The 72089-nt window shown below is 44.7% G+C and overlaps 1 long non-coding RNA gene across 2 annotated transcripts; it reads right to left on the reverse strand.

The window, feature by feature from the left end:
• Positions 1 to 2012: 2012 nt before the first annotated feature.
• LOC134943784 (uncharacterized) lies at positions 2013 to 52469 on the reverse strand. Of its 2 annotated transcripts, XR_010181750.1 has the most exons (4): positions 52455 to 52469; positions 41657 to 41725; positions 2847 to 3076; positions 2013 to 2265 (listed from the first exon to the last, which is right to left on the reverse strand). It is a non-coding gene; the product is annotated as an uncharacterized LOC134943784 (long non-coding RNA). The 2 variants fall into 2 exon arrangements; XR_010181751.1 differs by lacking the exons at positions 41657 to 41725; positions 52455 to 52469 and adding an exon at positions 3645 to 3659.
• Positions 52470 to 72089: the final 19620 nt, after the last annotated feature.

Genomic DNA, 72089 nt, shown 5'->3' on the forward strand with positions numbered 1-72089 from the left:
CCAGCTAACTGTATATACAGTAGCTATCTGTTCACCGCTGAGCACTTCACTGGTACAAACTCTTATCAGCACTTTTTGCTAAATATCAAAGAAAAATCACTCCTTATTGCCGCAGGAATAATAACCTGCACCTGATCATTTATTTATTTTTTATAACTAGTACCTGTAGCAAACATTACTGTGAATATATTTACGCTGTACAAAGCCAGCCTTAGAATAACCCTCCCCAACACACTGCTGGGTTGGGTTAATACAGCTTTGCTCCCATTTCACATTCTCTCATCTCTGTAACCCTCAACCATCTCCCCTGTCTCCATCTCTAATCTCTTTCCCCATCACCCTCTTCCCTATCCCTCATATCTGCACCCGGGGCTGTCTCTTTGTATGGACTTAATGAGCAGTTGCCCAAGGGCTCTGTGATCCTGAAGGCCCATTAGCTTGTACTGCAGCCGTGGCCAGTAACAGCCGCCACCCCACGGGATACACACAGGCATGCGCTTTGTACCCATGTTGAGATCAGCATGGATGATCTTCGGCTATTAAACCTTCAAGTGATTTGATGGTGTATAAATGACGGTGTATATATGATAGTGTATACCTATGTAGTACTCACTGTAGATAAATGATCATTCATTTGATAGACTTTCAAGCTGCAGTAAGCACAGGTTAGGTTGACTGTGTTATGGGTACCCACGCGTACCCATGCATTAGAGCCCTTAAGGTTTTTGGTCACCATAGCAGAGATCAGGTATGACCAATAAAACCTGTGTGTGTATCAAACCCCTAAACTAACCCTAATACCCTAACCCCTAACTCTAACACCTTAACCCTAAAGGGCAGACTGGATGGGCCATATGGTTCGGCTGTCAAATTCTATGTAATAGAGGGTACAGTAGTGTTACATAGTTGCAGGGAATAGTAGTGTGACATATTAATGGAAATAAAAGTTAACAGTAGTGACATAGGAGTAGAAAATAGATGGAACAGTAGTGTGACATAGAGCATAAGGAATAGAGAGAACAGCAGTGTGACATGGTAGCAGAGAATAAAGGGAACAACAGTGACAAAGGAATAGAGGGAACAGTAGTGTGACACTGTAATGGGGAATAGAGGCAGGGGCTGGCTGGCAACTTTCAGCCTGGGGGGCAGATTCAAGCAAGTGGCCCAGCTTTTCACAGGGAATGCAGTGGGAAAATGGCCCTGGAACACTTAAATTGCACTGGCCCGGGGGGCAGATGGCACCCCCCTTTCCCCCCTGCCCAGCCAGCCCCTGAATAGAGGTAACATCAGGGACACAGTAGCAGGGAATAAAGGGAACAGCAGGGACACAGTAGAAGGGAATAGAGGGAACAGCAGATACATACAGTAGCGTGGAACAGGGAGAACAGCAGTGAGGTAGCTGAGAATAGAGGAAGCAGCAGTGTGACACAGTAATAGAGAATAGAATGTAGAGTGACTGCAAAGGACAATTTTTTTATTTCTTTCCGTGAATGGTTGGATAGGAGCCCCAGTGCATTGCTTTACCCAGGGCCTACAGTGCTGTTAAGACGCCCCTAGCTGCACCACTTAATTTTTTCCACTTGCTTAGATTGCTATTACTGTATATTGTTTCCAAGATTATATTTTCATAACACACGTTCTTATCTGTTTCTTATTCAATTGTTATTATTTTTTTTTGTTTGACCACCTTTTATGGATCCCTCAATTGATCACAAATGTACAGTACTTACCTAATAAACCAATGTGTCTACCAACCTTCTATTACATTTGTTCCTTTTCATACCCAAAGGTATTTCTTTTTGCCCTGATATCCATGTATGTTTGAAGGCAGCCAGTGAGAGCTGTGAGTAATTATCACTAAACCCCTCCTGCCCAAGACAGACTTTTAGCAGGATATAGATTAGGCAAATGTCAGGTAATCTGTATCTAATACTTTGCCACCCAGGAGAATCACGCTAAATAATAACACTTTAATAAACACTGTAAAACATAAATGAACAGAGGCGACCATGTTGCTCAGTAGGTTACTTTTTTCTTTTTTTGCTATGCTTTTTTATTTTTTTTATATTTTTTGATGCTGAACAAGACAGGAGTCTGGTAAGATTACACATAAGCGTATGCCGAAGAGGAAGCCTTCATTGTCCTACTGTGTCATGTACATTCATAGATTGGGGTATTTTGTTGCAGAAGAGTCAGTGAGCAGGGAGAAGTCGCAGGACCGCGTCCATCATTCTACGTGATGACGGCGTCTGCGTCTGTAGCCTGCTACAATGTAAAATGAGAGTTTATAATAGATTACTTGTTTTATGCTAGCTCACATATGAAGAAATGAATGGTTCCTAAAGTCTTTAGTGCTTCTTATGTAGCCTAGACAAGGGGGAGGGGGATTTATCAAGCAGCCATGTCGCCACATCGCAGGTTCTCTATATTTACGCGGATTTGTTAAAGGCAAAACCACCAGAAAATAGCTACAATAGCCTTGTTTTCTATCCTGACATACTCCAAGGGTTATACAGTATTTACTAAGCAGTTATGGGCACACGATTTAAAACAACAATATTATTGGTTTAGAATGTATTATTATTTTACCATTTTAATTCTACTTACTCATAATGTATTTCCAAATTGCCATCCCAATTTTGGTTATATTATACTGTAAGATCTCATTTAACAAAACGCAGGAAAAAAACACTGGGAAAAGATCAGTGGTTGTGACAGGTGACAGAATAAGCTATTTTGCCTGTCATCATTATAAGTATCCCCCCAAGGACTATAAATGTATTTCTACCCCTTCCATATTTAGCCTACAATAGCAGTACAGTAACCTGGATTATATGAGGATTTACCTCTTCTGTGGCTTTTTGGTTTCGGTGCCCTTCTGCGTCTTTGTCTTCTGTGAACGTGGCTATGTCTGTGGACATGTCTTCTCTTGGCATGTCTTCTGCCGGTAGGAACTGTTCTTAGCTGAGCCATGGTTGTTGTTAGCTCTGGTCAAGGTCAGACTGATGAATGGGCTCTGGGCTCCCTGCTTTATACCCTGCTGCAGTTAGAACACCGCTGTGGCATTGTGATGTCACTGCCACAGGTAATGTATGAGAGAATGAAGACTTGTCAGGACTTGGGGTTTTAGGCACTTACAGTAGTATATGGTCATCTTTGACTGTTATGTCATATAATAATAATAATAATAATAATAATAATTGTATTTATATAGTGCTCTTTCTCCAACAGGACTCAAAGTGCTTTAACTAGTAACAGTTTGTGATTGTTTTTTCCAGTCATGGGGGTGTGGCCTTTTTTTCTTGTGAAATGGGTGTGGTCCACTTATTGAGTCATGGGTTTAAATTTACTAAGGTGGTTTTTTTTTTAGAACTGGTAATGTTGCTCATAGCAACCAATCAGATTCTACTTAACATTTATCTAGCTGCTTATAGAAGATAATAGAATCTGATTGGTTGCTATGAGCAACATCACCAGTTCTAAAAAAAAACCTCCCGCCTTAGTAAATTTACCCCATGGAGTGTGGCCTCTTCACCTGGTCACACAGGTATACATGGCATTTAGCAGGGATGAGTGTATAATATGATTCTCATGCAATAACAGAAAATGACTTAATAATTAGGTGTTATCCATCATAAACGCACCTGAAACATGGCATCACTTTCTGTGCTTGTGTCAATAAGCATATTCCTCATCAGGATGAATGGCTCATGGACTAATAACAGTCTGAGGCATATGAACATTTTTTTAAATGAATGAATTCATGATTGGGGGCAAATTAATGTGTTCACTACGTTATGCCGGCGGTCGGGCTCCCGGCGACCAGCATACCGGCGCCGGGAGCCCGACCGCCGGCTTACCGACAGTGTGGCGAGCACAAATGAGCCCCTTGCGGGCTCGCTGCGCTCGCCACGCTACGGGCATGGTGGCGCGCTACGCACGCCATGCTATTTTATTCTCTCTCCAGGGGGGTTGTGGACCCCCACGAGGGAGAATAAGTGTCGGTATGCCGGCTGTCGGGATCCCGGAGCCGGGATCCCGTCAGTCGGCATACTGAAGACCACCCAAATTAATACTATAGAATAAAAATTATATTTTAATTATGCAGACAATATCAGTACTATTACAATTCAATATTATTTATAGATTAATATAGATTAATATAGATTAGATTAATATAGATTAGATTAATTAAAAGGAGCCAATATTTCATTTTATGTTAATTGTTACAAACTTATTTAATTAATGATGGAGCCACCAATTGCACATTTGTGGCACTACAAGTACCAGCATGTATGTGCCTCCCTCATTAATTAATTAGACTAATCCCAATTAACATAAAACTAATATTGTCCGTTTACTTCATTTCTAAATAATATTGACCCCTTAATATAGGTCAAATATTATGTTATCATTGTAATAGAAATATCATTTTTTATTTATTATTAATTTGCCTACAGTAACAAATTCATTAAATGATTGATGTTTTATCAGGTACTAAGGGTCCTGTTACTAAGCCTTGCAGAGATACATAGGGGTATATTTACTAAGCTCCCGATTTTGACTGAGATGCTGTTTTTTCTTCAAAGTGTCATCTCGCGAATTTACTAAACTCAAATCACGGCAGTGATGAGGGCATTCGTATTTTTATTACGGGTGTGTAGTAAAAATACGAATGAATACACCATCGGTCAAACGCGGCTGTTTACATATAGAACTCGGTTATTTACTAAGCATTCGTATTTGAAATCTCTACCGTGAAAATGGAATTGCGGCCGCAAAAAGTTACTAATCGTACAAAAAGCCTAAAAAATAGTAGACCTGCTTTTGAGAAGCGTGTTTACATGTGTTGTCAATTCTACATTAGTCACACCTGACTTTTTGGACCTTTAAAAGGGGCCCCAACACATTTTTCACCACTCTCAATCTGAAATGGCTGCTACTGTGTGTTTTACTGCTGTCTTGTTTGCTGGCGGATACCTGACACTGCTCCATGAGGCTACAATAAACCAAGGCCAGGAAAATCAACAGGGTAAGCAGGTTGTACATGTTCCGTGTAGGCTGGCCATGGCTTGTTTTTTTAGTGGGCGTTTAAACGATAACAAATTTGCTGATGACCATGTTATACAGATGCTCAGACTAAATGTAAATAATATTTTCCCTCTGTATGACTTTGTCAAACTGAACCTAGACCCTGAGACAGCACGCTCTCGCTCTGTCTCAGGCCTGCACAAACTCCTGCCTGTGTTGCACTTTATGGCTACTGGCAGCTTCCAGCCTGTGACTGGCGATGTAATTAGTAACTCACAGGCCACCTTTTAAAAATATTTAATTCAGGTGAGTTAAAACATACATACACGTCTATGTCTAAGTGGTGCTTCTGTCATGTAATAGAACACAGTATTGTATTGATTACAGGTCATGACACTCACCTTTCATTTTTGAATGGCCACTCAGGTTTTGGATGTCCTGGATGGCTACATACATAGGCGTGCGCACGGGGGGTGCCTGGTGCGCACAGGCACCCCCTAATGTCGGGCACCCCCCACACGCCAGCAGCACGGTGATCAGTGTTCATTCCTCTACCCATCTGCTGCTGCACCCGCTGCCCGGTCATGTGAGTGACAGTGTACAGTAATAGTTTCTTGGCCGGCCGCCGCATTGGGTGCCCTGTCTGACATAGATTCATGCTGCTGGCTCCGCCCCACGTTGATGTCATGCCGCCTCGCGTCCTCCATCCCTGCCCGCCACCTGCGCTCTCTACTCTCAGTCTTCCCTCCGCCTGGACTCTATCCCTGTGTGCCGGCCTATCTATACACCGGACCAACCCCACAGCTACTTGCCACTTGGGGTTTTGTTAACGTAAGATGCTTGCGGGGATTCCATAGACCTATTTGCTGGGCTGTTGTGAAGTGTCACTCTGCTGGCTGCAGGCAGTAACACGCTACTGCCATGATTCATTATTTGTAGTGTGGTAAATGGGCTAATCAGTCTTCAGAATGTCTCCAATACAGTCTTACATTCTATAGGGCTTTTCAGCTGATGAGAACAATGATATATATATATATATATATGTATGTATATATATATGTGTATATATATATATATATGTATATATATGTGTATATATATATATATATATATATATATATGTATATATATATATATATGTATATGTGTGTATATATATAGATATATAGATATATATAGTGGAAGCAGCACTCCCAATAGCAGGTAGCTTTACCAGTGCCTTCCTTAAGACTCCACAGCAAGAGGTCTCATATAAATCTCTGTATAGGCGGCACTCGTACGTATCATAATCAGCATATCATTACACCATGATATCGTAATAGCTTATCATAATCAGCTCCATAATCACAACAAACAACCCCTGTTGTGATTATGGAACTGATTATGATTCGCAATTACTATAGCTGAATGCATGTATGTTTTGCTATTTTAGATTTTTGATACTTTCCACTTGCCGTAGATTTACAATGTTTGTTGTACTTTGTTTTTATTGGTAGTCATGGCACCGGACACTGGGTGACTACGTCATTGGTGGGCGTCTTCACACCAGAGCCGGCAGCAGTGGCGTTTGCACGTGGTGTTTAGATTCCTTATAAGGTACGTTTATTATACTTATTTAAATCCTGATGATGAGGTGCAAATAAACTTGGAAACGTTGATGGCATATTCGCAGCTTCTGTGAGAATTGTTTTCAAGTGCCGCCTATGTATATTGTTTAAAATATGTTAAATTTGTATTTTTTAAATTACTTTAGATATATATTATTAATAATGTGTTGTTATTATTAAATAATAATGGTGAGCACTACTGGGGACATTATGTGTATCTGTCACTGCTGGGCGCATTACATGTATCTGTCACTGCTGGGGGCATTACGTGTATCTGTCACTGCTGGGGGCATTACGTGCATCTGTCACTGCTGGGGGCATTACGTGCATCTGTCACTGCTGGGGGCATTACGTGTACCTGGCACTGTTGGGGGTATTATATGTATTTGGCTCTACTGGGGGCATTACGTGTATTTGGCACTATACTGGGGCATTACGTGTATCTGTCACTGCTGGGGGCATTACGTGTATCTGTCACTGCTGGGGGCATTATGTGTATCTGTCACTGCTGGGGGCATTACGTGTATCTGGCACTGCTGGGGGCTTTACGTGTATCTGTCACTGCTGGGGGCATTACGTGTATCTGTCACTGCTAAGGGCATTATGTGTATCTGGCACTGCTGCGGGTATTATATGTATTTGGCTCTACTGGGGGCATTATGTGTATCTGCCACTGCTGGGGACATTACGTGTATCTGCCACTGTGGCATAATGTGAATTTAGCTCATACTGTGTGGCATAATGTGAATTTCGGCTCATACCATGTGGCGTAATGTGAAGTTGGCTCATACTGTGTGGCATAATGTGAAGTTGGCTCATACTGTGTGGCATAATGTTTATTTGGCTCATACTGTGTGGCATAAAGTGAATTTCGGTTCATACCATGTGGCGTAATGTGAAGTTGGCTCATACCGTGTGGCATAATGTGAAATTGGCTCATACTGTGTGGCATAATGTGAAATTGACTCATACTGTGTGGCGTAATGTGAATTTCGGCTCATACTGTGTGGCGTAATGTGAATTTAGGCTCATACTGTGTGGCGTAATGTGAATTTCAGCTCATACTGTGTAGCGTAATGTGAATTTCGGCTCATACTGTGTGGCATAATGTGAATTTCAGCTCATGCTGTAGTGTAATGTGGATTTCGCCTCATACTGTGTGGTGTAATGTGAATAAGGGGCACTACTGTCAGTAGCTGGTGAGCATGGGAACATGTGTGACAAATGCTGGTGCGCTGCAGAGGAGGAAGCTGATGGCATAGAAAGATGGCACATGTGTAAATTTTAAACTTTAGTCGTGTTATATTAAAATTGAAATGTTCATCCCCCTAAACCTCCCGTACTTTCCAGAGTGGCCCACTCAAAATCAGGGTGTAGTTGCTGGGGGTGGGGTGGTGGTGCAAGAGGTGGGTTGTCTGGTGGTGAGGTGTGTGTGTGGGGGGGGGGCGAATGCACATGCACCTAGGCTTATCCCTCTCTAGCTCCGCCACGGGGTCAGGAATAGGATGGGGAAGTGCTAGCAGCGATAGGGTGTAGCGGCAGCTAGGAGTCAGGGTTATGCCATAGTGGGCAGTCAGTAGCGGCCGGTAGTAGCACCATTATGTTACATGTAATTTCTCCTGGGTGTATTATATAGACACGGCCCTCCAGTAGTGCACCCCCTAATAAAATTAGCTGCGCACGCCTATGGCTACATAGATGCCTCTCTCTGCTTCCCTACCCAGGAGTCGCAGTGGCATGCAGTCAGGGTAGCTTTATCTGATCCTGCGGCCATAGACAATGTGCTGGGTGACATAGATTACACACGTTTAGCTGAGGACACCTAGGGGCAGGCAATATATTTCTAACAATCCACATCTGGCCCAAGACACTAATGTGCATGTGGTTTGTGGAGCTATTTAAACAATACACAAATTGCGTGTTAACAATTTATTAATTTTAACACACAAATTGTTGTGACAAATCAAAAAGAAAAAACATTGGAATGGTCAACATATTCTGACCAGCCATTATTATTTGTGTTTTTTTGTGTGCTGGGTGCTGATGATTGTGCTGGCTCGTTGGTGCGGGTTCGACTTGAGCGTCGGACTGGGGAATGAACTGGGGTGTGGCTTGGTGTCGTTGTCCCAGAACTAGATGTGGCATGGTGTGATGCCAACACACTAAGGCTTTGACTTAGGATGTTTAAGCTTGCTGTGAGCTGAGTATTAGCAGTGTTGTTAGCTATCATGCGTGATAGGCTGTCGTTGATCATTTGGTTGTGTTGCATGATCTGGATTAGTGTTTGTTGCTGCCGCTGCTGTTCATCCAAGATGCGTTGTAGGTTTGTTTGCATTTGGCTGTTGTCTGCCCTCATCTGCTCTATGGAGTTAGCGATTCTGTCCACCTGCACTATAAGTCTGCCTGAGTTGCGACTCAGTCTAGGCAAATGATGGGGCAGACTTGACAGGTATTGGCTTTGGGTGGTGAGGCACGCGTAGTGTTGCGCCTGTTGTGATGACCAATGGCTACAAAATTCAGGGCCCATTTGTGTGTCAACTTGTGTTGTGCTCAATTGGGGGCTGTGGGATGTTTGTGGTGGTTGGGGTATGTCCTGCGACGTGGTTGGCTGAGTAGAATCGATGGGCTGCAGGTGGAGTGTGAAGGTCTTCTGGTCACGTTTCTGCTGGGCATCCTCGGTGCTGATGGCTGGGTCTGTATGGGGTTGAAGACAGACACTATTTAGTAAATATGTAGCATTGGTCTTACTATAGCTTTACGTCAACATGTATTACTTCTTAATATTAATGTTGTAATTGCTAAATAGATTGTGGCATAAACTTAACTATGTTGCTCACCTTTTTTTATAAATATGTGGCTTCTAACGTTCACTACTCAGTTGTTTTATTTTGGGGGGGAATAGTTGGACTCTGAGCCATAATTACTGCTTAAACACGAAGAACTCTAACAAATACAAAGTACTATATTTACATATTGGGTATGAAGCTTCCTTTGGAACAACACACACAATACAATAAATGTGTTGACCAGTACACTCATAAAGTGTTCAAGGCAGTCAGTGGTCTGGCAAAAACGTTAACAAATATAGTGGCCTAAAATGTACACATTAACAATGGCTGAAATAGTATTACGGGGCACTATGTTTAGAACTGGTGATGTTTGCCATGCAAAACAATTGGATGAGACTTAACATTTATGTTGATTTTTTACTACAAAAATAATGTTACTAAAATGTGTTGATATGGCCAATCAGACAATTATCCATCTAAAAATACCTTAACACCATCTGCTTGTTGTTGTTGATTATTGCAAGGATGACTGGTCATTAGTGTATTTTTATTTTCTATGTACTAACAGTGGGGCAGATGTATAAACCTGGAGAAGGCATAAGGAAGTGAAAAAGCAGTGATATGTGCAAGGTGATAAAGGCACAAGGCAAACATATCCAATATGTACATTAATAGTTGTGTTTATTTTGTACTGCTGCCTTTATCACCTTGCACATATCAGTGTTTTTTCACTTCCTTATGCCTTCTCCAGGTTAATAAATCTACACCACTGTTTGTTTACTTATTTACACGTAATTGTTATTTTTACTCACCAGACAACTGAGGGGATTGTGGTTCCTCACTTTGGGGGCTGGCCAAAAGAGCTAGTGGTGGCACCGCCGACACTGCGGAGATGCGCCGTTGGGGTGGTGGTGCTGGAGCTGGAGCCGGAGCCTCAAGACGGTATCTCTTGGGTGGCCTCGTTGGCACAGTAACCGAGCCCTGTGATGGGCGCATTAGTGTAGGTGGATTTGCCGAAGAAGAACCTATGTGATAACATAATCATTAATCTTTTGTGTTGCTATGTGTTTGCAGAATATGTGTTTACAGCTAAATCTTACCGGCATTGCCACCATCTGCATCTCTTGGCAGTGTTGGCTGTGGCCTGGCTGTGCTGCTTCTCTGGCGTACTGTAGAAATATCAAGAATGTCATTATGAACATACTATTTTGGTGATATGTTTATGCAAATTCCTTATTGTGATGTTAACATATGTGGTACCTGATGAGAATTAAACTAAACGATGCTTATGCTTTTCTGCCTGACTTCATTGGGTGTTTATTCTTTAAATTAGCAAAAATGACGCTAAAAAACCATACACAAAGGCATATAAATTTAAAAAAAAATAAAACACTAGACAAAAATATCTGCAAAAAATTGGAAACATCAAAACCAAATATGCATTAAAAAACACATCGAGCACACAAAGGACAACCCAGAACAACACACAATAAACATAAATGCTATGAAATGTATTTACAAAAAAACTTAGATAAAAAAAAACAGTAAAATACACCTACAAACATTTACTTTTGACATAAAACACCAGAAAAACTCCAAGGCAACCAGAAAAAAAAAAAACATAATTGAGAATAACAGTAGTACATCAGGCCTGGCCAACCTGTGGCTCTCCAGATGTAGTGAAACTACACATCCCAGCATGCCCTGCCACAGTTTTAGCATTCCCTAATAGCAAAACTGTGTCAAGGCATGATGGGACTTGTAGTTTTACAACAGCTGGAGAGCCACAGGTTGACCAGGCCTGCACTACATCACCAACACATTAGAAGAATGAACAAACTGACAACCACAATTAGCTATAATACATTTCAGACAACTAAGGACAAAGCACACATGTTTAAATTGTTAAAAAAAAACACAACAAACTCACCATCCTGCCTTGGCCGATCCGAATCCCGGACATGAGTGGCACCAACCACTTCTGGCGGAATGAGTGTACGCACAGGCTCCTCCCAATCACGGTAAGATGCACGGAAGGGGTGTCCACCCCCGGTTTGGCGGGCTACTTTAGCCTCCTTGGCCATCTTTGCCTTGACACGGCGCTTTATGTCGTAGAAACGCTTACGACACGTGCCCTCGGTCCGCCTCACCACACCCTCACTATTCACAGCCGCCACGACCTTCCCCCACAGAACAGTCTTCCTGCGTGACGACACCTTTGCAACATCATGGCCAAACAACTGCCGATGATGCCTCATCAGCTCCCGCACCAAAGCCATATTTTCTGCGTAGGTAAATTTGACATTGCGGCCAGTCTTTGTAGTGGTGCGTGGCTGCGGAGCCACAACACCATCACTAGCACTGGAGGCCGCAGCAACAACCTGCCCCTCATCCTCACTAACCTCCTCCACCTCACTAACCTCCTCCCTCTCACTCACCTCCTCCCTCTCATTCACCTCCTCCCTATCACCTCCTCCACCTCACTCACCTCTGACTGGGACATAATCAGGACAAACAACAAATAACACTGAGAAAAAAAACAGTAAACACACTCCTCCACTACCACTACACACCACACACCAAACACACACACACTCACTCACTCACTCACTCACTCACAAACAATGACAATAGACGTGAACTAAAAAACAATGACAAAAAACTAGACAGACTTTTAAATAACTACACAACAAGTATGACAAGTCTACTTACACACACAGTACAACACTCAACAATCACAAAGAACCTCCTCAAAACCGCCAAAAACTCCAAACTACTCACCAACTCCTAACACACCTTCCTCTCACCTCTCCACTAGCTAAACCCACAAGGTTCGGACGGTTTGGGGCGTTTTTATAGTAATGTGCACAGACACTCCTCCATCACGAATCAAACCAATCATGGACGAGTGACAAAAACGAAACTTAGAAAAAAAACGCGTCCGGGAACGGATAAACACTGCCATAACAGAAATGTGACGCAGACGTAAAAAAACATCAAAACACGGCCGCAAAACCACTAAATCGGACGCATTCTAGCTTACAAAACCACGAATGACATCGACATCGTAAAACACGAAAAATACAAATACGACAGCTTAGTAAATGAGGCGTAAAATTTTCAAAAATTTGCAAATTCACACATTCGATGTCATTCGTGATGAATCTCTCTCCAAATCAGTACAAATATGAATTTTAGTAAATATACCCCATAGAATTTGTCTGCAGATAAGAACCACGTGGCCCCACCTACCCCTTTTTTTCAACCATATTGTTACCTAATTTCTTCCTTATTTCTTTATATGGATATCCTTATATCTATCCCATACATATTTAAATTGCTCTACTGTCTTATCCTCTACCACCTCTGCCGGAAGGCCATTCCACTAATCCACTACCCTTTTTCTGTGAAGTGATTTTTCCTCAAATTTCCCCTGAACCTACCTCCGTACAGTATCAGTGCATGTCCTTGTGGGGTGTGGTTCATTAGGTCAACATGAGTTAGGTCGACATACATTGGATCAACCATGTTTGGTCGACATGCTTTATGTCGACATGTTCACTACGTTGACATGGGAAAAGGTCGACATGAGTTTTTTAAACTTTTTTGGGTGTAGTTTTCTTCAAAAAGTGACGAGGAACCCCAATTAAGCACCGTGACCCCTTGCATGGCTCGCTCCGCTCGCCATGCTTCAGGAACAGTGCCTCGATTCGCTCGGCACAGGTTACCATTCCCAATTGTAGTCCACGTGAATTGTTAAGTATGAAAAAGGTCAAAAAATGAAAAAAATTGTGAAAAACTCATGTCGACCTTTTACATGTCGACCTAGTACATGACTACCTAATGACCATGTCGACTTAGTGATCATGTCGGGCTAATGCATGTCGACCAAATGTGGTTGACCCAATGTATGTTGACCTAACTCATGTCGACCTTTTGGCCTCCATCTGTCCTTGTGTTCTAATACTTCTCTTCCTTTGAACAATGTCTCCCTCCTCGACTATGACTTAAAACCCTTGATATATTTGAAAGTTTCTATCATGCCCCCTCTTTCCCTTCTCTGCTCCAAGTTATGGACCTTATTCAGGTTTGTTAGCGAAACAAAAAGAGTTAGCAATTAGGCAAAACCATGTTGCATTACAGGTGGGGCAGATGTAACAAGTGCAGAGAGATTTAGAGTTGGGTGGGGTGTGTTCAAACTAAATCTAAATTGCAGTGTAGAAATTAAGCAGCCAGTATTTACCCTCCACAGAAACAATATAATAATAATAATAATAATACTTTATTATCATCAATAGTTCACAAGACATGAACAATCAACAAAATTAAAAAGCAAGCAAGTACAGAAACCACGAGGACAAGGAAGAACTCTCAAACCACAACACTCCCATTTACCTTAATTTTTTCCTATTTAACATGTTTATTGCTGTCGGGAAGAAACTACCCCTTAGCCGGCTAGTCCGACAAAGAATAGATCAATAACGCCTATTTGATGGCAGCACAGAAAATATCCCCAAATTTGGATGAGATAACCCACCCAAATCTAAATCTATCTGCACATGTTACATCTGCCCCACCTGCAGTGCAAACTGGTTTTGTCCAATTGCTAACTTTTTTGGTTTGCTAACAACCCTGAATAACCCCCTATACATGTGAAGATATTTTAGTCTTTACAGGCAAGTTTTGTGATGTAGCCTATGCACCATTTTAGTTGGCCTTCTTTGTACAGTCTCTTACTGTATGTAAAATATCCTTCTGAAGATATGGCCTCCAGGATTGAACGCAGTACCCCTTTCCTCCTCAGTAGTTTATATATATATTATATTATAGCTATGAGGTTTCAGGAGAGCCGGATCCATGGGACTATATATATATATATATATATATATATATACTTTGGATGTTTGAGAATGCGTTTATAGATGGGCTATGGGACACTAATCGAATAGGCGACTTATTATCTGCAGTGTGGCAGTCTGGACTGTTCATCCCACTCCAGCCCATATGTTTCTCCATTTTCTCCTTATTGATCAGTGTCTAGTATGCACAAGTTGTTTTTAAAGCTATTATGTTATAATAAAATTGTTTGGAAAAAGTCCCGCTCCTGATATATTCTCCCATTTACTCATATCACATACCACTAAACTCTTCACGGGTAATAAGGAAATAAATTAGAGATGAGCGGGTTCGGTTCCTCGGAATCCGAACCCCCCCCCGAACTTCACTAATTTTACACGGTTCCGAGGCAGACTCGAATCTTCCCGCCTTGCTCGGTTAACCCGAGCGCGCCCGAACGTAATCATCCCGCTGTCGTATTCTCGCGAGATTCGTATTCTATATAAGGAGCCGCGCGTCGTCGCCATTTTCACTCGTGCATTGGAGATGATAGGGAGAGGATGTGCAGTGTTCTCTCAATTCTGTTCAGTGTGCTGCAAATATCTGTGCTCAGTGTGCTGAAAATATCTACGTTCTGTTTCTGAAAAATGCTCCATATCTGTGCTCAGTGTGCTGCAAATATCTGTGCTCAGTGTGCTTTATTGTGGGGACTGGGGACCACCAGTATTATATAGTAGGAGGACAGTGCAGAGTTTTGCTGACCAGTGACCACCAGTATTATACAATCTCTGCCTGAAAAACGCTCTATTTCTGTGCTGCATTGTAGTATATAGTAGGAGGACAGTGCAGAATTTTGCTGACCAGTGACCACCAGTATTATATCAGTACGGTACAGTAGTCCACTGCTCTACCTACCTCTGTGTCGTCAAGTATACTATCCATCCATACCTGTGGTGCATTTTAGTTGTTGTGCGCAGTATAAATAGTAGGAAGACAGTGCAAAATTTTGCTGACCACCAGTATATAATATATAGCAGTACGGTGCAGTGGGCCACTGCTCTACCTACCTCTGTGTCGTCAAGTATACTATCCATCCATACCTGTGGTGCATTTCAGTTTTGCACAGTTTGCTGACCACCAGTATATAATATATAGCAGTACGGTACAGAAGGCCACTGCTGTACCTACCTCTTTGTCGTCAAGTATACTATCCATCCATACCTGTGGTTCATTTCAGTTTTGCACAGTTTGCTGACTACCAGTATATAATATATAGCAGTACGGTACAGTAGGCCACTGCTCTACCTACCTCTGTGTCGTCAAGTATACTATCCATCCATACCTGTGGTGCATTTCAGTTTTGCAGTTTGCTGACCACCAGTATATAATATATAGCAGTACGGTAAAGTAGGCCACTGCTCTACCTACCTCTGTGTCGTCAAGTATACTATCCATCCATACCTGTGGTGCATTTTAGTTGTTGTGCGTAGTAGTAGGAGGACAGTGCATAATTTTGCTGACCACAAGTTTATAATCTATAGCAGTACGATACAGTAGGCCACTGCTCTACCTACCTCTGTGTCGTCAAGTATACTTTCCATCCATACCTGTGGTGCATTTAAGTTGTGTGCAGTATATATAGTAGGAGTACAGTGCATAATTTTGCTGACCACCAGTATATAATATATAGCAGTACAGTACAGTAGTCCACTGCTCTACCTACCTCTGTGTCGTCAAGTATACTATCCATCCATACCTGTGGTGCATTTTAGTTGTTGTGCGCAGTATATATAATAGGAAGACAGTGCAAAATTTTGCTGACCACCAGTATATAATATATAGCAGTACGGTACAGTAGTCCACTGCTCTACCTACCTCTGTGTCGTCAAGTATACTATCCATCCATACCTGTGGTGCATTTCAGTTTTGCACAGTTTGCTGACCACCAGTATATAATATATAGCAGTACGGTACAGTAGGCCACTGCTCTACCTACGTCTGTGTCGTCAAGTATACTATCCATCCATAGCTGTGGTGCATTTCAGTTTTGCACAGTTTGCTGACCACCAGTATATAATATATAGCAGTACGGTACAGAAGGCCACTGCTCTACCTACCTCTTTGTCGTCAAGTATACTATCCATCCATACCTGTGGTCCATTTCAGTTTTGCACAGTTTGCTGACCACCAGTATATAATATATAGCAGTACGGTACAGTAGGCCACTGCTCTACCTACCTCTGTGTTGTCAAGTATACTATCCATCCATACCTGTGGTGCATTTCAGTTTTGCACAATTTGCTGACCACCAGTATATAATATATAGCAGTACGGTACAGTAGGCCACTGCTCTACCTAACTCTGTGTCGTCAAGTATACTATCCATCCATACCTGTGGTGCATTTTAGTTGTTGTGTGTTTAGTAGTAGGAGGACAGTGCATAATTTTGCTGACCACCAGTATATAATATATAGCAGTACGGTACAGTATGCCACTGCTCTACCTACCTCTGCGTCATCAAGTATACTATCCATCCATACCTGTGGTGCATTTTAGTTGTTGTGCGTACTACTAGGAGAACAGTGCATAATTTTGCTGACCACCAGTTTATAATATATAGCAGTATGGTACAGTAGGCCACTGCTCTACCTACCTCTGTGTCGTCAAGTATACTATCCATCCATACCTGTGGTGCATTTTAGTTGTGCGCAGTATATATAGTAGGAGTACAGTGCATAATTTTGCTGACCACCAGTATATAATATATAGCAGTACAGTAGTCCACTGCTCTACCTACCTCTGTGTCGTCAAGTATACTATCCATCCATACCTGTGGTGCATTTTAGTTGTTGTGCGCAGTATATATAATAGGAAGACAGTGCAAAATTTTGCTGACCACCAGTATATAATATATAGCAGTACGGTACAGTAGTCCACTGCTCTACCTACCTCTGTGTCGTCAAGTATACTATCCATCCATACCTGTGGTGCACTTCAGTTTTGCACAGTTTGCTGACCACCAGTATATAATATATAGCAGTACGGTACAGTAGGCCACTGCTCTACCTACGTCTGTGTCGTCAAGTATACTATCCATCCATAGCTGTGGTGCATTTCAGTTTTGCACAGTTTGCTGACCACCAGTATATAATATATAGCAGTACGGTACAGTAGGCCACTGCTCTACCTACCTCTGTGTTGTCAAGTATACTATCCATCCATACCTGTGGTGCATTTCAGTTTTGCACAATTTGCTGACCACCAGTATATAATATATAGCAGTACGGTACAGTAGGCCACTGCTCTACCTAACTCTGTGTCGTCAAGTATACTATCCATCCATACCTGTGGTGCATTTTAGTTGTTGTGTGTTTAGTAGTAGGAGGACAGTGCATAATTTTGCTGACCACCAGTATATAATATATAGCAGTACGGTACAGTAGGCCACTGCTCTACCTACGTCTGTGTCGTCAAGTATACTATCCATCCATAGCTGTGGTCCATTTCAGTTTTGCACAGTTTGCTGACCACCAGTATATAATATATAGCAGTACGGTACAGTAGGCCACTGCTCTACCTACCTCTGTGTTGTCAAGTATACTATCCATCCATACCTGTGGTGCATTTCAGTTTTGCACAATTTGCTGACCACCAGTATATAATATATAGCAGTACGGTACAGTAGGCCACTGCTCTACCTAACTCTGTGTCGTCAAGTATACTATCCATCCATACCTGTGGTGCATTTTAGTTGTTGTGTGTTTAGTAGTAGGAGGACAGTGCATAATTTTGCTGACCACCAGTATATAATATATAGCAGTACGGTACAGTATGCCACTGCTCTACCTACCTCTGCGTCATCAAGTATACTATCCATCCATACCTGTGGTGCATTTTAGTTGTTGTGTGTTTAGTAGTAGGAGGACAGTGCATAATTTTGCTGACCACCAGTATATAATATATAGCAGTACGGTACAGTAGGCCACTGCTCTACCTACGTCTGTGTCGTCAAGTATACTATCCATCCATAGCTGTGGTCCATTTCAGTTTTGCACAGTTTGCTGACCACCAGTATATAATATATAGCAGTACGGTACAGTAGGCCACTGCTCTACCTACCTCTGTGTTGTCAAGTATACTATCCATCCATACCTGTGGTGCATTTCAGTTTTGCACAATTTGCTGACCACCAGTATATAATATATAGCAGTACGGTACAGTAGGCCACTGCTCTACCTAACTCTGTGTCGTCAAGTATACTATCCATCCATACCTGTGGTGCATTTTAGTTGTTGTGTGTTTAGTAGTAGGAGGACAGTGCATAATTTTGCTGACCACCAGTATATAATATATAGCAGTACGGTACAGTATGCCACTGCTCTACCTACCTCTGCGTCATCAAGTATACTATCCATCCATACCTGTGGTGCATTTTAGTTGTTGTGCGTACTACTAGGAGAACAGTGCATAATTTTGCTGACCACCAGTTTATAATATATAGCAGTATGGTACAGTAGGCCACTGCTCTACCTACCTCTGTGTCGTCAAGTATACTATCCATCCATACCTGTGGTGCATTTTAGTTGTGCGCAGTATATATAGTAGGAGTACAGTGCATAATTTTGCTGACCACCAGTATATAATATATAGCAGTACGGTACAGTATGCCACTGCTCTACCTACCTCTGTGTCGTCAAGTATACTATTCATCCATACCTGTGGTGCATTTTAGTTGTAGTGTGCAGTAGTAGGAGGACAGTGCATAATTTTGCTGACCACCAGTATATAATATATAGCAGTACGGTACAGTAGGCCACTGCTCTACCTACCTCTGTGTCGTCAAGTATACTATCCATCCATACCTGTGGTGCATTTTAGTTGTGCGCAGTATATATAGTAGGAGTACAGTGCATAATTTTGCTGACCACAAGTATATAATATATATCAGTATGGTACAGTATTCCACTGCTCTACCTACCTCTGTGTCGTCAAGTATACTATTCATCCATACCTGTGGTGCATTTTAGTTATAGTGTGCAGTAGTAGGAGGACAGTGCATAATTTTGCTGACCACCAGTATATAATATATAGCAGTACGGTACAGTAGTCCCCTGCTCTACCTACCTCTGTGTCGTCAAGTATACTATCCATCCATACCTGTGGTGCATTTTAGTTGTGCGCAGTATATATAGTAGAAGTACAGTGCATAAATTTGCTGACCACCAGTATATAAAATATAGCAGTACGGTACAGTAGGCCACTGCTCTACCTACCTCTGTGTCATCAAGTATACTATCCATTCATACCTGTGGTGCATTTTACTTGTGCTCAGTATATATAGTAGGAGGACAGTGCATAATTTTGCTGACCACCAGTATATAATATATAGCAGTACGGTACAGTAGGCCATTGCTATTGATATATTACTGGCATATAATTCCACACATACAAAAATGGAGAACAAAAATGTGGAGTGTAAAATAGGGAAAGATCAAGATCCACTTCCACATTGTGCTGAAGCTACTGCCACTAGTCATGGCCGAGATGATGAAATGCCATCAACGTCGTCTGCCAAGGCCGATGCTCAATGTCATAGTAGAGAGCATGAAAATCCAAAAAACAAAAGTACAGTAAAATGATCCAAAAATCAAAATTAAAAGCGTCTGATGAGATTGTACACTTGCCAATATGCCATTTACGACACAGAGTGGCAAGGAATGGCTCAGGCCCTGGCCTATGTTCATGGCTACTGGTTCAGCTTCACATGAGGATGGAAGCACTCATCCTCTCACTAGAAAAATGAAAAGACTTAAGCTGGCAAAAGCACAGCAAAGAACTGTGCGTTCTTCTAAATCACAAATCCCCAAAGAGAGTCCAATTGTGTCGGTTGCGATGCCTGACCTTCCCAACACTGGAAGGGAAGAGGTGGCGCCTTCCACCATTTGCACGCTCCCTGCAAGTGCTGGAAGGAGCACCCGCAGTCCAGTTCCTGATATTCAAATTGAAGATGTCACTGTTGAAGTACACCAGGATGAGGATATGGGTGTTGCTGGCGCTGAGGAGGAAATTGACAAGGAGGATTCTGATGGTGAGGTGGTTTGTTCAAGTCAGGCACCCGGGGAGACACCTGTTGTCCGTGGGACAAATATGGCCATTGACATGCCTGGTCAAATTACAAAACAAATCACCTCTTCGGTGTGGAATTACTTTAACAGAAATGCGGACAACAGGTGTCAAGCCGTGTGTTGCCTTTGTCAAGCTGTAATAAGTAGGGGTAAGGACGTTAACCACCTAGGAACATCCTCCCTTATACGTCACCTGGAGCGCATTCATCAGAAGTCATTGACAAGTTCAAAAACTTTGGGTGACAGCGGAAGCAGTCCACTGACAACTAAATCCCTTCCTCTTGTAACCAAGCTCCTGCAAACCACTCCACCAACTCCCTCAGTGTCAATTTCCTCCTTAGCCACTAAAGCCAATAGTCCTGCAGGCCATGTCACTGTCAAGTCTGACGAGTCCTCTTCTGCCTGAGATTCCTTCGATGCATCCTTGAGTGTAACTCCTATTGCTGCTGGCACTGCTGTTGTTACTGCTGGGAGTCGATCGTCATCCCAGAGGGGAAGTAGGAAGACCACTTGTACTACTTCTAGTAAGCAATTGACTGTCCAACAATACTTTGTGAGGAAGATGAAATATCACAGCAGTCATCCTGCTGCAAAGCGGATAACTCAGGTCTTGGCAGCTTCGGTGGTGTTAATCGTGTGTCCGGTATCCAGCGTTAATTCACATGGAACTAGGGAATTGCTTGAGGAAGTGTGTCCCCAGTACCAAATACCATCTAGGTTCCATTTCTCTAGGCAGGCGATACCGAGAATGTACACAGATGTCAGAAAAAGAGTCACCAGTGTCCTAAAAAATGCAGTTTTACCCAATGTCCACTTAACCACGGACATGTGGACAAGTGGAGTAGGGCAGACTCAGGACTATATGACTGTGACAGCCCACTGGGTAGATGTATTGCCTCCCGCATCAAGAACAGCAGCGGCGGCACCAGTAGCAAACGCCAACTCATTCCTAGGCAGGCTACGCTTTGTATCACCGCTTTCCATAAGAGTTTCAAACAGAGAGATATATCAACTGCGCTGAAATGCAAGGGGTGCAGCTACTCAACAGGTTACCACAAACCAGAATACATATGTGAAACAAAAAAATATATATGAATAGCGCTCCCCAATTGGGATATATATCACCAAAGCGTAATGTCCATCAGATTCCATCAGATTCTTGCAAGGAATAATGATGACAGTATTTCACGTTCTGATATCTTCTTACATAGACGTCCAAGATACCTCAAATGAGATCAGAAAAGACGCCTCTCATAGCGTAAAACAATTTTTTCATTTATTCTAAAACTTTTTTTAAAATTCATACGATAACAATGAACAAGTTATCCACCACCATACAGAGTAACTGCGTACCAGAGTGGGCCTATACAAGGCATGTGTTGCACATGGAAGGGTTAATCCCGGGCGTAACTCCTCCACGGTCCAGCTGTTCCGCCTTTCAAGGTTCCACGCCGTATCAGTCTCTGCCTTGATCCACCAACGCGTTTCAACATAGAGTCTTTTTCAAGGTGTACTGGTGGTTGTTAGGCCTTCTATATTTATACTACTACTGACCAATCACAAGTAGGTGGGCGGTCTTACACTCATTAATACATTTCCAATCGTCAATTTCACTCAGTTATAAAACCTTTTTACATTCTCCAGTATCCCCAACATGTACATACCCTTATCAAATGAAAAATCACTCTGGATATGCATTTATATGGGTTTAATTTGTAAAAAATTCCGTTTTTTCCAGGTTGCTGCTCTCCTCTCTCAATTACTTACAGTATAGTTCCCCTCAATCGAGCTGGTTCACCTCGCTCCATATTACTCTCAATCCGGCTATATCGGTGGAACGCATCTGCGCTCCACCGGCCACTTCCGGTGTACGCGATGGCGCTCCGGCGCGTGGAACGCATTTGCGTTCCACCGGTCACTTCCGGTTTCCGCGATCGCGTCTTTTTCATTCTGTTCTTGTGGGCCGCAAATGCGTTCCAGCTATACAAGATTTCAGCTTCCTGGTCGTGCTATATTATGAATCCCCTTCCCTCTGTTTTAAAGTACATAGTATTTGAGTGACATTTTGTTAAAATGGTTTCTCCCATATTACATAGGGAAAATGATCTTTAATGGGATATCACATCTAAGAACAATTAATTTATTACTTATTTATATATCCCATATGTTTGCATTACCAGAGAGACCTTTTTCTGTAATAACTGCATGCATATACCTTATCCCATAATTAACATAATTCAAATATACATAGTCATCAGAAGGTCGCCTTTTTTACAGGAATACCATTGTTATACTCCACAATTCATTATATCTATTAGTGTTTTAGTGCATTGCTCTTTATTTCAAAAACCACTTGAGTTCAAACTCACTATTCAGCCCTCTTGGTTCAAGGGTTTGCATATCATATATTAACTTCATTTCTGCTTTTGCTAGAGCAGATTCTGTTCCTTTCACCCTCCAATTGCCTTCGATCTTTCTAATTCCTACCATTCTTTTAATCCCCTTTGTATTGCATTCATGTATATCCTTAAAGTGTTTTGAGACTGTATGATTCTCAAAACCTTTTTTAATATTTCTCAGATGTTCCCCCCATCTTTCTTTTAACATCCTTGAAGTCCGCCCAATATATTCCAATCCACATTCACATTGTATCAAATAGATGCAGTTTTTGCTTGTGCATGTAATGAAACTTGTTATTTTATAATCCTTTTTTTGTTTAAAATCTAAGGTTATTATTTTGCTTTCTTGTTTTGTATGTGTTCTACACACTAAACATGTACCGCATCTATGAAAACCAACTGTTTTTATTCTACCTGTGCGTTTTTCAGGTACAGCACTTCTCACAATTTTATTTTTTATATTGGCAGCTCTTCTGTATGTGAATTGTGGTTTTGGCGGAATTATATTCTTGAGTATTGGGTCCTGAAGTAATAGGGGCCAGTGTTTAGAAAAAATCTTTTCAACTTGTTTGTATTCATTGTTGAATGTGGAAATGAAAGGTAACACAGGATTTCTCCCACTTTTATTTTCCTTATATACTATGAGATCTTCCTGTGTGGATGCACCTATCTCCGCAATATCCTGATCTATCTGTGATTCTGCATAACCTTTATTAATAAATTTATTTTTTAACTCTCCAACTTGCTGCCTAAAAACACCATCCTCCGTACAATTTCGTCTTATACGTTGTATTTGGCCTTTTGGCCTAATTTATCGATTAGGACTAGACAATTTTTGCACCAAACTCAACGAGAACCAATTGAATATTAAATTAGTTTTTAAAATTGATCTGGAAGAAGTTGATTTTTTAGATCTGGTTATATATAAAAAAGGGACGAATCTGCATACTAAAAATTATTTCAAACCAACAGATAGTAACTCCTATATACATACCAGCAGCCATCACCATCCAAGATGGTTACATAATGTTCCAAAAGGCCAAATACAACGTATAAGACGAAATTGTACGGAGGATGGTGTTTTTAGGCAGCAAGTTGGAGAGTTAAAAAATAAATTTATTAATAAAGGTTATGCAGAATCACAGATAGATCAGGATATTGCGGAGATAGGTGCATCCACACAGGAAGATCTCATAGTATATAAGGAAAATAAAAGTGGGAGAAATCCTGTGTTACCTTTCATTTCCACATTCAACAATGAATACAAACAAGTTGAAAAGATTTTTTCTAAACACTGGCCCCTATTACTTCAGGACCCAATACTCAAGAATATAATTCCGCCAAAACCACAATTCACATACAGAAGAGCTGCCAATATAAAAAATAAAATTGTGAGAAGTGCTGTACCTGAAAAACGCACAGGTAGAATAAAAACAGTTGGTTTTCATAGATGCGGTACATGTTTAGTGTGTAGAACACATACAAAACAAGAAAGCAAAATAATAACCTTAGATTTTAAACAAAAAAAGGATTATAAAATAACAAGTTTCATTACATGCACAAGCAAAAACTGCATCTATTTGATACAATGTGAATGTGGATTGGAATATATTGGGCGGACTTCAAGGATGTTAAAAGAAAGATGGGGGGAACATCTGAGAAATATTAAAAAAGGTTTTGAGAATCATACAGTCTCAAAACACTTTAAGGATATACATGAATGCAATACAAAGGGGATTAAAAGAATGGTAGGAATTAGAAAGATCGAAGGCAATTGGAGGGTGAAAGGAACAGAATCTGCTCTAGCAAAAGCAGAAATGAAGTTAATATATGATATGCAAACCCTTGAACCAAGAGGGCTGAATAGTGAGTTTGAACTCAAGTGGTTTTTGAAATAAAGAGCAATGCACTAAAACACTAATAGATTAGATATAATGAATTGTGGAGTATAACAATGGTATTCCTGTAAAAAAGGCGACCTTCTGATGACTATGTATATTTGAATTATGTTAATTATGGGATAAGGTATATGCATGCAGTTATTACAGAAAAAGGTCTCTCTGGTAATGCAAACATATGGGATATATAAATAAGTAATAAATTAATTGTTCTTAGATGTGATATCCCATTAAAGATCATTTTCCCTATGTAATATGGGAGAAACCATTTTAACAAAATGTCACTCAAATACTATGTACTTTAAAACAGAGGGAAGGGGATTCATAATATAGCACGACCAGGAAGCTGAAATCTTGTATAGCTGGAACGCATTTGCGGCCCACAAGAACAGAATGAAAAAGACGCGATCGCGGAAACCGGAAGTGACCGGTGGAACGCAAATGCGTTCCACGCGCCGGAGCGCCATCGCGTACACCGGAAGTGGCCGGTGGAGCGCAGATGCGTTCCACCGATATAGCCGGATTGAGAGTAATATGGAGCGAGGTGAACCAGCTCGATTGAGGGGAACTATACTGTAAGTAATTGAGAGAGGAGAGCAGCAACCTGGACGGACCGGAAATGGTAATGACCATTTACGGTAAAACGGAATTTTTTACAAATTAAACCCATATAAATGCATATCCAGAGTGATTTTTCATTTGATAAGGGTATGTACATGTTGGGGATACTGGAGAATGTAAAAAGGTTTTATAACTGAGTGAAATTGACAATTGGAAATGTATTAATGAGTGTAAGACCGCCCACCTACTTGTGATTGGTCAGTAGTAGTATAAATATAGAAGGCCTAACAACCACCAGTACACCTTGAAAAATACTCTATGTTGAAACGCGTTGGTGGATCAAGGCAGAGACTGATACGGCGTGGAACCTTGAAAGGCGGAACAGCTGGACCGTGGAGGAGTTACGCCCGGGATTAACCCTTCCATGTGCAACACATGCCTTGTATAGGCCCACTCTGGTACGCAGTTACTCTGTATGGTGGTGGATAACTTGTTCATTGTTATCGTATGAATTTTAAAAAAAGTTTTAGAATAAATGAAAAAATTGTTTTACGCTATGAGAGGCGTCTTTTCTGATCTCATTTGAGGTATCTTGGACGTCTATGTAAGAAGATATCAGAACGTGAAATACTGTCATCATTATTCCTTGCAAGAATCTGATGGACATTACGCTTTGGTGATATATATCCCAATTGGGGAGCGCTATTCATATATATTTTTTTGCTTTCCATAAGAGGCACACAGCTGACAACCTCTTACGGAAACTGAGGAACATCATCGCAGAATGGCTTACCCCAATTGGACTCTCCTGGGGATTTGTGACATCGGACAACGCCACCAATATTGTGCCTGCATTACATGTGGTCAAATTCCAGCACGTCTCATGTTTTGCACATACATTGAATTTGGTGGTGCAGAATTATTTAAAAAACGTCAGGGGCGTGCAAGAGATGCTCTCGGTGGCCCGAAGAATTGCGGGCCACTTTCGGCATTCAGCCACCGCGTGCCAAAGACTGGAGCACCAGCAAACACTCCTGAACCTGCCCCGCCATCATCTGAAGCAAGATGTGGTAACGAGGTGGAATTCAACCCTCTATATGCTTCAGAGGATGGAGGATCAGCAAAAGGCCATTCAAGCCTATACAGCTACCTACAATATAGGCAAAGGAGGGGGAATGCACCTGACTCAAACGCAGTGGAGAATGATTTCAACGTTGTGCAAGGTTCTGCAACCCTTTGAACTTGCCACACGTGAAGTCAGTTCAGACACTGCCAGCCTGAGTCAGGTCATTCCCCTCATCAGGCTTTTGCAGAAAAAGCTGGAGAGATTGAAGGAGGAGCTAAAATGGAGCGATTCCGCTAGGCATGTGGGACTTGTGGATGGAGCCCTTCATTCGCTTAACCATGATTCACGGGTGGTCAATCTGTTGAAATCAGAGCACTACATTTTGGCCACCGTGCTTGATCCTAGATTTAAAACCTACGTTGTATCTCTCTTTCCGGCAGTCACAAGTCTGCAGAGGTTCAAAGACCTGCTGGTGAGAAAATTGTCAAGTCAAGCGGAATGTGACCCGTCAACAGCTCCTCCTTCACATTATCCCGCAACTGGGTCTGCGAGGAAAAGGCTAAGAATTCCGAGCCCACCCACTGGCGGTGATGCAGGGCAGTCTGGAGCGAGTGCTGACATCTGGTACGGACTGAAGGACCTGCCAACGATTACTGACATGTCGTCTACTGTCACTGTATGTACGTATACTGGCAGGAAAAAGAGGCAATTTGGAGGCCGTTGCACAAACTGGCTTTATTTTACCTAAATTGCCCCCCCCCCCCCCCCCCCCCTCCAGTGTGTACTCCGAAAGAGTGTTTAGTGCAGCCGGTCACCTTGTCAGCAATCGGCGTACGAGGTTACTTCCACAAAATGTGGAGAAGATGATGTTCATCAAAATGAATTATAATCAATTCCTCCGTGGAGACATTCACCAGCAGCAATTGCCTCCAGAAAGTACACAGGGACCTGAGATGGTGGATTCCAGTGGGGACGAATTAATAATCTGTGAGGAGGAGGATGTCCACAGTGAAAGGGGTGAGGAATCGGAGGATGAGGATGAGGTGGACATCTTGCCTCTGTAGAGCCAGTTTGTGCAAGGAGAGATTGATTGCTTCTTTTTTGGTGGGGTCCCAAACCAACCAGTCATTTCAGTCACTGTCGTGTGGCAGACCCTGTCGCTGAATTGATGGGTTTGTTAAAGTGTGCATGTCCTGTTTATACAACATAAGGGTGGGTGGGAGGGCCCAAGGACAATTCCATCTTGCACCTCTTTTTTCTTTAATTTATCTTTGCATCATGTGCTGTTTGGGGACTATTTTTTAAATCTGCCATCCTGTCTGACACTGCAGTGCTACTCCTAGATGGGCCAAGTGTTTGTGTCGGCCACTTGGGTCGCTTAGCTTAGTCACACAGCGACCTTGGTGCACCTTTTTTTTTCTTTGCATCATGTGCTGTTTGGGGACTATTTATTTATTCTGCCATCCTGTCTGACACTGCAGTGCCACTCCTAGATGGGCCAGGTGTTTGTGTTGGCCACTTGGGTCACTTAGCTTAGTCACACAGCTACCTCATTGCACCTCTTTTTTTCTTTGCAACATGTGCTGTTTGGGGACTATTTTTTAAATCTGCCATCCTGTCTGACACTGCAGTGCAACTCCTAGATGGGCCAGGTGTTTATGTCGGCCACTTGGGTCGCTTAGCTTAGTCACACAGCTACCTCATTGCACCTCTTTTTATCTTTGCATGGTGTGCTGTTTGGGGACTATTTTTAAATCTGCCATCCTGTCTGACACTGCAGTGCCAATCCTAGATGGGCCAGGTGTTTGTGTCGGCCACTTGGGTCGCTTAGCTTAGTCATCCAGCGACCTTGGTGCAAATTTTAGAACTAAAAACAATATTGTGAGGTGTGAGGTGTTCAGAATAGACTGGAAATGAGTGGAAATTATGGTTATTGAGGTTAATAATACTATGGGGTCAAAATAACTCCCAAATTCTATGAATGAAGCTGTTTTTGAGGGATTTTTGTAAAAAAACACCCGAATCCAAAACACACCCAAATCCGACAAAAAAAATTCAGGGAGGTTTTGCCAAAACACGTCCGAATCCAAAACACGGCCGCGGAACCGAATCCAAAACCAAAACATTTCCGGTGCACATCTCTAAAATAAATGTGATCAGGAGGAAAGAGAAGAACATCAACAGTGTCAAAGATACCTTTATTAGTACATCTCTACACTACTTATTGTGAGTTGGGTACGCCCATTCCTCAGACACTTGGGTGTGGTTTTCCTTTTCCATGCACCACTATTGAGGTTAAGGAATCGATGTAAAGAAACCTTTATGGGTGGCTACCTCTGCCCCCCTGTGTGAGTACGGCACAATGATATACATCCTATTTAAAGAGGAAGGCTATAACCATGAATGCCTACTCCATATAGTCTCTTTTAACACACCCTAGGGGTATTATATCTGATTCTGAGATATACTATAACCAGGAGCGGTTCTGGCGCTGGCAAGCCGGGCCTGTGCCCGAGGCGCTGAGGCCTGTCGGCATGGCCGCAGCCACCTGGCATGCGCCTGCCACCCACCCGCACCCTGAATCCCGCAGTCACCGTCTGCAGCAGGCGCCGTGGGCTGTGTGGGCACCCGCTGCAGCCAGCACCATTGTCAGACGCTAGAGGCCTAATTGACCTCTAGTGTCTGTGCGGCACTATGGGAGAGACGTCATGACATCTCTCCCATAGATCCGAGTAGCGTGCGGCCAGAGACGGAGGGCTGCAGCGGTCGGGAAGCAGGAGCGGTGCTGGTGAGTACTGTATAGTGTGGTTTTTTTTTTTTATTTGTGTGTGTAAGCGGCACTACTAGGGGGCACAACTACAGGGGGAAAATCTACATGGGGCAAATCTACAGGGATATACTACAGGGTGGCAAATCTACGGGGCAAATCTACAGGGGTCACAACTACAGTGGGCACATCTACAGGGGCACATCCACTGGGAGCACATCTACAGGGGGCAAATCTACAGGGGGGAGGGGGCACATCTACTGGGGCAAATCTACAGGGGTCACAACTACTGAGGGCACACCTGGTGGTGTAATGTGACTGACGGACACTACTGTGTGGTGTAATGTGACTGACGGACACTGCTGTGTGGCGTACTGTGACTGACGGATGTAATGTGAATCGGTACTATTCTGTGGCCACGCCCCTTTCCAAAGAAGCATGCCCCTATTTTTGCCATGCGCCGAGGGCGCGCACTGACCCTGTTTTGCCTTTCGGGGGGTGGGGGGAGAGAACTTTCGCCCTGGGCGCCACAAGGTCTAGAACCGGCCCCGACCATATCATTGGTCCTTTTTCTCTTTCTGCTCTCTCCTACTCTGTGGAATATCGTACAGAGGAACCACCTCCTGGGGGAGGATTTTGGACTTGTATATGGACAGGTCTTGAGTCTCATTTGGTCTGTGATATAACACGAACCTGTCAGGAAGAGTGATCGCTCTTTGTTCCAGATACTGGACATTAAGTATTCTCCCGCTACTGTATGTGATACTTTTTTATTGATTTTATGTGTGTTTAATGAATATTATATATGTTTTAGACCATTTGTCAGACTTTTCCACTAATCCTGTTCAGGTGGGACAGAGATCCTTAGATGTTATGCAGAGCGCAGTAGTAGGATCTTGGTGGTAAGTACATGGGTAGGGGTTAGGCTTAGGCACTAAGGGGAAAGTTAGGGTTCGGCTGCGAGAGGGATACAGATAGGGTTAGACTGGGGGGTAGTTAGGGATTGGCTGTAGGAGGTAAGGGTTAGGCTGAGGGTGGGAGAAGTTAGGGTTAGGCTATAGGGGGAGGTTAGGGTTAGGCTGCAGGAGGGAACAGTTAGGGTTAGGCTACGGGAGTTTAGAGTTAGGATGCGGGAGTAGGACATTTGGGTTAGGCTGTGGGCAGGGAAGGTTAGGGTTAAGCTGTGGGGGGTGGGCGATTAGGGTTAGGCTGCAGGAGGGGAAGGTTAGGGTTAGGCTGTGGGGGGGTCAATTAGGGTTAGGCTGCAGGAGGGAGATATTAGGGCTTGGCTGTGGGGGGCAGGCTGCGGGAGAGTGATGTTAGGGTTAGGCTGTGGGAGCAATGGTTTAGAATTAGGGGTAGGGTAAAAATACTTACCGGTATGTGTCTAGATTCTGCCCGTCGGGATCACACTGTCTGTCTTCTGTCCATCAGGATCCCTACTGCTGGGATTTCATACCCATCCCAAAAGCAGGACTGTCCTGATGAAACCGCTGTTGGGAGGTGCTTATACTGTAACTAGCTCATTTAAATCCCAGATTGACAGCTGCACAATGATGATTTTCTAACGTCCTAAGTGGATGCTGGGGACTCCGTAAGGACCATGGGGAATAGCGGCTCCGCAGGAGACTGGGCACATCTAAAGAAAGCTTTAGGACTATCTGGTGTGCACTGGCTCCTCCCCCTATGACCCTCCTCCAAGCCTCAGTTAGATCTCTGTGCCCGAACGAGAAGGGTGCACACTAGGGGCTCTCCTGAGCTTCTTAGTGAAAGTTTTAGTTTAGGTTTGTTATTTTCAGTGAGACCTGCTGGCAACAGGCTCACTGCATCGAGGGACTAAGGGGAGAAGAAGCGAACTCACCTGCGTGCAGAGTGGATTGGGCTTCTTAGGCTACTGGACATTAGCTCCAGAGGGACGATCACAGGCCCAGCCTGGATGGGTCCCAGAGCCGCGCCGCCGGCCCCCTTACAGAGCCAGAAGGCAGAAGAGGTCCGGAAAATCGGCGGCAGAAGACGTCCTGTCTTCAACAAGGTAGCGCACAGCACTGCAGCTGTGCGCCATTGCTCTCAGCACACTTCACACTCCGGTCACTGAGGGTGCAGGGCGCTGGGGGGGGGCGCCCTGAGACGCAATAAAAAACACCTTGGATGGCAAAAAATGCATCACATATAGCTCCTGGGCTATATGGATGCATTTAACCCCTGCCAGAATACATAGAAAAACGGGAGATAAGGCCGCCGATAAGGGGGCGGAGCCTATCTCCTCAGCACACTGGCGCCATTTTCCCTCACAGCTCCGTTGGAGGGAAGCTCCCTGTCTCTCCCCTGCAGTCACTACACTACAGAAAGGGTTAAAAAAGAGAGGGGGGGCACTAATTAAGCGCAGTTTTAAAGATACAGCAGCTATAAGGGGAAAAACACTTATATAAGGTTATTCCTGTATATATATAGCGCTCTGGTGTGTGCTGGCAAACTCTCCCTCTGTCTCCCCAAAGGGCTAGTGGGGTCCTGTCCTCTATCAGAGCATTCCCTGTGTGTGTGCTGTATGTCGGTACGTTTGTGTCGACATGTATGAGGAGAAAAATGATGTGGAGACGGAGCAGATTGCCTGTAATAGTGATGTCACCCCCTAGGGGGTCGACACCTGAGTGGATGAACTGTTGGAAGGAATTACGTGACAGTGTCAGCTCTGTATAAAAGACAGTGGTTGACATGAGACAGCCGGCTACTCAGCTTGTGCCTGTCCAGACGTCTCATAGGCCGTCAGGGGCTCTAAAGCGCCCGTTACCTCAGATGGCAGATATAGACGCCGACACGGATACTGACTCCAGTGTCGACGGTGAAGAGACAAATGTGACTTCCAGTAGGGCCACACGTTACATGATTGAGGCAATGAAAAATGTTTTACACATTTCTGATAATACGAGTACCACCAAAAAGGGGTATTATGTTCGGTGAGGAAAAACTACCTGTAGTTTTCCTGAATCTGAGAAATTAAATGAGGTGTGTGATGATGCGTGGTTTTCCCCCGATAACAACTGATAATTTCTAAAATGTTATTGGCATTATATCCTTTCCCGCCAGAGGTTAGGGTGCGTTGGGAAACACCCCCTAGGGGGGATAAAGCGCTCACACGCTTGTAAGGGCTCTACCCTCTCCTGAGATGGCCGCCCTTAAGGATCCTGCTGATAGAAAGCAGGAAGGTATCCTAAAATGTATTTACACACATACTGGTGTTATACTGCGACCAGCAATAGCCTCAGCCTGGATGTGCAGTGCTGGGTTGGCGTGGTCGGATTCCCTGACTGAAAATATTGAAACCCTAGATAGGGACAGTATATTTTTGCCTATAGAGCATTTAAAAGATGCATTTCTATATATGCGTGATGCACAGCGGAATATTTGCCGACTGGCATCAAGTCTAAGTGCGTTGTCCATTTCTACCAGTAGAGGGTTATGGACACGTCAGTGGTCAGGTGATGCGTATTCCAAACGGCACTTGGAAGTATTGCCTTATTAAGGGGAGGAGTTATTTGGGGTCGGTCTTTCAGACCTGGTGGCCACGGCAACAGCTGGGAAATCCACGTTTGTACCCCAGGTCGCCTCTCAACATGAGAAGACGCCGTATTATCAGGCGCAGTCTTTTCGTGGACAAGGGGCAAAAGGTTCCTCATTTCTGCCCCGTGACAGAGGGAGAGGAAAAAGGCTGCAGAAATCAGCCAGTTCCCAGGAACAGAAACCCTCTCCCGCCTCTGCCAAGCCCTCAGTATGACGCTGGGGCTTTACAAGCAGAATCAGGCACGGTGGGGGGCCCGTCTCAATGAATTTCAGCGCGCAGTGGGCTCACTCGCAAGTAGACCCCTGGATCCTTCAGGTGATATCTCAGGGGTACAAATTAGAATTCGAGACGTCTCCCCCTCGCTGTTTCCTAAAGTCGGCTTTACCGATGTCTCCTTCTGACACGGAGACAGTTTTGGAAGCCATTCACAAGCTGTATTCCCAGCAGGTGATAATCAAGGTACCCCTCCTGCAACAGGGAACGGGGTATTATTCCACACTGTTGTGGTACCGAAGCCAGACGGCTCGGTGAGACCGATTATAAATCTAAAATCTTTGAACACTTACATACAGAGGTTCAAATTCAAGATTGAGTCACTCAGAGCAGTGATTGCGAACCTGGAAGAAGGGGACTACATGATGTCTCGGGACATCAAGGATGCTTACCTTCATGTCAAAATTTACCCTTCTCACCAAGGGTACCTCAGGTTTATGGTACAGAACTGTCACTATCAGTTCAGACGCTGCCGTATGGATGGTCCATGGCACCCCGGGTCTTTACCAAGGTAATGGCCGAAATGATGATATTCCTTCGAAGGAAGGGAATTTTAGTTATCCCTTACTTGGACGATTCCCTGATAAGGGTAAGATCCAGGGAACAGTTGGAGGTCGGTGTAGCACTATCTCAGGTAGTGTTGCGGCAGCACGATTGGATTCTCAATATTCCAAAATCGCAGCTGGTTCCGACGACTTGTCTTCTGTTCCTAGGGATGATCCTGGACACAGTCCAGAAAAAGGTGTTTCTCCCGGAGGAGAAAGCCAGGGAGTTATCTGAGCTAGTCAGGAACCTCCTAAAACCGAGCCAAGTCTCAGTGCATCAATGCACAAGGGTTCTGGGTAAAAATGGTGGCTTCCTACGAAGCAATCCCATTCGGCAGATTCCACGCAAGAACTTTCCAGTGGGACCTGCTGGACAAATGGTCCGGGTCGCATCTTCAGATGCATCAGCGGATAACCCTGTCACCAAGGACAAGGGTATCCCTCCTGTGATGGTTGCAGAGTGCTCATCTTCTAGAGGGCCGCAGATTCGGCATTCAGGACTGGGTCCTGGTGACCACGGATGCCAGCCTGCGAGGCTGGGGAGCAGTCACACAGGGAAGGAATATCCAGGGCTTATGGTCAAGCCTGGAGACATCACTTCACATAAATATCCTGAAGCTAAGGGCCATTTACAATGCTCTAAGCTTAGAAAGACCTCTGCTTCAAGGTCAGCCGGTGTTGATCCAGTCGGACAACATCACGGCAGTCACCCACGTAAACAGACAGGGTGGCACAAGAAGCAGGAGGGCAATGGCAGAAGCTGCAAGGATTCTTCGCTGGGCGGAAAATCATATGATAGCACTGTCAGCAGTATTCATTCCGGGAGTGGACAACTGGGAAGCAGATTTCCTCAGCACGACCTCCACCCGGGAGAGTGGGGACTTCACCCAGAAGTCTTCCACATGATTATAAACCGTTGGGAAAAACTCGACAGGTATTGCGCCAGGTCAAGGGACCCTCAGGCAATAGCTGTAGACGCTCTGGTAACACCGTGGGTGTACCAGTCAGTGTATGTGTTCCCTCTTCTGCCTCTCATACCCAAGGTACTGAGATTGATAAGATGGAGAGGAGTAAGCACTATATTCGTGGCTCCGGATTGGCCAAGAAGGACTTGGTAACCGGAACTTCAAGAGATGCTCACGGAGGATCCGTGGCCTCTACCTCTAAGAAGGGACCTGCTCCAGCAAGGACCCTGTCTGTTCCAAGACTTACCGCGGCTGCGTTTGACGGCATGGCGGTTGAACGCCGGATCCTGAAGGAAAAAAGGCATTCCGGATGAAGTCATCCCTATCCTGATCAAAGCCAGGAAGGATGTAACCGCAAAACATTATCACCGCATTTGGCGAAAATATGTTGCGTGGTGCGAGGCCAGTAAGGCCCGACGGAGGAAATTCAACTGGGTCGATTCCTACATTTCCTGCAAACAGGAGTGTCTATGGGCCTGAAATTGGGGTCCATTAAGGTTCACATTTCGGCTCTGTAAATTTTTTTCCAAAAAGAACTAGCTTCAGTCCCTGAAGTTCAGACGTTTGTAAAAGGGGTACTGCATATACAGCCTCCTTTTGTGCCTCCAGTGGCACCTTGGGATCTCAATGTAGTTTTTGGGTTCCAAAAGTCACATTGGTTTGAACCACTTAAATCTGTGGAGTTAAAATATCTCACATGGAAAGTGGTCATGCTGTTGGCCCTGGCCTGGGCCAGGCGCGTGTCAGAATTGGCGGCTTTATCCTGTAAAAGCTCTTATCTGATTTTCCATTCGGACAGGGCGGAATTGAGGACTCGTCCTCAGTTTCTCCCTAAGGTGGTTTCAGCGTTCACCTGAACCAACCTATTGTGGTGCCTGCGGCTACTAGGGACTTGGAGGACTCCAAGTTGCTAGACGTTGTCAGGGCCCTGAAAATATATGTTTCCAGGACGGCTGGAGTTAGGAAATCTGACTCGCTGTTTATCCTGTATGCACCCAACAAGCTGGGTGCTCCTGCTTCTAAGCAGACTATTGCTCGTTGGATTTGTAGTACAATTCAGCTTGCACATTCTGTGGCAGGCCTGCCACAGCCAAAAATCTGTAAATGCCCACTCCACAAGGAAGGTGGGCTCATCTTGGGCGGCTGCCCGAGGGGTCTCGGCTTTACAACTTTGCCGAGCAGCTACTTGGTCAGGAGCAAATACGTTTGTAAAATTCTACAAAATTGATACCCTGGCTGAGGAGGACCTGGAGTTCTCTCATTTGGTGCTGCAGAGTCATCCGCACTCTCCCGCCCGTTTGGGAGCTTTGGTATAATCCCCATGGTCCTTACGGAGTCCCCAGCATCCACTTAGGACGTTAGAGAAAATAAGAATTTACTTACCGATAATTCTATTTCTCGTAGTCCGTAGTGGATGCTGGGCGCCCATCCCAAGTGCGGATTGTCTGCAATACTGGTACATAGTTATTGTTACCAAAAAATTCGGGTTATTGCTGTAGTGAGCCATCTTTTCTAGAGGCTCCTCTGTTATCATGCTGTTAACTGGGTTCAGATCACAAGTTGTACAGTGTGATTGGTGTGGCTGGTATGAGTCTTACCCGGGATTCAAAATCCTTCCTTATTGTGTACGCTCGTCCGGGCACAGTATCCTAACTGAGGCTTGGAGGAGGGTCATAGGGGGAGGAGCCAGTGCACACCAGATAGTCCTAAAGCTTTCTTTAGATGTGCCCAGTCTCCTGCGGAGCCGCTATTCCCCGTGGTCCTTACGGAGTCCCCAGCATCCACTACGGACTACGAGAAATAGAATTATCGGTAAGTAAATTCTTATTTTTACAGCTGAGTTCTCTGTGCAATCACAAGGGCAGCATCTTACTTGGGTCATAGAGCATAGCTATCACAAATGGAAGTGCAAAGACAGCTTCTGCGCGGTGACTGTGGCTTGTCAAACATGACCTACTGTATTTTATATTTGGATAGCGTTACCCCTTGCAATCTTCCTACACATAGCAGCTTTATAGCCATTGAAACAAGTCAACACACCCACTGTCAGGATTCTTGTGCAGGGAGGTTTTTTAAAGACAGTTATTCTTTCAACATGTACTAAATATTATAATCAGTCAAATGACAGCTGTTCTGTTTTTCTCAGTTAGATCCTAGTTAATTTTAGAAAAGAACAGGACAAGGTTTGAGTTATTTAGAGCTTGTGCATCATCTGATTTAAGCGTTAGCAAGATGTCACTGCGTTAAATGCAAAGTGATCAGAGAACACATGTCATCTATCTCTTTCTTGACGGTGTCCAGATGGAACATCTGCTTCTGTAGAAGCCCAGTGCTGACCAGGTCCAGCACAGGCTCTCCATAGTATTACCGTGAGAGTTGCACTTACTGTGCACTCGATACAGAAAAAAAATACTTGCTGTGTCATTCCTTGCATATAAAATAATTTTTAAAACAATTTCAGAATGTGGTGTTTTGGTCTTCCATCGAGTCTCCAACTTACCATAGTTCTCTGTTTTAGTCACACTTACTGACTTTTCAGTAGTCCCTCTTGGGAGATCTCAGTATGGGAAGACTAGGCGAGTCGAGAGGTATGGGGGCCATAGAGCTATGAATGACATCATCATTGCCTTGTTGTACAATGCCACAATGTGCAGTGTCATGCACCAGGGGCGGGGCCACAGTTATGCAATTCACAGCCATAAATTATGTCATCAAGACCCTAGACTGCCAACTTCTTTGGGTAAGTAGGCTGTATAAGCAAGGATGATGACTTTCTTGGGAGTCTGGGAGAACACAACAAAATTGGGAAGCGTTATTGTTTGATGTTACTCCTCTATTGATCTCTTTCAGACTGTGGATGGAAGAAACCTAAATATATATCACAATGTTTGTAACCTGCAAATACTGAAGCAGTATTTCATGCTGGGGTGCAGCCTCAGTATACTAGCAGAGCCCTGTTAGCGTACACATGTACAGTAAATAGAACAAAGTACTGTAGAGGGCACTCACCCTTTCCTGCAGTACCAAAAATCCAGGAATTTATTAGTTACATGCCACCAGTGTTACAGAAATGTCTGACGTTTCGGTCCCATCGTGAGCCTTAGTAAAGGCTAGTAAGACCTCGCAACCACACACATTTAAAGTCCTGGAATTGGGGGGGATCAGGATATTGCAACCATCCATTGCAGATGTATGGGGCCTCTACCCAGTACAGCAGGTCTGACAGCTCCAGCAGTATCTTCCGGGTCTGGTGGTCAGCTGATGAGGACTTCCAGTGGATCCTTCGGCGCTTATAGTGGTGAGTATCGCTAACCTCTAACCACATTGGTATATCTATAATTGGTGCACGGTGTTTGGGGCCCACACCGCACACCCTGCACCCATAATAATAATGTCCTCTCCACGCTGGCCGGTGCTGCAGAGCAGCAGAAAATCAATGAGAAAAATCTGGTCTGAAGATCGACAGTGTATAGGTCGACAATGTTTAGGTCGACCCCTATAGGTCGACAGTCAGTAGGTCGACAGGGTCAGAAGGTCGACATGTTCTAGGTCGACAGGTCAAAAGATCGACACGAGTTTTTCACGTTTTCCTTTTACTTTTTCATACTTAACGATCCACGTGGACTACGATTGGAATGGTAATCTGTGCCGAGCGAAGTGGCAGTGGAGCGAGGCACATGTACGGGGACACGGTGCACTAATTGAGGTTCCCGGTCACTCTACGAAGAAAATGACACAAAAAAAATAAAAAACTCATGTCGACCTTTTGACCTGTCGACCTAGAACATGTCGACCTGCTGACCCTGTCGACCTAGTGACTGTCGACCTATAGCGGTCGACCTAAACATTGTCGACCTAGACACTGTCGATCTAAAGATCCACACCCGAAAATGGCACACGCCCATTTCCCTGGTGCACATGCGCAATAACGAAGTCAGCATGAACGTGACATGCGGGTCTATTTACTAAGCTTTGGATGGAGATAAAGTGGACGAAGATAAAGTATCAGCCAATCAGCTCCTAACTGCCTTGTCACAGGCTGGGTTTGTAAAATGACAGTTAGGAGCTGGTTGGCTGGTGCGTTATTTCTGTCCACTTTATCTCCATCCAAGGCTTAGTAAATAGACCCCATGGGCGCTTCTGTTCCTGGAGACCAGTGCTGCCAGATAGGAAGGACCGCACGGAGCCTGCACACAAGCCCTCTCATTTCTCAAACAGCCAACGCTTAACCATAACCCTCCCCCTGGTGCCGAACCTGCCCACCCATAGCCTAACCTTAATCTTCCCCTCCCACAGCCGTACCTTCACCCTCCACTGCCAGTCCATGCAGAATGTCAGCGTTTCACATGTCAATAATTAACATGCCAACATACTGCACATACCGGCATGTTCACTGTCAGTATATGAACAATGTAAATGGAATTTATAAGCTCATTTGAAATATGTTTTGTCAGACTATATGGCTAAAGCAACTTACTAGTATCAAACAGCAATTAAAATGTTTAACAGTTTGAACTTTCTGTACATTGTAGCAGTGGTTTCACTTATCTTACATACAGGAAAAGTGAAATGTTCTCTGAAATCTGGCATTATTGATTATTGTAATATGAGAGAGGCATGATGTGCCAAAACTCTGGAGGATGAACCAGTGGGCTTCAGGAATTTCTGGATTGTGTAAAAGATCTTAGGTAATTGTGCTCCGTCTGTCTGTACTCCCACCTCTACACCAACTGCATGAGAAACACATTACTTACACCTACTTCATTTCTACTTTATTAATAGTAAGAACATTTTCAATTAATAAATCAATTGATACTTTTTGCTGGTTTAATATAAACTAAGATAAAGAAATACAGGCAACCAGTGTCACTGTCAGGGGTGTAGTGAGGGTGGCTCCGGTGGAGCGCAAGCTCCGGGTGCTGGAAAAGTTAGAGGGTGCACCACCGCCTGCTCACCCCCTCCTTCTGCCCGCTATACCACACTGACTCGGACTCTGAGACTAGGTAGGAGCAGGGCAGATCAGAGTAGTCAGCAGGAGACACTGACTGCCGACACATGCCGGAGCTCTGTCGCCCTCCTTATCTGTCTCACTGTCTACTTGTAGCTGTACAGCAGGGTTACTTCTGTCCTGCTACACCGCTCTCTGCCCCGCCTACTGCAGCACCTCTTTCTGCCCCGGCTACTGCAGCACTTCTCTTTGTCCTAGCTATTGCAGCATCTTTCTCTGTTCCAGCTGCTGCAGCACCTTTTTCTGCCCCAGGTGCTGCAGCACCTATCTCTGCCCCGGCTACTGCAGCACCTCTTTCTGCCTTGGGTGCTGCAGCACCCGTCTCTGCCCCAGGCTGCTGCTGTAGCTCCTCTCTCTGCATAAGAAGCTGCAGAGTAACATTTATAAGCGGCTCTACTATGGCATAACCTCCCCTATATTTTTGATGCGCTCCTTTGGCGCGCACTGTCCCTGTTTGGATTTTGGATTTTTCAATATTTTTTCTTTTCAAATGTAACATGCCCCCAATTCAGTACAGGGGAGAGGGCGCCGAAAACATACCCTTGCTTCGGGCACCATGGCACCTAGCTACGCCTCTGGTCACTGTTATAGTTTTGGATGTGTAACTAGCCACAAACGTATACAGCAGTATAGTATTTACCAAATCATATTGTGAGTCTGGGCTTAATTTATAGTAGTACGGTAATGCACAGTCACAGGAAGGAAGCGGCTGTTCATTACCGTACAACGAATATGCTATTCGTACAATGAATTCTGCAGAAGACGTCTGTAGGAAAAAGAGTCCTCCTGCCTGCATATGGCTTCCAAGTGCTGCAACCGAAGACACATCACCAGATAGTTACAGCCCTCAGCCCTAGCTGACCCAGAATGAGCGGCGGGTCACAGCCCACCCCTTTCCCCCTCATTTTTTGGTAATGCTGGTCAGCTCTGCCCACCTTCCTCTTACAAATTCCAGCAACCTGTCAGTCAGGCTGCAGCTTGAGGCACCGAGTATGAATATGCATGTGCAGAACAGTCATACTTATGCGCAGTCTCCCCACTATCAGAGATGTACATACACCATCATGGGGTTCCAGGGCAACTAACTTGTGGGGGCCCCTACCAATAAATTTACCTACAGATGGAGCCCTGCTCATCTATCCCTTTAATAGGATTAAGGTGCTGTTGGACTTAATCCCCTGCTGTAATGACTTAATCCCCCGCTGTATTGTTCTCTCTGTATTGTATTGCAGCTGAGAACAATAGATGAAAGGCTTATGCTAATAAACCTTGGAGCACCATGGCGTAGCAGAGAAGGCTAGATGAGCGAGGCTCCATCTGTATAAGATATGCTGACGATGATATTAAAAAGTAGAATGGGTAAATACCCCCAGCACCACAAATGTATTAAACAACACTGTAGTGCCCCCAATTCACATTATGCCACACAGAAAACACAGTTCACATACGCCAGAGTACCCCAACATTGGGGGCCCCTGGGTGATCGCTCCGGTTGTCCTATTGTTAATCCTACTCTGTCTATTACAGAAGAGACCTGCCCAGGATATCTAGTGCTGGAGATGGTAGAGGATTGGAGGGTGGGGGGGAGTCAGGCATTTATTACTTTAGAAGTGCAACAACACCAGGAATAGAACTGAGGTCAGATTGTTCTGCCACTTATTTCAGGTGCCGCAACTGCATCCTGGCACATACCAGTCTTGCCAAATTGAACCTGTCACCATCATGTGACTACACCAGTCATGTGATACATCATGTGGGCTATAGGTAATTGGAGGCATTGGGGTAACAGACTGGGGGCATGTGTGCTACAGGCTGGTGAGAATGGGAGGCACAGACGAGTTTATTTGTTTGCTTTTTTGGGAGGTTGGATAAGGCATTGTAGTGCCACTAAGCATAACAGGATTGGAGTGGGCGGGAATGGGTGGTGGTGTGGACAAGGGGAGTTACAGTGGTGGCCCACCGTCAGAGGTGTTCCAGGTAAATTTCTTTACGGTTAGTCTATCATCTACATCATCATACTGTATGTAATGACAAATCTATTGTTTGAGCCTGACAACAAAAACTACAGAGATAACAGCTGCTAACATTTCAACAACAAAAATGGTAAATGGTAGATTTTCATACTAAATTATACAGAAATGTAAGTATATAATAATTATTCTACTAATACACAGTTTAAAAGTGGACCTATAAAATCCAAATTTGTGCTTTACAAAAACAAACATACTGTATGCAAACTGCACTGTCCACCGCCAGCCAATGCTACTCATCACAGAACGTTGTACTTGACCAGGAGCTGGAAAACATTGTTTGTGGTTTAAATGCTACACGTAAGAAAAGTCGCATTTAAAAAAAATAAAAAAATAAACACTTTATGACTGTCATAACTGATATGGATAGTAAAACCACAGCAATAAATCATTGCTATAGTCACCAATCAATCTTTAGACACAGCTACTGTAAACAACAATGCCCGAGGACACGGTGGAGAAAGGGCAGAGAGAAATGAGAAAAGGATGAGTGAAGACACAGACAACTGAGACAAATAGGAGATGAGAATATTAGGTTGGAAGATACAAAGATGAGAATTATGAAAAGAGACAAGCAGAATATAAATAGTGTTTGAGATGAGCAAATTGATTTCTGTTTATTAAGTAAAAAAGCTGTTTAACTTGTCGGTGTTACGTATTTATTTAGAGATGTTCTCCCCATACGAAGAAGTGGCCCTGCTGCTTACACTCACATACACACACATACACACACAAACACACACACACACACACACACACACACACACACACACACACACACACACACACACACACACATATTTATATTTCTCTTACGTCCTAGGAGATACTGGGAATCCATTTAGTACCATGGGGTATAGATGGGTCCACTAGGAGCCATGGGCACTATAGAAGTTTGATAGTGTGTGCTGGCTCCTCCCTCTATGCCCCTCCTACCAGACTCAGTTTACAAAATGTGCCCGGATGAGCCGATCATGTTTGTGGAAGCTCCTGAAGAGTTTTCTACATTTATTTTTAAAGTTTGTTATTTTCAGGCAGGACTGGATGGCACCAGCCTGCCTGCTTCGTGGGACTTAGGGGGGAATGGCCCAACCCCACTAATGGTTAATGGTCCCGTTCCCCGCTGACAGAATGCTAGCTCCTGAGGGAACTATTCGCAAGCCCCACCACAGCGAGCATACATTCCCGCAGCACGCCTCCACCCCTAACAAAGCCAGAAGAATGAAGAGTGGTGAGTACTGAGCCAGCGTCCCGGTTAGCGGGTCGCTGGCCATTATGGCGGCATGAGGGTAAGGAGACGCATGGCTTCTACACGGGGCGGACTGAGTCTCCTTACTAAGTACACTGTAGTGTACACAGTACCCAGACTGGCGCTACAGCCATGAAAGGGGAAGGAGAGTGAGGAATCTTACTTTAATATTAAGGAAAAATCCTCAGCCACTTTTCCTGTGTCAAAGGAACTAAATACCATGTTTGAAGAATCGTCGGTTAATCCAGATAAGAAATTTCAAATTCCTAGGAATTATTTTGCTCCTGCAATATATACAAGTCTCTGCGAACTTTGTGGTGGAAGCCATAAAAGAAATAGGTTTGCTTAATGCACGCACTACAGCTATGGCAGTGTTGGCACACAGAGGATTATGGCTACATCAGTGAACTGCTGACATGGATTCCAGGAAAGGAGTGGAAGGCCTGCCTTTCACAGGAGAGGCCTTATTTGGAGATGAACCCAACAAATGGATCTCCCGCGCTACTGCAGGTAAGTCCACATACCTACCTTCTGTAGCTCTTCCAGCTAGGAAGGCCTGCTCAGGACCCAATCTGCAGTCCTTTCGGACTGCCAAGTTTAGGGACAATACCAGAGGTTCTTCTACCACTGCCAGGGGTGCTAGAGGTAAACCAAGCAAACCAGCGACTGCTGGATCACAGGAACAGGGCTCAGGCCCTGCTTCCTCAAAACCTTCCACATGATGGTAGACCGCAATGCCTGGATGACAGGAGGGTGGGAGCCCGGCTAAAATAGACCTTATATCCCAGGACTACAGACTGGAGTTCCAGTAGCTCCCACCTCACAGATTCTTCAAATCAGGCTTACCAGTTTCACAAGAGGCGAGAGTAAACTTACACGACGCCATTCAAAAACTGTTACAGACCCAGGTCATTATTCAAGTTCCACCTCATCTACACAACACGGGTTACTATTCCAGCTTGTTTGTAGTACCAAAATCGGACGGTGCGGTAAGACCGGTCTGAGCCTCAAGTCATTGAACCCGTACTTACAAGTGTTCAAATTCAAGATGGAGTCATTGAGAGCGGTAATCTCAGGTCTGGAGGAGGCGGAATTCATAGCGTCTTTGGATGTCAAGGATGCATACCTTCACATTCCGATCTGGCCGCCTCATCAGGCTTATCTACAGTTTGCACTGCAGGACTGCCACCACCAGTTTCAGGCCCTGCTATTTGGTCTCTCCACAGCACCGAGTGATGGCAGAGATGATGATGTTGCTCCGCAGACAGGGAGTGAACATAGTTCCGTACTTCGACAATCTTCTGATAAAGACACCGCCCAGGGAACAGCTGTTGGAGAACATTGCCCTCTCAACCACACTACTCCTGGATCATTGGTGGATTCTGAACCTGCCAAAATCTCACCTAGAACCAACGCAGATGCTTCAGTTACTGGGAATGATACTGGACACAGAGTCTCAGAAGCTATTCCTTACCTTGGAAAAGGCTATGGTAATCCAGTTGATGGTTCAGGCCATCTTGAAGCCAACCCGAATCTCAGTGCATCTCTGCATATGCCTTCTGGGGAAAATGGTGGCTTCTTACGAAGCAATTCAGTATGGAAGGTTTCATGCGAGGCCCTTCCAGCTGGATCTGTTGGACAAATGGTCTGGATCGCATCTTCACATGCACCAGAGGATTCATCTGTCACCGAAAGCCAGGATCTCCTTCCTGTGATGGCTACAGACTTTTCACCTAGTGAAGGGTCGGAGGTTCGGGATACAGAATTGGATTCTGCTAACCACAGACGCAAGCCTTAGAGGTTGGGGAGCAGTCTCCCAGGGGGTGCAGTTTCAGGGAAGATGGTCGAGTCATGAAGTTGTCCTTCCAATAAATATCCTGGAACTCAGGGATATCTACAACGCCCTTCTGCAGGCCTCATCTCTTCTTCAGAACTAGGACATTCAGGTCCAGTCGGACAATATGACGTCGGTGACGTACATAAACCGACAGGGTGGAATGAAAAGCAGAGCCGCAATGTCAGAGGTGTCAAGAATCCTCCTCTTGGTGGAAAAACACGCAGTGGTGTTGTTGGCGATCTTCATTCCGGGCGTAAGTACTGGGAAGCAGTCTTCCTCAGCAGACACAATCTGCACATGGGGAAATGGGGTCTCCAGAGGTGTTCCGGTGGTTAACACGTCAGTGGGGATATCCACAAATCGACATGATGGCCTCTCGACTCAACAAGAAGCTCAAGCTGTCAGGAATCTGCATTCTCCGTCACATCACTACTGTGGAACTACAGGTTCCAGCAGTTCAGTCCAGTTCCAGTTTTCAGTCTACTGCAGTCTGGAGTACACAGTGCTTCAGCTAACTCACAGCTGATCTGAACACCCAATCCAGCGGGGTGTGTTCTCACAGAGATGCAACATCCAATCATCACAGACCAAGGGGTATAAACTCCAGTTCCTGGCTCAGTCTCATCGCCTTGGACAATGCATCACATCCTTTGAACAGGCGTCTCCTGTCTTCAGTCCTCTGTCTGCAGAGATTCCGCAGTGTATTGGACCTGTGGAACTACAGGTTCCAGCAGTTCCATTCCAGTTCTGTTTCCAGTTCCAGTTCCAGTCTGCAATCCCCTGTTTCCAGCGATCTCCTATTTCTGGCATTTCCAAGTTGATTCCCTGTTCCAGTGTTCCTGTGGAACTACAAGTACCAGCATCCATTCCAGCTTTCCTACGAGTCACATTCGGTGTACAAGTTCTCCTGGTTCCTGTGTTCCTGTTTCCAATGGTTTCCTTGTTGTCATTCTTCAGTCTTCAGTTTGCCACAACAACTTGCAGTAAGAGACTTTCTTCAGGTGTTCTTCCATTACTCAGCCTGTCCACCTGATTACCAGCATCTAGCATTGTGCATTGCATTCAGCACTTAACAACTTGCTGTGTTAGAACTGTCTCCTGCTAGGGCCTTGCTTGGCTTAAAGACGTGTGCTTCTTCAGAGACTGTGTGCTTTGATTGCTACATGTTATATATCGGAGTTTTGTTTGCTGCATCTGATTTCATTATTGCCTTATCATTTATATCAAGTTACAAGTTCATCTTCATTGCTCATTTGTTACCAGTGACTTTTGAAATATTCATTTATCGGATTAAGTTATTATTCATTGTTCCTGTCATCCGTTATCCCTGTGTGATAATAAATATCAAGGGCACATGCGCGGACCTTTTCGTCAGTCTCCCCGTTTCCTCTATCACTCCTACACTGACCCCCTAGTGCCCCCTCTGGGGACAGACAAAGTTACAGAATCCTGACACAAGCGGTATTGTTCCAGGTCGAGGGACCCACAGGCAGTAGCAGTAGATGCCCTGACAACTCCGTGGGTTTACCAGCTGGTGTACTTGTTTCCTCCCATTCCTCTGATCCCAAGAATTCTAAAAAGAATAAAAAGGGAAAAGGTTCAAGCAATCCTCATTGCTCAGGACTGGCCACGAAGGGCCTGGTATGCGGATCTTCTCGAGATGCTGATCAAAAATCCGTGGCCTCGAGAGGATCTTCTGCAGTAACATAGAAACATAGAATTTGACAAGAACCACTTGGCCCATCTAGTCTGCCCCTTTTTTTATCCTTTAGGCAATCTCACCTCTTTTTGAACCTTAATTCTTTGTAAGGATATTCATATGCCTATCCCAAGCATGTTTAAATTGCTCTACAGTCTTAGCCTCTACCACCTCTGATGGGAGGCTATTCCACTTATACACTACCCTTTCTGTGAAGTAATTTTCCTTAAATTTCCCCTAAACCTCCCCTCCTCCAGTCTCAGTGTATGTCCTCGAGTTCTAATACTTCTCTTCCTTTGAATAATGTTTCCCTCCTGAACTTTGTTAAGACCCTTGATATATTTGAAAGTTTCTATCATGTCCCCCCTTTCCCTTCTCTCACCCAAACTATACATGTTAAGATCTTTTAGCCTTTCCGGGTAAGTTTTGTGATGTATGCCATGCACCATTTTAATTTCCCTTCTTTGTGCACTCTCTAATGTATTTATATCCTTCTGGACATATGGTCTCCAGAACTGGACACAGTATTCCAGATGGGGCCGCACCAATGACCTATACAGTGGCATTATCACTTATTTTTTTCCTGCTACTGATTCCTCTCTCTATGCAACCAAGCATCTGACTTGCCTTTCTCATTGCTTTGTTACAGTGCTTTCCTGCCTTCAAGTCACTTGAAATAGTGACTCCTAAATCCCTTTCCTCCTCAGTAGTTTCCATTATAGTACCCTTGATACTATATTTAGCCTTTGGGTTTTTGAGACCCAAGTGCATGATTTTGCTTTTTTTTTAGAATTAAACTGTAGTTGCCATGTTCTTGACCATTTCTCAAGCCTACCTAGGTCATCAATCATTTGTTTTACCCCTCCCGGTGTGTCGACCCTGTTGCATATCTTTGTATCATCTGCAAAAAGGCATACTTTCCCTTCAATACCATTTACAATGTCACCAACTAAGATATTAAAGACAACTGGATCAAGTACAGATCCCTGGGGTACTCCACTGATAACATTTCCCTCCATAGATTGCACTCCATTTACTACAACTGTCTGTTTCCTATCCTGAAACCAGGTTCTTATCCATTTAACTGTTTTATAATCCACCCCCACGCTTTCAAGTTTATTTAGCAGTCTGCGATGTGGGACAGTGTCAAATGCCTTACTAAAGTCTAGATATGCTACATCAACAGCTCCCCCTTGATCTATTATTTTCGTCACAGAGTCAAAAAAGTCAATAAAGTTTGTTTGGCATGATCTCCCACCAGTAAATCCATGATGTTTTGGTTCCTGTAAATTGTTTAATTTAAGATATTCCACAACTCTTTATTTTAATAGTTTTTCCATTACTTTCCCTACTACTGATGTAAGGCTTACTGGTCTGTAGTTTCTTGCTCCTTCCTTGCTTCCACTTTTGTGCAGTGGAACTACATTTGCTCTTTTCCAGTCCTCTGGGATGACACCTGTATTTAGCGACTGGTTAAATAATTCTATTGAAGGTGTAACCAGCACATCTTTTAGCTCTTTGAGTTTCCTTGGGTGTATCCCATCTGGCCCCATTGATTTATCCACTTTAAGTTCTGTTAGGACCTTCTCCTCTGTAAATGTACTTTCATCTACCTTATTTTCATGAATGTCCTTGCAACTTAACTGTGGCCCCATCCCTTCTCCTTCCGTAGTAAATACTGAGCAAAAATAATTATTTAGGTGATCTGCTATTGCCTTGTCTCCCTCCACCAAATGCTCACTCTCAGTAGGGCCCGTTCATCTATCAAGACTTACCACAGCTACGTTTAACGGCATGGAAGTTGAGCGGTTGATTCTAGCCAGGAGAGGGATTCCTGACAAGGTCATCCCGACTATGATCCAAGCCAGAAAGGGGGTAACGTCTAAACATTACCATCGTATCCGGAAGAAATATGTCTCTTGGTGTGATAGCAGTCAATTTTCTGCGGTGAAATGTCATCTGGGATGTTTCCTGCTTTTTCTGCAGTTGGGAGTTGATGTGGGCCTACGCCTAGGCTCCAATAAAATTCAGATTTCGGCCATGTCTATTTTCTTTCAGAAACAATTGGCTTCTCTCCCTAAGGCCCAGACGTTCTTAAAAGGTCTTCTGCACTTACAACCTCCCTTTGTGCCTCCCACGGCACCTTGGGATCTCAATTTGGTACTGCAGTTCCTTCAATCGGACTGGTTAGAACCGTTGCAGGAGGTAGACATAAAGTACCTTACGTGGAAGACCGTCACACTGTTGGCCTTTGCTTCAGCAAGGCGTGTGTTGGAGCTGGAGGCGTTGTCTCACAAGAGCCCCTACTTAATTTTCCATGTTGTAAGGGCTTTGAAGGTCTATGTAAAGAGAACAGCTCATCACAGAAAGTCCGACTCGCTGTTTGTTATTTATGATCCCAATAAAATTGGGTGTCCTGCTTCGAAGCAGTCCATGGCACGCTGGATCTGGCTCACTATCCAGCATGCTTATTTCATGGCAGGTTTGCCTATTCCAAAATCTGTTCAAGCCCACTCTACTAGGTGGTTGGGTTCATCTTAGGCAGCTGCCCAAGGTGTCTCAGCTTTACAGCTCTGCCGAGCAGCTACTTGGTCGGGTTCGAACATGTTTGCTAAGTTTTACAAGTTCGATATTTTGGCCTCTGAGGACCTTCAGTTTGGTCAATCAGTTCTGCAGGAACCTCAGCACTCTCCCACCCGGTTTGGGAGCTTTGGCACTTCCCCATGGTACTAGAATAGATGGATTCTCAGTATCCCCTAGGACACAAGAGAAAATAGGATTTTAATTACCTACCGGTAAATCCTTTTCTCATAGTCCATAGGGGATACTGGGTGCCTGCCCAGTGCTTCGTTGTTCCTGCTATGTTACTTGGTTCAGTAATGTTGTTTGGTTCATCTGTTGCTGTCCCTGTTTGCAAGTTTGGTTAGCATGGCTTTCCTCTTGTTATGGTTGTGCTGGTTCGAATTCTCACCACTTTCCATTTATATATCCTTCTCTCAAAGTATGTCCGTCTCCTCTGGCACAGTTTCCTAGACTGAGTCTGGTAGGAGGGGCATAGAGGGAGGAGCCAGCACACACAATCAAACTTCTATAGTGCCCATGGCTCCTAGTGGACCCGTCTATACCCCATGGGACTAACTGGATTCCCAGTGTCCCCTACGGACTACGAGAAAAGGATTTACTGGCAGGTAATAAAAATCGTATTTTATATATCTATGTACAGTGTATGTGTGTGTGTGTGTGTGTATGTGTATATATATATATATATATATATATATATATAGATAGATATAGTCCCATAGGTTTCTATGGGGATTGTGAAGCTGTCCGATTTACCAAGCCTATGAGCTACAGTTTGCATAAACAACTGGGAGAGGGTTCCTCCAAAAAGGGGTGTGGTCTAAGTTAAAGAGGGTGTTGCCTCAACGGGAATCCCAATGACATCACTCCTGGGGCAGCCCAGCTCAGATGCTGGATGGCCCACAAAGACTAGTGCCTGCACTGTCGGCTCATACTCTATGACAGGAGTTGGGTGCTGCAGGAGAATTTCACACTGCCGGAGAATGTCACACTGCAGTACCCGGCTCCTGTCACTGTGGAGAAGCCGGCATTTTGGCGTCACCCCTGTTCAGGGACACTCGGGTGCGCATTGCACCCCCCTTCTGACACCACTGGGTCTAATACCTAATATTTGATAAATGTGTCCCAAAAGAGAGCCATTGTATTTGCAATGGGGCATGCCAAACCCTACACTTCACTAAACCAAGATCCAACAGCTCTCCCAGGGGGACCTGGTGGTATCACTAAGGCAAGATATACTTTACTGACAGTGATAACTACAGTAGTTCTCTGACAACTAGAGGTCACTTGTGCACTGACAGACTATACTGTCATGAATATTTGTTAAAAACATACAATGGCTGCTATCTTGTCAGAGATGTGACTGGTCAATAGCAGTGACTTGCGGTGAGGTCAATGGCTGGGGAGGCACTGGCTAGTATCCGCCGGATTTACTGCATATACAGTACCACACCTTCCCTGTGATATTTTGGAATATGGCGCACTGTGCGGCGCCATCGTCCCAAAGTTGTTACTGGGAAGATGTCGCTGCGAAGGAGGAGAGACGCACTTTTCCGTATCAAGGTAAGTATACCCATACTGAGGTAGGGAACCGGCCAAATTATGCCCCTTGCCCATGCTTGTCATTCTCTACCCAGGCTGTGCTCTGATGGGGCTCCCCTGCATATCACCCTCTGCCTCCAGGGACATGCAGCGCAAACAGTCCCCAATGCAACGCCACCCAGGGGCGTATTTAGATTTTATTTTATTTTTATTTTTATTTTTTTTGTGGGGAGGGGCAGAAATCCTTCACAGTAGAAAATAATATAATGTATAATGTCTTAAAGACATAAACGATATTTTAATAATCAATTCAGAATTAAAAACATATATAACCTAGCAAAGAATCAAACCCACGACCACAGCATTGTGAACCACCTAACCATTAGGCCAGCAAACTAGTTACAGGAAGAAGGTTTTGTTTGGAATATTAAAAGTCTATGAAAACATTTTGTTAAATAAATAGAAACATTTCACCCTTGTTGGAAATCAAAACCATGTCCTCCAGCATTCAACCTAACTGATGCCTATAGCAGATAGTTATGGTTAAAATAGAATCATAAAAATCAATGTGTTAAATAAATATATTTGCAACCCATAGTGGGGAGTGAACCTAGGACCTCTCAGTTGCTAGCCAGCATGCCTAACCACTAGACTACTGGCTCAACCACACAAACTCAATGACTTATCCATATATTACATCTATAGTAAATTGCATTCACTTGTCAGAGTCTGTGTGTACAGGGTCCGCCCCCAACAGACTGAGTGCCAGACAACCTGAAAGGAGCTGTGATGAGAGGGGTAGGGGGTGTCACCAGCCCCTGCTCTGGCAGGTTGGGTGCCTCTGCCTCGGGCTGATGTTATGTGGCCGGAGCTCATCACACTGGCCAGGGGATAAGCTGCATTGCTGCAGCTTCAACACAAAACTGTATGTACTGTGGCTGTGTTTTGGTTACAGGAGAGGGGCGCCTCGGGGAACATGCTACTCACCCACATTCAAAGCCAGATCCTCACAGACCTCCTCTCCGTGTATGGGAGCGGTGATTGGAGGAAAGGGGCATTGTCAGAATGATAGACAGCGGGGAGAGCCAGAGAGGGGCAGGGGCGTGCTCTGTATATAGGCTGAGGGGACAGCCCTGTCAATGAGGCAGAGTTAGAGCTGCCTCTTCTCCTCGTTTTTTTGAATGGGCTTTTTCTGCCGGTGGCTTGGCCCCGCCCCCCGCCTCAGCCACTTTATTATTGACAGCCAGAGGCACTGCTCCCGCTGCCTCCCATCCACAGCTGCCTGCATTTACAAAGCCTAAATGATGAGAATAATACAAAGAAGATTTATATGACAGAATATGTGTTATAAATATCTTCTTTGTATTATTTTAATCAGTATGACAGGGGAGGCACTGCCTCCCCTGCCTCCCCTGACTGCACGTCCCTGGTCAATAGTTATATGGAGATTTACAAGGACTTTTAGGAGCCTATTTAGTAATAACCCAATAATTGTTATTTATTATTACAGCTATTCATGGCAATAAGAAATAATGTATTGCTCTAATGTATTAAAAAAATACCTGAAGTGTGTTAGAAAGAAGTGATGTAATCGTTAATGAGAACACTTCACGTCTCCTTCCTCAGTGGAGAATGCCGGGCAGGGATCGGTAACTCTTGTGATCTGTAGCCCATAGGCTACAATGGCTAATGCCATCTGCAGATGGCATTACTTAACGGCCCATTGCATTTCCGAGCTTGGTTAATTCTGCAAAAAAGCAGCCTCCATATAAACGTATGGGGGCTGCTTTTGCAAGCAAAAATGGGGAATCGCAGCAGATAACCCTGCGGTCCTGTACATGCATTTGGGGGAACGCACATATTAATTGATAAATAGACCTCCTAGATTATGACTTGTGGTAAACCACATTGGCTAATGTCTCTGTTGACAAAACGAGAAGCCCTGGGCATGGTAGTACTGTAGCTGCTGCCATGGGTTGCCGCCAGTCACATAACTACATCCCGCTGCCACCGCTACATAACTGGTGTGCTACTGCAAAGCGAAACTAATGGATGATGAAAACAGGAGACTCTATGGTGATACAGTACCTCACACAGCACATTCTGTTTCATCACTGATTGGCTGTGTCTACCACTAGCAGCCAGCTGTCAGTGGCGACACGAGGGGGAGGTAACTAATTACCCAAGCTTCTTGAACGGGCCCAGGTACACATGACCAGCTCCCCCCGCCTCCCCTTTAATCTATCACCGGCAGCAGCTTCTTTCCCCAGCACAGCACCAGTCTGAGCGCAGCAGTGTGTTCCCTCCCTGAGTCCGACTTTGGCTGAGGGGCACACTGCGCCCCCCTATGTAGGTCGGGTCACGTTGCCTAAAAAGTAATTCCTGTGCTTATTTTTTTTAAAGGAAACGTGGCCACACCACCGTGATTAGGCCACGCCCCTTCATTATCAGGTTGCGGGAAAGCTCTCTACACCCCCTGCCTGCTGGACTATATACAACAGATATGGACCAAAATTAAATCAACAGAAAGCAACCCATTTAAATTTACTTCTAGATAAAGCACAGACTGTTTAATGATAACTTTTACGCAATAGCCGTTCTTGGAAATGTCAGTGGAGACACTCTGAGAGTCAGGGGTTGGTGCAAAAATCTTGTGGCACTAAAGGCTGCTGTATACTGGTTTGCTTCTGTTGCAGGTGATCCAATCCAAAACATCTCAGGCCTTGCTGGTTGTAACAGGCAGCTAGAGTACTAGCACAGCACGTGGATCTGTGTCCCCCCGTTCTGGAGAGCCACCATTCCTGTATAAGGGAAAAGAAAAGAAGAAAATATATTAAGAAATTTTCCCATGCTAATTCGTCATTTTTCTCTCGCAGTCACTGGACCAAAACTGATATGAAGTTCACAAACAATAGGCTGAGTATTTGCATATATCATGCACAGTCTCTGCTTGTTAGGAATTACTCTGCATAATTCAGCTCTATTTTAGCCCATTTAATTTAATGCATTCTGTAAGGTTTGCAGATTTGAGCGTGAAATTTAATTCCAATCTGATTTAACTGACACTGCTTTCTGCCACTCCTGTAAAAAATGATGACATAAAAAATATATACTAATGTGTATATCTGTATATTAGTCCATTATCTAGCCATGTACAAGGTTTCCATTTTTTTTTTAAATTCTGAAAGTAAATAGTATATCCCTGTATGTTGACGGTATATACTTTTGTGAACATCCCTAGTTCATTTTATGACAGAATCAGACGGAGTACAGTCCAAATCACTTTATTTCTACCTGAGGAAGGTTACACAGCACATGCAGGTTTTGCAGGTCAGGTTTTACAGGCAGTCTTTAAAGCAGCAGCTCAACATTCCAAGTTTTAATAAGTACAGATTCCAATTAGCTCCCAATGTAACCCCAGACCCCCAACCTACCGCCTGGACACTTGCTGGCATCAGGAGCAATGACCTACTGAACAAACACGTTTTTTTTAAAGGTAGCAGACAAGTTGTCATGATTAACCCAGCTGCGGCTTACAACAGACTCTGTAAAACCCAGACTGGATTTCATCTGACCCATTGCTGCTGTTCCAATCCTGCATAATCTTGCCATTCCACATTAACCTCATGTGGAATAATGCTGTCCCTGACACAATTTAATTTTGCTACGCCATATCCCCATTTTGTTGCCCTTGGGATCTTACCCTACCATAGCTATATAAACAGATAAATGTAAATAGTACAGCTCTAATTGAGCCCATAAATGAAAGCAATAATGTGGAAAGTGAGTGCATGGCTGCCTCTACACTTCAGCAGCCTTAGGCTTGGACCTTTATGTTCTCCCCATAATTCCAACCATAGTAACCACAATATAGAGAAATACAATGACACAAAATATATGTCTTCTAATAGTCCAAATATTATCAGGATAGTTACATGATTGACAGGTCCCAAAAGTGCAGGCACCATGTTAAAAAAAAAAAAACTGTTAAAAATTGTTCCGGTTCAGGCAGTGTGTTGTAAAATGATAATAACATTCATTAGGTGCAGTGTGCCACCATTACTATTAGCATTGTGAGTTGCCGCACTGTATAAAAAAAAAAACTTGTGTGTTTTTCAGGTCCAGGCATTGTGTTGTAAAATAATAATAATGTAAAGGAATATGTAAATGCATAGATAGCATATAAGACAAGAATGCAGCCGCATCCTGCCAGCAGCCATAAAGGCGATTAAGTTAGCTATGGTATGGTGTTTTATACTGTGGGGGTATTCAATTACCCGCAAAAAAGCATTGGGACCGAAAAACAGACATTATTTGTGTATTTTCCTGATGTTTCTTGGATTTTTCTTTCTTGAGGTATCCAATTAGGTCACCCAAAAAAATCCTTTTCACCTGAAAACACACAGGTTCAGTGAAACCTGTGTTTTTGGTAGAAACAGACCCATTTTTGGATGAAAACAGATGAAAGCGGGGCTGTTTTCGGGGATTTTGCTTTGCCTGCCTGAGGCAGGTGAAACAAAATCCCTGATAAGCTGCGTCTCACGCCGGCTTATCAGGGCTAATTGAATAGCCCCCGGCGAGACATTTACCCGCAATCAATGATCACATGTAATTGTCTATAATGTTTTTGCATATTATATCGACAGACTGTTGAAATGTTGACATGCATATTGACTGTGACCATATCAACATTCATCATGTCTGCATGGATGACATGTCGACGTGATAGAATGTTGACCTAATGTCCCTGGTGGCCCAACGCTCACTTATGTGCTCTTGACAGCGGCAGTGGCTCCAGCGTTGCTCCCAGGTCTCGGCAGTCACTTCTGGTGCAGAACTCTGTTCCTCCAGTGTTTTGGTAAGTATTGTTCCACTAGCCCTTATCCCTGCCCCTAACCCTCCCCCCAGTGTCTAACACTAGCCTACCACTTCCCCACCTCCCACTCCCTGCAAACTAAAGCTGGGTACACACTGGACGATGTGGCCGATTCCAACTTTTCTGAATGACATATTGTTCAAATGATCCAGTGTGTACCCACCATATCGTCAAAGATGTGCGCTCCTGAAGTTCGTTTGCATCAATGGCCGTCGGCTGTACATGAAGCTCAATCTGGTGATGTCACAAGCAATGCCATGCTGCCGAACGCATGCTGGACAAGCTTCCCGCATCGCCGCTCCATCGCTGCTGACATCAGCAAGTGTGTATGCACTTGCCGGTGTGGGGTCTTGTCGCAGCCTATATCGCCGGGTACACACATCATTAAGTGTGTACCCAGCTTAGCCCCAACATCCACACTTCCCCCTCCCCATCCACTGTCCCTGCATTGTGTTTGTGTCCCCACTATTTGCTTGCCCCGCCCCCTTCACAGCTCACAGTGACTATAGAAGGATAAAGGAGGAGGCAGAACTCAGAACAGCAAAGGCTAAACAGATGTCTGTACCCTCCTGTCAGCTCCTGAAGTAAGAACAGCATATAGAGTAAATGCATTCACATAACAATAACATAGCACAACAGCTGCTCTGCAGACCTGTCTGACACTTCAGTCAAAATAAGAATGGGGAAAAGATCATCATTATTGCTAAGCGTTGTAAATAATACAGGAGTAACTGAGTCATATGTTTCTTAAAGAAAATCTCTGCTTATTTTTATGTATTTGTTTTTGTACATTCACCTCAAAGTTTGACAGGAATCATTCAGCACCATGGAGAGTTCAGCATTACTGATACAGCCAGATGTAAAGATATGGAAGTGTCAGGTAACTGAGGGGCATATTTATTAAGCCTGGTGATGTGATAAAGTGGAAGGTGATAACACACCAACCAATCAGCTTCTAACTTCTATGTTACAGGCTGGGTTTAAAAAATGACAGTTAGGAGCTGACTGGATGGTGCGTTATCACCTTCCACTTTATCACTTCACCAGGCTTAATAAATCTGCCCCTGAGTATGGACTGTGCCAGTTGAGGAGACAGGTCTTCTTTTATAGAACCACTACTAACAATGGATTGCAGGTTCTAAGCAGAGTTTTATGCAGAAACCAAGAAACTCCCAGGCATTGTTGCTGTCTCATTATACTATGAAAAGGAGGTACAGTATCTATTTGTAACAGGCGTCACAGGTGGCACAGTGGTTGGTATTATAGCCTTGCAGGATAGCAGTTTAATGTGCTTCTGACTGTTTTGGCCCTTGTGTGTATATTTGTGTACTTGTGATATACCTGTAATGTATGCTCCACCTGAGCTGGAAATAGTGTGCATTAATTAGATTATCTGATTGCTCATTTCTGTATAATAATGCTGGCACTGTACACATAAATGAGAATAATTACTTGATAAGTAATAGTCTGTAGCAGGACTGAAGCAGCTGTGATTTGTCAGAATTCTTAAAATCTATATAATGATCTAAAAACTGATGTTGTACTCTGCTCTGTAATTTTGGGAACCCAAAGTTAAAACATGAAATAACAAAGTTGTGTTGGTCTCACATAACTCCACTTTTCCCTCCTGCAGGTATCTATCCGAGAACTGCTCTCATATAGTAGTGATGCCATGGAGAAACTCTGTCACAAGCTAATGTTAAAGGGTAGCTTCTTACCCGAGATGGAGATCTACTTACAGACAGCGAGAATGGCATCATCATGATCCAGGTCATCTCTTACTGCTGTACATGTAAGTACTGTACACTGATAGGACATGTACAAAGTACTGTTACTGCTGCACATGTCAGTACTGTACACTGATAGGACATGTACAAAGTACTGTTACTGCTGCACATGTCAGTACTGTACACTGATAGGACATGTACAAAGTACTGTTACTGCTGCACATGTCAGTACTGTACACTGATAGGACATGTACAAAGTACTGTTACTGCTGCACATGTCAGTACTGTACACTGATAGGACATGTACAAAGTACTGTTACTGCTGCACATGTCAGTACTGTACACTGATAGGACATGTACAAAGTACTGTTACTGCTGCACATGTCAGTACTGTACACTGATAGGACATGTACAAAGCACTGTTACTGCTGCACATGTCAGTACTGTACACTGATAGGACATGTACAAAGCACTGTTACTGCTGCACATGTCAGTACTGTACACGGATAGGGCATGTACAAAGTACTGTTACTGCTGCACATGTCAGCAGAGCCGTTTCTTGCGGCGGGCGAGGTGTGCATTGGCACGGGGCACCCGCCGCGGCTCTAGGTGGCTCAGTTTGCTGCTCCCCCTCCTCCCCGTCATTACTACTCCACTCGAGGGGCGGAGTTAAGTGCAATGACGCGTTTGCGTCGTGACATCACGACGCAAATGCATCATTGTACGAAACTCCGCCCCCGAGCGGAGTACTGATGATGGGAGGAGGGAGAGCCACCTGGGAAGCCTGCCTGCCTGCAAGCTAGAAGGAGGGAGAGGTGGGAAGGCACGGGCTCTCTCTCTCTCTCTCTCTCTCTCTCTCTCTCTCTCACTCACTCTCTTCCTTTGTAGAAGGGGACTCTGACTGCCGTAATGTGTAAAATGGGGACTCTTGCCTGCCGTAATGTGTAAAATGGGGACTCTTGCCTGCCGTAATGTGTAAAATGGGGACACTTGCCTGCCGTAATGTGTAAAATGGGAACACTTGTCTGCCTTATTGTGTAAAATGGGGATACTTGCCTGCCATAATGTGTAAAATGGGAACACTTGTCTGCCTTATTGTGTAAAATGGGGATACTTGCCTGCCATAATGTGTAAAATGGGAACACTTGTCTGCCTTATTGTGTAAAATGGGGATACTTGCCTGCCATAATGTGTAAAATGGGGACTTTTGCCTGCCGTAATGTGGAAAATGGGGACACTTGCCTGCTGTAATGTGTAAAATGGGGACACTTGTCTGCCTTAATGTGTAAAATGGGGATACTTGCCTGCCGTAATGTGTAAAATGGGGACACTTGCCTGCTGTAATGTGTAAAATGGGGACACTTGTCTGCCTTAATGTGTAAAATGGGGATACTTGCCTGCCATAATGTGTAAATTGGGGACTCTTGCCTGCCGTAATGTGTAAAATAGGGACTCTTGCCTGCCGTAATGTGTAAAATGGGGACAGTTGCCTGCCGTAATGTGTAAAATGGGGACAGTTGCCTGCCGTAATGTGTAAAATGGGGACAGTTGCCTGCCATAATGTGCAAAATGGGGACAGTTGCCTGCCGTAATGTGTAAAATTGGGACAGTTGCCTGCCCTAATATGTAAAATGGGGACTCTTGCCTGCCGTAATGTATAAAATGGGGATTTAATGTATCAAGGTCATTGCAGTGTGTGGCATAATATGGTGCAGGGAGCATTACTGTGTTTGGGCTTTAATATGGTAGAATTTTTTTCTTTTTCCTGTGGTGGCCATGATCTGTTTGTGCAGGGTCAAAAACTGGGGTGTAAGGTAGTCCTTCCAGACAAGACCACGCCCATTTAATGTGACCACGCCCATTTTAACAAGACCACACCCTCTTTCCGGGAGCGCGCGTGCCTTCGGCGTGCACAAATTCTTTATTTTTTATATTTATGGAGGGGGGCTTATTTTTTTATGGCAATGGGGAAGGTAGGGGGGGGGGGGGACATTTTTAAATCTCACACTGGGAGCCAGATTGCCTAGAAACAGCCCTGTATGTCAATACTGTACACTGATAGGACATGTACAAAGTACTGTTGTTGCTGCACATGTCAGTACTGTACACTGATAGGACATGTACAAAGCTCTGTTATTGCTGTGGGAAGCAGTCTGGATGCCGGCAGTTGGAATCCCGATGCTAGAATCCCGACCGAATTCCACAGCAGTAACAGAGCTTTAGGTTAGGGATAGGCTGCAGCGAGGGGGGTAGGTTTAGGCACCCCCGGGGAGGGTTTGGGTTAGGCTGTGGGGGAGGGATGGTTAGAGTCAAGCTGCAGGAGGGGGGGGTTAGGTTTAGACATTACCGGGGAGGATTAGGGTTAGGCTGCAAGGGGGGAGGGACTAGGTTCAGGATGCGAGAAGGGAGGGTTAGGGTGGTATTGGGGGAGGGTAAGTATACTTACCTAATCCCTGTTGGGATTCTCTCCATTGGGATGCCGCAGTCGGTATTCTGATTGATGGGACATGTACATATCTCTGTATATTAGCACTGTACACTGATAGACCATATACAAAGCTTTGTTACTGCTGTATTACATGTCAGTACTCTACACTGATAGGCCATGTGCATAGCTCTGTTACTGCTGTATTACATGTCAGTACTCTACACTGATAGGCCATGTGCATAGCTCTGTTACTGCTGTATTACATGTCAGTACTCTACACTGATAGGCCATGTGCATAGCTCTGTTACTGCTGTATTACATGTCAGTACTCTACACTGAGAGGCCATGTGCATAGCTCTGTTACTGCTGTATTACATGTCAGTACTCTACACTGATAGGCCATGTGCATAGCTCTGTTACTGCTGTATTACATGTCAGTACTCTACACTGATAAGCCATGTACATAGCTCTGTTACTGCTGTATTACATGTCAGTACTCTACACTGATAAGCCATGTACATAGCTCTGTTACTGCTGTATTACATGTCAGTACTCTACACTGATAGGCCATGTGCATAGCTCTGTTACTGCTGTATTACATGTCAGTACTGTACACGGACCAGCCATGCGCATAGCTCTGTTACTGCTGTATTACATGTCAGTACTCTACACTGATAGGCCATGTGCATAGCTCTGTTACTGCTGTATTACATGTCAGTACTGTACACGGACCAGCCATGCGCATAGCTCTGTTACTGCTGTATTACATGTCAGTACTCTACACTGATAGGCCATGTACATAGCTCTGTTACTGCTGTATTACATGTCAGTACTGTACACGGACCAGCCATGTGCATAGCTCTGTTACTGCTGTATTACATGTCAGTACTCTACACTGATAGGCCATGTACATAGCTCTGTTACTGCTGTATTACATGTCAGTACTCTACACTGATAGGCCATGTGCATAGCTCTGTTACTGCTGTATTACATGTCAGTACTCTACACTGATAGGCCATGTGCATAGCTCTGTTACTGCTGTATTACATGTCAGTACTCTACACTGAGAGGCCATGTGCATAGCTCTGTTACTGCTGTATTACATGTCAGTACTCTACACTGATAGGCCATGTGCATAGCTCTGTTACTGCTGTATTACATGTCAGTACTCTACACTGATAGGCCATGTGCATAGCTCTGTTACTGCTGTATTACATGTCAGTACTCTACACTGATAAGCCATGTACATAGCTCTGTTACTGCTGTATTACATGTCAGTACTGTACACGGACCAGCCATGCGCATAGCTCTGTTACTGCTGTATTACATGTCAGTACTGTACACTGATAGGCCATGTGCATAGCTCTGTTACTGCTGTATTACATGTCAGTACTCTACACTGATAGGCCATGTACATAGCTCTGTTACTGCTGTATTACATGTCAGTACTCTACACTGATAAGCCATGTACATAGCTCTGTTACTGCTGTATTACATGTCAGTACTCTACACTGATAAGCCATGTACATAGCTCTGTTACTGCTGTATTACATGTCAGTACTCTACACTGATAAGCCATGTACATAGCTCTGTTACTGCTGTTTTACATGTCAGTACTCTACACTGATAAGCCATGTACATAGCTCTGTTACTGCTGTATTACATGTCAGTACTGTACACGGACCAGCCATGCGCATAGCTCTTCCCCAAACTGTTACTACAAAGCTGGAAGCACAGCATTGTCCACAATGTCTTGGTATGCTGAAGCATTAAGATTTCCCTTCATTGGAGATAAGGGCCTAGCTCCAAATCCTGAAAAGCAGCCCCCTTCCCATTATCCCTCCTCCACCAAACTCCACAGTTGGAACAATGCAGTCAGATAGGTAAGTTCTCGCGGTATCCGTGTATGTATATATATATATATATATATATATATATATATATATATAGTGGCAGTCCAGTCAGGATGCCACCCTGGGTGTTTACAGGACAGGGCACAACAGTTCGGGTGCCCCGGGCCAAAACAACCTGGGTTTAGGATTGCACCAAGAGGAAGCTCCAGGGAGGTGTTGGGACACAGCAGGTTGTCATTTGGCCTTAGCACGGCTGGTTTTGGGTCCATGGGGTTTGGATGGGAGAGTGAGAGAGTGGGCGTGCTCCCATCCATGCAGGTCCAGTTCAGGTTTTGGATCAGACAATCCCAGCAATCAGACATACCTGTGCCACACTTTTATAAAGCTCATTAGGGCAAGGGCTCAGGGCTCCTGATGCCAACAAGTGGCCAGGCGATAGAATGCAGGCCAGTGAGTTAGAGACAGGGAGCCTGAGATTTGTGTGCATGCTGTTTGTAAACCAGTTCCTGGTTAAGGTACCCAGTAAACTTGCCGTGATAAAGACCAATGGGGCAGATGTATTAACCTGGAGAAGGCATAAGGAAGTGCTAAACCAGTGATATGTGCAAGGTGATAAATGAACCAGCCAATCAGCTCCAATATGTAAATCAACAGTTAGGAGCTGATTGGCTGGTGCATTTATCACCTTGCACATATCACTGGTTTATCACTTCCTTATGCCTTCTCCAGGTTAATACATCTGCCTCTATGGGAGGTAATTCCAAGTTGATCGCAGCAGATTTTTGTTAGCAATTGGGCAAAACCATGTGCACTGCAGGGGAGGCAGATATAACGTGCAGAGAGAGTTAGATTTGGGTGGGGTGTGTTCAATCTGCAATCTAATTTGCAGTGTAAAAATAAAGCAGCCAGTATTTACCCTGCACAGAAACAAAATAACCCACCAAATCTAACTCTCTCTGCAAATGTTATATCTGCCTCCCCTGCAGTGCACATGGTTTTGTCCAATTGCTATCAAAAATCCTGCTGCATTCAACTTGGAATTACCCCCTATATGCGGTGCTGTGGAAGTAAACAGACTGCTTTCCCTATACAACGGTGTCAGCGTCTTGTCTGGTGGAAGGTCACTTTGTTACAATTGGCACCCAACGTGGGGCCTTCTGCTGGACGCACTAAGGGGGTCATTCCGAGTTGTTCGCTCGGTAAGTTTTATCGCATCGCAGCGATTTTCCGCTTAATGCGCATGCGCAATGTCCGCACTGCGACTGCGCCAAGTAAATTTGCTATGCTGTTAGGATTTTTACTCACGGCTTTTTCATCGTTCTGGCGATCGTAGTGTGATTGACAGGAAATGGGTGTTACTGGGCGGAAACAGGCCGTTTTATGGGCGTGTGGGAAGAAACGCTACCGCTTCCGGAAAAAACGCAGGAGTGGCCGGAGAAACGGGGGAGTGTCTGGGCGAACGCTGGGTGTGTTTGTGACGTCAAACCAGGAACGACAAGCACTGAACTGATCGCAGATGCCGAGTAAGGTTGAAGTTACTCAGAAACTGCTACGAGGTGTGTAATCGCAATATTGCGAATACATCGTTCGCAATTTTAAGATGCTAAGATTCACTCCCAGTAGGCGTAGGCTTAGCGTGTGCAAAGCTGCTAAAAACGGCTTGCGAGCGAACAACTCGGAATGACCCCCTAAGTGCAGTGGGAACCCAGCGGCTGCAGGAGCTGCTGGAGCAGACAGTCTCCACAGACTCTGCAAACTTTCTTTGGTCAGGTTAGTAACCAGCTAGGGTGTTTGTGTCAATTGTTTTTTTGTTACCCCGTTTTGTTGGATTGTGATTTGGTAGTGTATGTTAAAGGACGTGAAGTTTATATATTGTGCTTCCGTTCTGTCTACCATGGAGGAGTTGTTAAGGGCCCTAACTAATAGGGCTGCTGGGCAACAATCCCAGATGCAGCTTCTCCAAACACAAGTACAGGCTCAGCAGGAAACCCTGCAACTGATTCGTGATGAAGTGGGTCTCCTGTGACAGCATCACCAGGAGCTTAGGCCGTGGCAAAAGATGTGTCCCTCAGATGATGTAGAATCCTACCTGGGGACCTTTGAGCGTGTGGCCCCACACCTGGGATGGCCAGAGGATAGCTGGGCAAATAAGCTGGCCTCATATTTGGTGGGGGATCCCCCAAAAATGTACCATGACCTCCCGGTGGACCTAGCATCCACCTATTCGCAGCTTAAAGCTGCCATATTGGGTTGCATCGGCGTAACCAAGGTCTGATGTTGGACCATGACAGAGAATTCTCGAATCCAGCTGGCTGAACTTCTAAAGATGGCGAGGTCTTGGATTCAGTTGGAGAGGAATACGGTCGCCCATGTGGTGGAGACCGTAGCCACACACCACTGTGTGTGGGTCTTAGACAGAGGCATGCAAAGGTGGGTTCTCCAGGCTGACCCCCAAAATATGGAGGACCTAGCCATCGCAATGGAGAGATATGCTACACTAGGGAAAATGGCTAAGCCCTTAGATCGAAAGACTTGACCAGTTCCAAGACCCCGGACCCGTCTACCTCTGGAAACGGGGGCCCGGACCATTCCGGTCATCTGCTATGAGTGCGGGGAACAGGGCCACATCCGAAAGGACTACCAAAAAGCCTGTGCCTGTGGAGTGCGGAGCAGGGAAATTGGGTCGACCAGCCTACAGCTGTGTCGGAAGCAAGGGTTCACCTGTGCCCTCCTGGTTCCAGGTGACCCTCCAGATCACAGCATGGTCAATCCAGGCGCATGTCGATACCGGGAGTGAGTTTGCAATTACTTCCATGGGGTCGGTCCCTGAAGGCGTTGTCCAGGTCTTACCTATGGTTGAGGTGCTCTGCGTCCATGGTGCCACTCGCAAGTACCCCAGAGTGCGGTTTCCAGTGCAACATCGGGGGCGGACAATCCAGCTGGTGGCAGCCGTCACCCCACGCTTGCCCTATTCTATGATCCTGGGGCAGGATTTCCCTGGCCTGTCGGAACTGCTGGCACTTCAACTCGAGGAGCTGTTTTCCTCTCCTATCTCTGTAGCTCGAAGGTCAAGTAATTATTCAAGAGCTGACTGTCTGTGTGGAATCGGTACATCTATTCCAGAAGAACTGACCGACTCAGAGGAGGCGAGTGATGAAATGACATTAAGAACTGTCATGTCTCTTCAGGATTTCAGACAAGACCAACAGGAAGACCCAAACCTCATGAAAGCTTTCCAGAACATTTGTAGTTATAATGGGAAAAAGTATTCGCCCTTACCCAGGGAGGGCAGCCCTTATTTCATAGTAGAGAGGGATTTACTATACAGGGTTGCAGAGGAACGGTGTAAGAAAGTTGAGCAGCTTATAGTGCCACGGGTCCATCAGATTCTGGTCCTAGAAGCTGCCCATTCACAGTTGTGGGGAGGACATTTGGGGGAGGAGAAATTTCTGCAGAGGGTACAGCAGCTGTTTTTCTGGCTGGGAATCTGGGCAGCAGTAGCAAAGTACTTTTAGGAGTGTCCCATCTGCCAGCATACCGCACCAAAGCCCCAGTACAGAGCTCCGCTCATACCTCTTTCAGTAATCTCCATTCCCTTTGAAAGGATTGGGATGGATATTGTGGGGCCGGTGGAAAAATTAGCAAGGGGACACCAGCATATCTTAGTCTTCCTTGATTATGCCACACGATACCCTGAAGCCATCCCACTATGGAATATGAAGATAGCAACCATTGCCAAAGAACTACTACTGATCTTCTCCCACCTGAGCATATCCAAGGATGTCCTCACTGACCAGGATACCCCCTTTATGTCCCGGCTGATGAGCGACTTATATCGGGTGCTGGGGGTTAAAAAGATTCGCACCTCAGTGTATTATCCCCAGACCAATGGCTTGGTGGAAAGTTTTAATTGCACAATCAAGCAGATGCTCAGCAGGGCAGTCGCCCAGGACAAAAGGGATTGGGACCAGCCCTTACCTTTTCTGATGTTCGACATCCGAGAGGTTCCCCAGTCCTCTACTGACTTCAGCCCCTTTGAGCTGTTGTACAGCAGGCAGCCCCGGGGAATCCTGGACCTCCTAAAGGAGGGGTGGGAACAACAGACGTCCCCAGAGCCAAATGTAGTACAGTTTGTGCACCAGCTCTTCGGGCGGTACCAGCAGATAGCCCCATTGGTCAGGGACCATATGACTCAGTCTAGACAGAAACGTCATTTTGACGTCCCAGCTGAGTTTTAACTCTGGGGACAAGGTCTTGGCCCTGGTACCCACAGTGGAGGGCAAGCTGTATGCCCATTTGCAAGGGCCATAAACAATACTCGAGGCTGTGGGGCCAGTGGCTTATCGTGTGAGCCAACCGGGGAAACGAAAGCTTACACAGATCTACCATATAAATCTGCTGAAGACTTGGAAGGAAAGCTCTTCGACAGCAACTGCAAGAGTAGGCAAGATCTCAGTATGTGCGGTCCCAATTGACAGATTTCTCGACGAGGTCAAGGCGCGTCAAGCTCAAGACATGGTTAGGAGAATTTTAGATGTTTTTTCGACAATTCCAGGGAGGAGTAAGATCATCGAGCACAACATCATCTCTCCTACGGGGGTAGTGGTCAATCTGCAGCCGTACCAGATACCCAAGGCGAAGAGGGACGCAGTATGCAAGGAAGTGGAGGACATGTTATGCCTGGGTGTTATTGAAGAGTCCACCAGCGGGTGGAATAACCCCATAGTGCTCGTTCCCAAGCTGTCCGGAGCACTGGGGTTCTGAAATTACTTCCGCAGGTTGAACCAGGTGTCTAAATTTGATGCCTATCCCATGCCACACGTTGATGAGATGGTCAAGCAACTGGCCCAAAGCCAATACTTGACCACTCTTGACCTTACCAAAGGCTATTGGCAGATTGAGGCAGCCAAGGCAAAAATGGCCTTTTCCACCCCAGATGGCTTATTTCAGTATCGAGTCTTGCCATTTGGTCTTCACAGGGCCCCGGCCACATTCCATCAGGCTATGAATAAGCTCATCCAGCCCCACCAAAAGTATGCAGCTGCATGCCTAAATTACATTGTTATCTTCAGCGACGACTGGGAGTCTCATCTGGCCAAAGTGGAAGCCGTATTAAAACCTCTGCACTTCCATGGCTTTGCGGCCAACCCAGAAAAGTGTGCGATAGGTATGTCAGAGGCTAAGTACTTGGGGTATGTGGTGAGCCGGGGCCAAATCAAACCTCAGGTCAATAAGGTGGAGGCGGTTGCTGCCTGGCCAAGGCCTGAGAGGAATACCTAACTTAGGGCCTTCTTAGGCCTGTTGGGATATTACCGCAAGTTTGTTCCAAACTTTGCCACCAGAGCAACTCCGCCCACTGATTGCTTGAAAAAGCAAAGTTTGAACAATCTTGTGTGGACGTTCCAGGTACTACAAGGGCAAAAAAAATGCCCTGTGTAAAGCACCAGTGTTGATAGCCCCAGACTTCGGTAAAAGGTTTATCCTGCAGACAGATACTTCAGGAACAGGCTTCGGAGCAGTGTTGTCTCAAGAGGTAGGTGAGTAGGAGAGACCAGTCCTCTATCTTAGCAGGAAACTACTGCCTAGGGAACAGTGATATGCCACGGTAGAGCAGGAATGACTGGCTATCAAGTGGGCAGTAGAGACTCTGAGGTACTATCTCCTGGGACGAGAATTCACCTTAATCACCGATCACGCTCAGCTCCAATGGATGTGCCTAAATAAGGAGACCCATGCCTAGATAACACGGTGGTTCCTTGCCCTCCAGCCGTACCACTTCAGGGTCCATCACAGAGCCGGAGGGTTAGAGGGCAATGTGGATGGCCTTTCGAGGAAGTTCTTCTCAGAAGGTGCAGAGTCCTGTGGGGTGAAGCTAGAGGGGAGGAGGAAGACTCAGAGAGGCTGACCCAAAAAGGGGTACGCCTACTGAGATTGGCGAGCAGGTATGTGCGCCAAAGAAGGACTCACAGTTTGGGTGCCCTGGGCCAAAATGACCTAGGTTTAGGATTGGACCAAGAGGAAGCCCTAGGGAGGTGTTGGGACACAGCAGGTTGTCATTCAGCCTTAGCACAGCCGGTTTTGGGTCCCCGGGGTTTGGATGGGAGAGAGAGTGGGCCGGCTCCCATCCATTTAGGTCCGGTTCAGGTTTTGGAGCAGACAATCGAAGCAATCAGGTACACCTGTGCCACTCTTTTATAAAGCTCGTTAGGGCAAGGGCTCAGGGCTCCTGATGCCAACAAGTGGCCAGGCGATAGAGGGCAGGCCAGTGGTTTAGAGACAGGGAGCCTAAGATTTGTGTGCATGCTGTTTGTGGACTGGTGCCTGGTTAAGGTACCAAGTAAACTTGCTGTGATAGACCTATTTGCTGTGCTGTGGAAGTAAACAGACTGCTTTCCCTGTACAACTGTGTCTTGTCTGGTGGATGGCCGTTTTGTTAAAAAAACAAAAACAAACATATATATATATATATATATATATATATCTCTTTAGAATGTAAGCTCTCACGAGTAGGGCCCTCTTCCCTCATGTGCTTATCCATTTCTTACTTTAATAATCTTCAGCTGCACCACATCCAGCAGTTTTCTGCCACCTGATACTTATTGCAGTGTAGTCTGCTGATGTAGCTATGTTTATTTACCCTGTACTTGTCTATATTGTCTTTAACTGTAAGTCGCATGTATGTATATATATATATATATATATATATATATATATATATATATATATATATAAAAAAGAGAATTATATAGCATTTTTCAGTTGTTTTTATTATTATTATTTTTTTATTAAACAGCTGTAGACAAATACTGAATAATGAGTTTGAAAATTCAATGAGAGCCAGTCTGTGACAAGCTGTTTGACATACCTATTACAGACAAATCAATGACTTTTTAGGAAGAGATAAATATATATTTGGCTTGTGAAGGTCTCCCAAACTGTGGTGAATGTAGTCCCAGCACACAAGGTGACAATGTGCGTTGGTGGCTTGAAATCCCACAAACATTGGACATGCACAGTCAGCATTCTACCGTATAAACTACCAGAGCCGGCCCCACTGTTAATGACCGTCTAGGTAATGCCCTCTGAGCCATAGACCCACTGGGAAAATTCCCAGTGAAGCAGCCTATCTTTTCCTGGCCATCATGTCTCACAAGTGCATCAGAGGTTGAACTGCAGAGCCCAGAGTTAAAGGGGGCCCAGGCAACGATGGGTCACCCCCACTCTCTCTGGGGCCCTAACTTGTCTTGATGCCCCCACTCTGCAATAAAAAAACAGATGGGAGGTCTCTGGTGAGTCGTGCGTATAATTAGTGAGCTCATGTGCCTGAAAGCAAGAGGTGGTCTCTCTAATTTTGCTATGAGGATGAGGCAATGTGCTTTTCCCATCCCTTAATTGCCATAATCATTGTTTTTTTATAACGCGTCACTATTTGGCACCTGGTAGTGGAAACAAGTGCAGAGCAGGGGGTGTGAGCCGGGAGCAGTATAGCTGTATGTTGGGCCAGCTGCAGCTCTCCAGCCGTTGTGCAACTATAGTACAACTCCTGAAATGTTGTTACAACCCAACGTGAATGCAAAGGCAACCTGAGGATCTCAAACCGTTGTGGGACTACAAGTACTCTAGTGTAGAAAAGGCACATATACCGTACTGCCATTGTGCTCTTTTAACAATATGCTGCAGAAAAGTCAAATCGCATTTTTTTCAACTCTTTCTCTCCATGGACTGTACGACACGTAATATAAAGATAATATCATTTGCATTGGCTCAACTTGTCACCTCCAGTTACCACTTTGTCATCTTTTAAGTGATTAAGTTAAAATATGATCACTGAGGAGACAGTTACCTGCTCTCCAATACAATCATTCTCGCTTTCTTGTTAATTCCATCGATTATATTTTTATAACTGAGCTTACTCTATCTTACAGCCACAAAAGTCTGCAACAGATTCAGAGAAGTTTCAGTGCCTTCAACCACACAATAAAAATGAAGGAAGAGCATTAAAACAAAATCTATCCTAATAATACAGTATGCTGTATAGGGATCAGTATGATATCCCGGCTGTTGGGATCCCGGTGGTCAGGGACGGATGCCAGGATACTGGCGGCGACCGTTATATGTCCCCTCGCGGGCACGCTGCGCTCACCACGCTTCAGTTCCGGTGGTGTGGACCCTAGTGGGGATTCCAGCCAGCGGTCAGGATTCTGACCACCAGTATTTCAGCTGGTGTTGGGATTTCGGCGTCGGTATTCTGACAACCGGGATCTTGACAGCTGGTAAATTGACTGCCTCCCGCTGTATGTATAGATCTATGTATCCAGGGGCATATCATGAGATAAGGGTGCCCGTGTGCACTCTCCGTCAGTGCCCCTTCCCTCCTCTCTAGCCGGCAGCCCCACTCTAGCGCTAGTAGACTCTGGCTCTGTGCCAAAGTCTATAGCTCATGTGCAGGTCTCCAGGAAAATGGTGCTACGGCGATTTTCCTGGTGATTTTGCAGGACTCCGGAAAGGTAAGAGGAGAAATGGATGCAGGGTGTGCAGAGTGGGCACGTCGGAGATTGTGAAGGATAGCTCTGTTTTTCACAATACTAATTGCATATTAGTACATCCCAACCAATATATGGGAAATTACATTTGTATGGACAGAAATAACAGGGTAATAAAAACATTAAAATGTACAATAGGAACATATGAAATGACGACAGTCCCTTCTCCTTTAATGGAGCTGCACTCCTGGAAGGTATCTCGAGGCAACTGCGTCTGCTGTGCCAGCCATATTTAATTGATGGTGATAACAGATTTTCTATTCACTACTTTTTAATAAATAGGCCCGTTACTCTGACAAGGGGTTAATCGCTTTTAACTTTCAATCACAGACTCCCATTTTACACTGGATACAAGACAGGGGGGCCTCTGTATTTATAATCATCACAGTTCTGTGATTACTATTAGTCCATATCGCCACAGACGTTTTTGTCTTTAAGTAAAAGTAAGTTTAGTCGCAATGTACTAAATGTAATTAGCAGGGGCAATGTTTGCGAGAACTGGCGAGTAACATCCCTGGGCACACAGAGGAGTCTTTCCCGTTTTCGAAAAACTCTCGGAGAATCTGAGAATGGGCCAGGGGGGTACCTAGTGTCAGCCACTCACGCGCACAACAATTGCGTTAAGAGGATTTGCAGGGATAGAGCTTTCTCGCAAGCCCTGTCCCCACATACGATGTGCGGTGGAGGCTAGGGATAACCCTCTGAAGGTGGTGGCTAGGGCTACCCCCCCCCCCCCCCCTAGTGCCTAACCCCCACCCTCCCAACTGGGCCCTAACCCTAACAGTCGACTGTAGGTGTTCTGGCACCCATCTCCTGAGTGGTGTTGGGATTCTGGCGTCGGTCCCATCTATCGGGATGCTAAATGCGTCCCCATGTAACTGTGTACAGTTAAGGTAGGGTTATATTCTCGTTATACAAACACTGCAGCATAATAAATAGAATAATGCCGCTTTCACATCGCAATGCTGGTTGCACCCGGGAATTGGAAATGGGTCTTTCCCGGGTGCGACCCGGCATTATGCTGGGTCGGGGTTGCCATCGTGGGCGGGTGCGGAGCTGGCATCGGGGGCAGGTACAGAGGCTGCGCTGGGACAGAGCCAACCCTAGGCATAGGCAAACTAGGAAAATGCCTAGGGCATTTGGAATGCCTAGGGGCACAAGCAGCTTCTGCTGATTAAAATGATATGCAACATACCTATATTCTGTTTGTGACTGTGGTTTTATCTGCATATGAAATGCTACAGTACGTTACAGTGTATTCCCGGAAATCACTAAGCATTTTGTATGCAGATACAGCCAGTCGCACAAAGAATATTAGCATGCCACATATCGTTTTAATCAGCAAAAGCTACTTGTGCATCCTAGTCATGTAGAAATGCAAATGAGATGTATTTTTGGCAAAAAAAAATTGCCTGACGTTAGCAGAGCTGGCCTAGAGCTGCTAGCTGACTCCTGCTGCATGGCATATTGAGGCAAGATGTATGTGGACACATCTGTATCCAGGCAGAGGCAGAGGTGACAGTGTTAGAGGCCATGTGAGTGCTATGTGCAGGTGGGTTGGTTGTGCAGTAGTGTTCGGCATATGTGTAAGGTGCACTGTGTGTGTGTGTCATTATGTGTTTAAATGCACTAATAATGTGCGACATACAGTATGTTAAAGAAACATTATGTGTGTCATTATGTGTATAAGGTCATTAATAATGTACAGCATATATGTGTAAGGGATGTTTTGTGTATAAGGGCATTAATAAAGGTTTACATTATGTATAAGGTGCATTATGTTTCTAAGGACATTAATAATGTGTGTCATATGTGTAATGGTCATTACTGTGTTGTATGTGTATAAAAGCATTACTAATGTGTGGCATTACTGTATGTGTGTAAGGTGCTCTACTGTGTGGAGTACTGTGTAGAAAGTGCACTACTGTGTGGTCTAATGTGAATAAAGAGCAATATTGTGTGGTGTAATGTGAATAAGGGGCAATTCAGTGTGTTGTAATGTGAATAAGGGGCACTACTGTGAGGAGTAACTTATATAAGGTAAAGTGGTACTACTGTTTAAGGTAACATACATAAGGGACGCTATCAGATGATGGGCTGTGCGTGGAATGGGCGCACTCTTCCTATTTAAAATATAGGGGATAGGAACACCAAAATGAGGACTGCTATGGGTGGGGGCGATGGTGCTGGGAAAGGGGTGCAGGGTTAGAGGCAGAACTAGCACGGTGCTAGGGGGCACCAGACCAAATCTTGCCTATGGCATCATATTGGTTAGGGCCGGCTCTGCGTTGGGAGA

The sequence above is a fragment of the Pseudophryne corroboree genome, chromosome 7 (assembly GCF_028390025.1).
Source record: "Pseudophryne corroboree isolate aPseCor3 chromosome 7, aPseCor3.hap2, whole genome shotgun sequence".
NCBI classification, from domain to species: Eukaryota; Metazoa; Chordata; class Amphibia; order Anura; family Myobatrachidae; genus Pseudophryne; species Pseudophryne corroboree.